The following is a 72,089-nucleotide window of genomic DNA, read 5'->3' as shown; positions in this document are numbered from 1 at the left end:
GACTAGCCCAAGCAATGACGTGACCTGCGATAGAGTGATCTCGCCAAGGTGCCTGAAGTCAGCTGAAGGCCGAATTTGCCAGACGGTGCCCGGAGGCGTAGCCGAATGGTGTTTCTGCGACGCGAAACGCTATCAGATCGGGACGCCGCAGAAATGTAGTCTGGCTCTGTCGCGCTAATACGCTACGAAAGAAATATTATCGTGAGCGTTTCGTGAGCGTTTGTGCATTCGTATTCAAGAGCCGGTTGCATCAACCCGTCTGTCACCGTTAAAGCGTTCGTTAAATTTTATTGTAAGGTACAGCGGAGCAAATCTCGACTGTGGGGCAATTGTAACTAATTTATTTGTTCCATTATTACACTATTATGTTGAGTTCTGCATGTATCCACTGAACACGCCTACCATGTATAATTGTATATATACCCAGTGGACACTCTATTTAATAATGCAAACTTTGTAAGTAAAAACATGGAAAACAAGTGCGAGTCGGACTCGCGCACCGAGGGTTCCGTACAAACCTGCAAGGTTTACAAAGTTCGTTCATTACGACAATCGAGTCATAACTATGGTATTTTTATTTTTCCTTTATGTGTGCTATAAAACGTTGCTTCATGCCAAATTTCAAGATTCTAGGTCGACTGGAAGTACCCTTTAGGTTTTGATTCCCTTGCGAGTACTTGCGAGTTTCAAAATATGCAGCTTAAATTGCTGTTTCTTTTGATTGCGTTGACATAGAAGTTTGATTTTGTTACAGCTTAAAGGTATTATAGACCTGAGTATTTGGTATGAATTTCAATTTAATACCTCTACGCGTTTATGAGGAAATGGGTAGTAAGGTTAAAATTATTAAAAAAAAATATATTATGTGATGTAACTAAAAATTTATGGTTTTCGTAATTTTTCCTTTATCTATGCTATAAGACGTTGCTTCGTACCAAATTTCAAGATTCTGAGTTCACGGGAAGCACCCTGTAGGTTTTGATTCCCTTGCAAGTGTCGAAAATTTGCGGCATAAACGGCTGTATCTTTTGATTGCGTTGGCTTAGAAGTTTGATTTTTTCACAGCTTCAAGGGACAGTAGACCTGAGTAATTGATATAAATTTCAGCTTCATACCTCCACGCGTTCCTGAGAAAAAGGGTCTTGACAGACGGACGGACGGACGGACAGACGGACAACAAAGTGATCCTATAAGGGTTCCGTTTTTTCCTTTTGAGGTACGGAACCCTAAAAATGGACCAGTTATATTTGTCCCTCAGTCGAGATTTGCCCCGCTGTGCCTTATGGGAAATTCCATAGACGTCTGATGCGTGACGATGATGTGTCTGTCAAATGTGGTTGATGCAACGGGCCCTAAATGTGGTCAGTTTTTTTAGCAAGCCAACGGATCTCTGAAAGTAGAGTATTTGAACAAACGATTCGCGGAGTGAAACCGACGAGATGTGCACTTTCTCGCACGCTCGACGAAAGCGAGAATTGCGTGCACGCAACATTGCCCACTGCCCACAATGCCCACTGCTGGGCCTAATGCAACATTGCCCAGTAGTAGTGTGATTAGGCGATTGATTTTACCTTTATTTAAATGTATTACTTATACAAGACAAGACTGGTCTAGCAAGGCCTTTATTTATTTATATGTACAATCCAATCCCATGGATACATCTAGGTTCCATCTAGTTCTATCGTGGTTGATGAAAGCATTCGATGAAATACCATACTTTACTGGACGAAACTGATCATAGAATACATTCCGTCTGTTATTTCAAGCAAACTGCCAGATTAAATTCAGAAACTACCACCAACACTATACATCCTCGTCTTCGCACAATTTCTCTTGCAGATCGTTTGACAGCCTTCCGTCATCTGTTTTCCAATTCTAGTTTTTTAGACAGCAGCGACCTCTTTGGCATTTTGGTAGAACTATAAAACCCTTGTGTGCTCTATTTGTCAAATATACCTACCGTATTTAAAACGTGTCCGAAATAGCAATGCACGGTCGAGAAGTTTCCAAAGTTGCAGAACATTCCTCATGAGAATTTTCGGTAACTTCTGAGAATGATAATTTATGAGAATACTTAGTAACTTCCTAGTTTATACCATAATTTCGTGCGCTGGCTTCGTGTGCCGATGTTCTCAGGTTCGATCCTGAGAGCGATCTTTTTGTTTTTATTTTGTTTGTTTTCTTTTGTATACAGCGTGTGGATTCCATACGGGCGAATAATGTTTCCAGTTATAGTATCTGATCATACGAATCGTATAGGATAATCGTTTTGTTAAAAAGTGCTATTAATTAAGAGTAATATTTTTTTAAATCTGGCCAAGCAGCAATGCACGCCGTCCAACTTAATTTGAGATGACATAAACGTCATGTCGTAATGACGTTTAGGTAAGTACGCTAATTGATGTGGACTTAATACATTGCGTGCTAAATTATTATGTATGAAAAAAAATATCTCACCTATTCAAAAAAAAACCATGTAGTTAGGCTCCTTAGGTCCGATACTAATCGTTATTAAGATATTCGCCCGTATGGAATACACACGCTGTATACACATATTGGCATGACCAAAAACAGGCATCAAGAAATAATAGTTCGGTACCTAATATAAAAAAGTCAGGACTAAAACTCTGAAAGTCTGAAAGTCGAAATGTTCCCTGAAGTATAGTGAGAATTTAAGCAACTTATAGTGAGAATTTAGGAAACTTATCACTTATCAACAAAATAGCTAACTGTAATAGACAATATTATACCTATAATAACATATAGTTTTATATTATGCCCATTTAAACATTATTCCAAGTATATTCTCTTGTTTAAATAATAAATTGCATATTGCGGGAATGTTCTGCGAACATTCTCAAGAATGTTTCCGCTTTTTGGGAATGTTCTGCAATTTCTACATTACTAGTCCGAAACTACATTTTGGTGGTTCTCTGATATATATTTTGAACAGCTTAAAATATGTCCCACTGCTGGGCAAATCCCCTTCCTTTCTCCGCTGATCACAGTTTGATGCCCGGTCTCGTCAATCGCTGTAATCTATACTAATATTACTAATCTATACTAAGGTAACTGTCCCATATTACGGGAACTTAAGACGTTTCCTACTTTGAGTGAGGATTGTAAAAAAAATGCGAAGTTTCTAGTCGTGTTAATTATTTTATTTTAAGGGTAAGTCTTCTACGATGGATTTAAGACACAATTTTGTATCGTAACTTCTAATTTATAAAAATTACCGTTGTTTTACTTAACCCTTAGTTTGCCCATTATTCCGGGATATAATTTTGGTATGGCTTTAATTCCGGGAGTCGTTGTACGTAATTACGGGATACCTTTAAAGTCCACGTTGTTGAAGCATAATGTAAAAAAACGAATTAAAAATATTGTTTACATAAATATATAAATGCACATATCGTTTTGATAGTTGCTTATACAGAGTGTATTTTTTATAATTGGCAATGTTTTCATGGGTTGGAGTGGGATGGGAAATATGATATTTTACGGTATAACTATGTATTGTATGATATAATGACAGGGTGTTATAAGTTTTACTGTCTGTCTAAGGCATCGCTTTCGAATGGATGAACCGATTTAGATTAGTTTTTTTCGTTTGAAAGCTGAATTAGTCGAGAGTGTTCTTGGGCATGTTTGGTGAAAAACGCTTTACAATGTCGGGATTTTTTTCAAAATTTAATTTCAATCCAGAAGCTATTGCCGGTTATAAAACTTGCACGGTACTCGTGAAAATTTCAGTTTTTTGGTACTGGTGATCACTGAGCTACACCGTATACATATATGGTGGTGATAAGTTATTCAAGTATGTATATATAAATAACTAGTACTCAATAAATAAATATTATAGGCCGTTCTTACACAGATTGACTGTCTGACGAATTTGTACTATTTTATATTTATATATGTCTATCCTATTATATATTATCCTCATCTAAATTTTAGCTTTATAGTACTAATAATAATTGAGCTAAATCGTAGACGGACAGACTGACTGACGGACAAACCAATATGCGGTATAAAGATATTTAGCTAACTAAGGAAGTTTAAAAACGTAATAGTCGGGTCTCTATACCTTATTTTGTGTTTTTATATTTTAATACACTTTATATAGGCATACCGGAATAAGATACACTCATATAAAGTCGTGTACTTAATTACGGCAGTCAAAACGAAGGCTATATTAAAAGACAAACAAGATTTTTTTCTTAGTACATTGGAAGATTATATAACAATTATACTCAAAACATCGAAATAAGTAACCTTTGTGCTTTAATTTTGTGAAATAAAACAAATTTAATGTCGATGTCACACTCCAATATTTCGCACGTATTACTCAACGAGTATACATTTCGTACTCAATTATGAGACTAAAAACGAAAAAATATATGTACCGTAATTATGTCACTATAATTTGTAATCTTTACTCAATATATTTACATGAAATATATAAATATACTTCACCGCAAATAGTAATAAAACATAAAAACATTGCGGACTGTGTTTCCGTTATTCCGTGATACTCCCGCAATTATGTACACCGCGTCAAAATGGTGTACATTATTCCGGGAGCGGGTATTTTTATTAAAATATGCTTTAAATTAATTTGAAAAGATGATATAAATGTATTTTAATAACTATAAGACAATTATGATACAAATTTGATATAAATAAACTTACCCGCATCACAGTAAACCCTTAAGAAGTTCCGCTGCCGCGTTAAGCTCACCGTCAAACACGCCCATAGAAACCACTGCGTGGTTACGACTGACGCGTTTGGAGGTACCTCACGGCTTCAAAAGATACGACAGATATTCGAAAATCGACTTTTTCGGTTCTATTTGATCTATATTTAATAAAATACTGCCTTAAATTAAGATTTTACTGATAGTTTCCTTATTTTGCGACAAAAACCAAAGTATCCCGGAATAATGTACCACATTTTACTATCCCGGAATAGTGTACAGTTACCTTAACATTATAAATGGGAAAGTGTGTGTGTCTGTTTGTTTGTCCGCCTTTCACGGCAAAACGAAACAATTTTTTTTTAAGTGGAGATAGTTGAAGGGATGGAGAGTGACATAGGCTACTTTTAGACTCTTTCTGACGCGAGCGAGGCCGTTGAAAGAGCTAGTAGCTAATAAAGTAATAGTTATTTGTTATACAAGGGGGCAAAGTTGTATTTTAACGCCGAGTGTGAAATTGAAAAACGAGCAAGTGAAAGGATTCTATAGTTGAACCACGAGCGAAGCATGGTTCGAGAATAGAATCCTGAACTTGCGAGTTTTTTAACATACGAGAAGTAAAATACATTTGCACCCGAGTGTAACACAAAACTTTTCCCCTCACTATAGCGAGGAAACTACAACGCAAAAAAATGCGTTTATCACTGCTTCCAGTAGTTCCACAGGTGGTAAATCATCTTTATTACTAGATTCACCTACTTTTATCAATTTTAAAGCAGTTAATTTGATTATATTCAAGGTCAAATTACTTTACCCACTAGTGGATAAAATGCGTTTTTACCCGCTGGTATTAAAAGACAAAACACGTGTTTCCGAGCTAGTGAGGGGAAAAATAAAATATTACTTTTGCGCGGTCATGATATTTATACCTATTCCTTAGTCTATAGCGGAACCATACAACATAGATTTGAATACATATGATTATCTCATATTATTTGTTAGTAAACATTAATTTGTGTAATTCAAACATAAAAGTATACAACTGGTTCATTATTAATGGAATAGCCATTTTGCATCCAACGACTTCATTAAAAATGCAATAATGACGTAATAATTCCTGTAAACAGCCTACTAATTATTATCAACCCACATAACTAGTTACTTAATCACGACACACACTTAATTGTAGTTACTTAAGTACTTCTGGCTATTCTTTCACCTGGTTTACTTATATGATTGCTATTTTGACAATATTTAAGTATCCTCCTTGCGTTATCCCGGCATTTGCCACGGTTCATGGGAGCCTGGGGTGCGCTTTGAGAACTAATCCCAAGATTTGGCGTAGGCACTAGTTTTACGAAAGCGACTGCCATCTGACCTTCCAACCCGAAGGGTAACTAGGCCTTATTGGAATTAGTCCGGTTTCCTCACGATGTATTTATTGTTTTCCTTCACCGAAAAGCGACTGGCAAATATCAAATGACATTTCGCACATAAGTTTCGAAAAACTCATTGGTACGAGCCGGGGTTCGAACCCGCGACCTCCGGATCGTAAGTCGCACGCTCTTACCGCTAGGCCACCAGCTTTGACAATATTTAAGTACAAGGTCCAAAACAGTAATCTTAACTTTTTGACTAGGAAACTACCGAGATTTAACTAATCCATACTAATATTATAAATGGGAAAGTGTGTGTCTGTTTGTTGGTCCGTCTTTCACGGCAAATTTTTTAAGTGAAGATAGTTGACGGGATGGAAAGTGACATAAGCTACTTTGTGTCTCTTTCTAACGAGAGCGAAGCCGCGGGCAAAAGCTAGTAACCTATAAAAGTCAAAAAAAGTTCAAAAACAACTCCGCGCCCGAAATTAATAACCTAGTTGTTCCTAGAGGGCGCAGGAAAGCGTCCGTGCACCGGAAAAGTTACATGACGGTGCAAAAGCTTTACATTTAGGGGGTGACTGCAGCTGCAATAGTCCAAATTAAAAATTAATTCAATTTATTAATATTTAATGTCATAATTGTTCTTATCATCATGATTAGCGATAAACCTCGCAATGCCATTACAAATCAATTAATCAGAATTAGCGCATTCTTTCCATCCTAATTTCCTTGCTGAACACGTCCGACAATAACAGGATCTTAAGTGTTCCGACTTCATTTGAATGAAGAGTGCCGCCTCATACCAGTTCCTCTAAGAGGGTAAGAGACAGCAACACAAGCCAGCCTTTCGCCGAGACGCTCACTTGCTAAGAATCGAAGACAAAAACTGTTATGTTCAGTGCGCTGGAGTGCGGTGCCGGCGTCTGTTCAACACACTCTATAAAAAGTGTAATTTTATTACATAATAGTGTATTTTAATAACAAAAGATGGCGTTCAAATCGAGTATAGGGCTAGTCTTCCTCGGGTGCCTAGTTGGTAAGTTTTATTGTGTGCGTTGCGAATTGATGCTTATGCTTTTGTTTTTATTATTGTAACGGCTAGTTTCCGTTATTTTATATGATGAATGATAACTTGAACATGTGTAGAATATTAATCTAATTATTACTATTTTACGTAAGCTTTTGACCTTTGTTACCAAAATATCACGGCATTCATAACTTGATTTTTACTGTTTTGGAAAACTTGGGCATGGTTTTATGGGATGTGCAACAGGCAAATCATTATCAACGAATAAGTAAATAGTTAGATATTCAATTTCTTCGCCCCCTTATTTAAAAGGGGTCTTTTATTTCATCTGTTGGTAGCTTTCGCGAACTTGGACACTAGTTACTTAGGAAAATCTACCATAAATCAGAAATAAAACTATAAATAGACATTATTGAAAGATTCCTTAGACTGAAGCAACTTTTAGTCATCACCAAGTATAAGCCACTAAGTTAAACCTTTTAAACTACCTTTACAGAATCAGAATCAAAACTAGGGACTTAACACAAAAGAGATATATATAGAACAACTAGACTGTAACAGACTCATTCGAACGAGAACTGTAGCGAAGTCTGAATCTTATTGAAAACGTATTCCACCGTGGCATATACTTTTGACGAGTTGCTACATTAGGAACTGTTTTATCAGTAGAAAAAGTAGCAATTCAAAAATTGTAGGCAGAGATGGTTGACCTTCCAAAATAAAGGCGCACCTTTTCTACGGGCAAAGCGTGTGTTGCGTATTATATCGATGCTGACTGTACGACTGTACTGTACTGTACTCAACCCATTTGAATCATAGGTCACAGTAGAACTTTTTCACAGTAAACGTGTGTTCAAAATTCAAAGTGACTTCTTTGGCAAATAAAGTGCGTTGTCAATAAGACAGAGTTCTAGAGTGGCCTAGGATTAGTGGACTGTATAGTTGAGTAATACAAATGTATCAATCCATATTTCCACTGCAACTGACCTATATAAGCGACCTTTACTTGCTTAATATGCTCGACGGCATCGAAGATATTGACCTTGTATTCTAGATATGCAATTCCTAGAACGGTGTCGGTATTCGGCCACGAATACTAATTAAACAACATTAATACCTACATATTTTAAACTAGTTTTGTGTTTAATATACGGGCGTGTTCATAAAAGACGTAAGTCGGTCAATTTGGTGCGTTTATATAATCTTTTATAAGCTCGAACGAAAGTTAATAGCCTTTAACTAATATAAGCAACTTTGAGAACCGGAGTAATATCAGTCGGATCATTAAACTATTAGTTAGCAATTATTTTTATTACTATCGTGGACGAAAATGCACTAGAATTGGGTCAAAAAGCTCATCATCGAATGCGACACTCAAAATATGGATCGTTCTGATACTTCTGATTTGTCCTCACCTTGTGTATACTACGGTTACGTAAAGCGGGGCCATAAGACATTAGGGTACCTAACCAATGACGTTGACTATGTACTCTAGCCCATTGCCTATAAATAATTTGAATGTCGCACATTTCTCTGGGCTTCGGTTGACAATAAAAGAAGCTTTTCTGCACTCGGCGAATAATTTGTATGGATTCTCACGAAGAATTATTGTGTGGTGTTCGGAAATCGAATACGCGTAGGAACATCATTTCTTGATGATCGAGAAAACCTAAAGGATGAATTATGCTGGAACGAGACGGCACGGAACGGAAACGGACGATATGTCAATTTATATAGAAATTGTAACGTGATCTCAGGGCTATCACGTGACTGCTTCTAAAGATATCTTAGACTCAACGACCCTGCCACACCCTATTCTAGCGTGAGCTATCCTTAAAATAGGTAAGGCAGGATGGATACATCAACGGAATTAAAGACATAATTTCGCGGAAATGCATTATTTTTTCCTTTAAGAGGATACGATACCGAAGCACGAATTCAAATTTGAGATTTTTAGGTCTTTATCGCCGTCGCGCTGACGGGGGTGGCACCCACAGCACAGTATAAAGCAGTAATAACTCTTCTAACAAACTTCACTCCGCGCGGTGTGTCGAAAACTACTCTCCATATGCACCGAATACATGCGAAACTGGTAAGTATTGGGCTGGACAGTCGGGGCCGCGTTCGCGCGCTGTGTTGACGTGTTGAGTTCGGGAGAAAATGACGTCAGCACCGAAGACATATTTTCGTTACTGTAGTGTTTATGGGTGTATGGAGAACAGTTCTCAAAATGCGGAAATGTCAGAATGTTCTTTAGAATTCCTAGACACCCAGAAAAGTAAGTGGTTGTTATATTTTTTGCAGTGTTAGGTACATTATTGCTTACGTAAATGGCGTAAAAGTGAGATTTAAAGCTAGAATGACACATTAAAATCAATAAGGATTTATCTGTAACGACATTTAGGTAGATGCTGCGATCTATCTAGCTCGAAAGTTTGGTACCTACTTTTTATATTTTTTTTATACAACGTCGGTGGCAAACAAGTATACGGTCCGCCTGATGTAAAGCGGTCACCGTAACCTATGGACGCCTGCAACTCAAACAGTGTCACATGCGCGTTGCCACCCCATTAGAAACTTGTACACTCCCTTTTGCTGTGTGCCTACTTAAATATTGTGCAAACATCTATTCAAACATTTTATGTAAATACGATTTCGTCAGTATTTAAGAAACTAACACGTACTTGAATCTTTATTAGATAAAAAGGTAGAAAGAGCGTTGGTACTAGCATAGCGCCATACACAATTACTACGAGTAGGACAGTAGCACAGGTACAACCCTGCGTGACCTTGCGCAGTAGTAACGACCGCGTCGCCGCTGCCGGAGATTAACTACTGATTTATCCTTATACTGTGCCCACAGAGAGGCCCTGTGTGCGTGCGCCGTGGCGCACGCACACAGCCGCGTTCGCCGCCGGCGCAAGTACCTATACTCGCGCTCGACTCGAGCGCTCTTTATATTTCTCTAGTTTCGGACTTCTGATGCGTAATGTTTTGGACTCCGTGAAGTATACTAAGTGAACTGATTTGACTAAAATGCAAATTTGTAATGTTTTAAGTATTCCACTAAGCAATTCCACAAGGAAAAGCCCTATCCTGTTCATAAATAAGATTGTTTAAATTTTTTCCAACGCCTTAGGACGTAGAATATAAATTTTACGCGCTGGGAACAAACATTGCATTTAATAAAAACTAATGACTATTGTTAGTTGGATGAATCCATGATATTGTATCGCGTGATTCTCGAATTATTCGGTTCGATTTCACCAAACATGCATCGAATACAGATTAAATGCGTGACTCGAGTTACATTTTTACACATCTACTAATTTTTAGGGTTCCGTAGTCAACCCTTATAGTTTCGCTATGTCTGTCTGTCTGTCCGTCCGTCCGTCCGTCCGTCCGTCCGTCCGCGGATAATCTCAGTAACCGTTAGCACTAGAAAGCTGAAATTTGGTACCAATATGTATATCAATCACGCCAATAAAGTGCAAAACTAAAAAATGGAAAAAAATGTTTTATTGGGGTACCCCCCCCCCCCCCTACATGTAAAGTGGGGGCTGATATTTTTTTCATTCCAACCCCAACGTGTGATATATTGTTGGATAGGTATTTAAAAATGAATAAGGGTTTATTAAGACCGTTTTTTGATGACCGTTTTTGGTTTTCGGAAATAATCGCTCCTAAAGGAAAAAAAGTGCGTCCCCGCCCCTCTAACTTTTGAACCATATGTTTAAAAATATGAAAAAAATCACAAAAGTAGAACTTTATAAAAACTTTCTAGGAAAATTATTTTGAACTTGATAGGTTCAGTAGTTTTTGAGAAAAATACGGAAAACTACGGAACCCTACACTGAGCGTGGCCCGACACGCTCTTGGCCGGTTTTGGAATACTCATATGGCCATTTATTTAATAAATATCACTAAAGTTATATAGATTTTAGTTTTAAGTAATTTCTTACAATTATTTGAATGAAAAGCTCCTATTTTGGTTTTTTAAAAATAATGTGGGATAAGATAAGAGAACGATAGCTAAGCAATTTCGTCTAAATGTTATCGACTCGCCCTAGTTGTTAAGTAATAAACCTTTTTAGAAATCCTGATTAGTACATATTCTTTAAAATATAAAACTTGTAGTTAAGGAAACAGTCCATAAAAAATAAAATCTGAATTTGTGTGTAGAACTTCCTCTTAACAGGCACAGTTTTAAGAAATACTTTCGACGTACGAAGTGCGTCTGTCGACTTAGTTCTGGTTAGGTAAGAGAGAAATCAGCGCAAATATGTTGCCTCACCCTCATTGTTGGCCACAATGCTCTTACGTTTGGCAATAGATTAATACTTATTAGCATCCACCCGATAGCCCGGTTCGATAACATCGGCCTGAATTAGCATCGGATGCATTGTATTTTCCGTATGGCGTTTCAACTACACATGAGATATAGATGTTAAACTTTCGTGAGAGATATTCAAACATTTAACACCTAACGGCCCGGCCACGACATTGGTCTAAGCGCGACAGCGGTGAGCGGCGGCCATACCAATGAGCGAGACACAGCGATGGGACTTTTCATTCGCACGTATGGCTGCCGCTCACCGCTGTCGCGCTTAGACTAATGTCGTGGCCGGGCCGTAACCCTGCACAGAGTGGTAGTAACCGCCGCGAGCTCTCATGCCTGACGGTGGGTCTCCTAAATGACCCGAAACATGAAAGTGTGACATGTCTGTTTGTTTGTCCGTCTTTCACGGCAAAACGGGTGGACGGATTGACGTGATTTTTTAACGTTTAGATAGTTGAAAGGATGGAGAGTGATATAGGCTACTTTTGTCTCTTTCTAACGCAAGCGAAGCGTCGTGCAAAAGCTAGTATTTAATAAAGTGAGTTTATCGTGACATAATGATAAAAATGCGACTGTAATAGCATGTTCACATTGTTAACTTGCGATTAGATACCTAATTACTTTTGATTTAACTAATTAATAACACTTAAACGTATTACAGTCGAGTTCATAAATATGTGTACATTTCTTCACCGTAACTCGTTGCAATAAAGTAAAAAAATTTACACATATTTATGAGCTCGATTGTACATACTTTAATGTAATAACAAGTACTTATTGCATTCATCCACGCCAGCAATAAATTAAAAAAAATAGTGTAAAATCATCGCGTGCGGCTACTTTTAATAGAACAGGGGGCCGATTTTTGAATCTCACGGCGTTTGAATTCAGAAAATTGTCACTGAAAATAGTAGGCAATTTCGGTGACAATTTTCTGAATTCGAACGCCGTGAGATTCAAAAATCGGCCCCCAGCACGGGAAGCATGGTCGCGCGATAGACGATAAAAATATCAGGCCGTCCCTATCGCACTTACAAATAGTGCGATAGGGACGACCTGCTATTTTATCGTCTATCGCGCGACCATGCTTCCCGTGCAGGAACTCAAAGAGATAAAATTTTATCTCTTTCTATTCCTATCCCATCTTTACTATATTCCTGTGTCCTGACCTCTGGCCATGCGCAAAGCCGAAGCCAAACGTAGAGAATTAAATGTATCGGATTGTTGAAATCAAGGATTTTATACCAGATTTATATAGGACTAGCTTTTGCCCGCGGCTTCGCTCGCGTTAGAAAGAGACACAAAGTAGCCTATGTCACTCTCCATCCCTTCAACTATCTCCACCTAAAAAATCACGTCAATTCGTCGCTCCGTTTTGCCGTGAAAGACGGACAAACAAACGACACATTCACTTTCCCATAAATTACAATATTGAGTTTGGATTTACATACTTCATACTAAGACTCGTACCCCGATTTTTTAGCGCCACCTATTAAATACTATCATAACTACACTGATGATGCCTACATTTTTTTATGTGTATTGACGTGATGTCATGATTTTAAAATAAAGAAATAATATGTCATTTGTTCTTATAAAAAATAAAAACGCAAAAATATTTGGATAAAATATGATTTTGGCCGCTTTCAGGCTGCGAAACAGCGCCATCTAGTTTTAAGCCTAAAAGGCCCATACATTTCAGGGGTACGCTTATTTGTATGGGCTTTGTCAGTCCAGTATTAAATCGTTCTTGGTTGAAATTGACAAACGTTTATTCATAACATAACAATGACCTTCAAAATTGTCAAATCAACCGTCAAGTAACCCGATCGATATTTTCATCGTTCTGCACCGATTGCCTTCGCTAAGAGAAAGGCTTATTAGAAAATGGCGACCTTTAGTGTCTCATTGTCACAAAGCAGGAAGTCCGCCGTTTCAATGCAAGCCGCTTTTCATATTAAAGTCAAGAAATCAATGTTGTGTGCAGTGTGCACTGGAAATAACAATAACACATTTACTGGCTCGTTGAGTGTCAAAAGTTAGGTTTTTGGTTGAGAAAATGTCACTTTTGACATGATTGAAAACTATTTACATGAACATAATTATTTAGGTACACAATTATATAAGAAACTAAGACTAAACCTAAAAGCTAGCTAATGTCTAAAATAGGCCCTTGAGGCATTGTACCAAGGATGCTGGCGACATTTCCTCGCTGTATCGCATGTGACATGATTAGAATCGTTTGATTATACATATGGTGCGCATTGCTCGAATCGGGCTGATAATGGGCTCACTTAAACGGTACGCAAATTCACATACAATTTTGTGGGTGCATTGCAGAGTTTTGAGGTTACATATAAAGCAGCACATCAATCAAACACCGCAATTTAATGAAGCACCGTGTAAATTTGCCCTTCACACACATCATCCAATATTCAAATAGGAGTTTTTTTATTTACCTATTCTTTCTACATAATTATGTTTGTACCTACCTAAATATTATTGATTACTTAATTTGTGTTCTTAAACATGTTCCCGTACCTACCCAGAAATTAGCTATAAAATTACCAAAAAACATGATATTACTTTAGTGCGTTACGGTTGTTATGAATTACAAGTTATTTAACCTTTTTTACAAAAAAATAAACTTTGTCCCCCAGTACTAGCGTCATCAGCTCTACCAAAGAAACAAACCGCAAGCCGGCCAACGCGCCGTCGCGCGCGCAAGCAGAAGCCGACCGCGACGCCGAGATCACCAACTCTTGCCCCGACGACGGGTTCTTCGCCGACGCCGAGCAGTGCGACAAGTACTATGAATGCAGGTAAAACATTTTACAATATTTACATACATACTTACACAACATAGGTACATAATACACTCACCCTTGTTTTTCCAAAATTGATAGAAAAAGCTCATGACACTGGAATAGGCTGAGTTTCATCATAAATTAAATATAACAAGAATACACTCACCCTTGTGTTTCCAAAAAAATTGATGAGTGTCAATTCCGAGCCATAAACGTCAAAAGTGACACTTAACGCCATCTACAGGTATAATCGAACGGACTGCCATCTATGTGTGGTGGAGTGGGCGTTCGTGCTCTTGTTATATTTAATTTATGGTTTCATGTGCTCTGCTCAAGCCTAAATGCCGCTCTTATCAATTAAGGAGTTGAAAGAAAACGAAATCGTGGTATCGCAGTGATAGGTTGTGGTTAACACATAACTATTAAACACATAGGTACACAAGCTCACGTTTGTATTTCCAAAAGGGGTAAGCAGAACACAGGGGTTAAATAAGGGTTTTATACTTAGGAAATGAAATTGTGATATTGCAGTGACAGAACTAATGCATTACTACACCACAGGCGACAATAATATTTAACCAAAATTCTCCCAAAATAGGCGCAATTTTATGGCATCCAGTTGCGAACATCTAGCCCATGAAAATTTACAATAATTACCGATATTGCACTCATTTGAATGGGGACTTTACAATGTTTTATGAAGTGTTACAAACCCATCCAAATTACATAGTATTGTATACGTAGGTGTATGTTTGTTGCTATATGTTCGCATACAGATATTTTAAACGTGTCGGAATGCAGTCTTTTTCCTTTTCCGTTTATTTGTGTAATTTATTTTTAACCATCCTTAAAAGGTCGACACCACGAAGGATGTTCGCGAACAAGTTAAATGTCGGGATTTAGTATATATGTATGACGACCTATGTCCATGCGACCAAACCACCACACAATCCATAGATCATCTCCTCAGATATTGCCCTAAATTTATGAACCCACGTCTCGACCACGAAATCATCTGCCAAAACCTCAAAATTGACCCTTATAACCTTTTGGAAATCATTACAAAAAACTCAACTTTGGAATCATTCTGTAAATTTATCACTTATATAGTTAACAAACTCAAAAAATTCAACGGTACATAACTCATTATCACTCATTTATTCATCATTTTCATCACTACATTATTCCACAAATTTCATTAACTAATACAAACAGATCATCTATACATACGGAAAAAAAAAAAGATTCATTGAATTCAGCCGCCCGTATCATTCGCGGAGACTGGACTCGGAAGTCACAGATCATTAAAAAAAAAAAAGTATATATGTATACCTTTCCCGATATCAGTATAAGAAACAGCTTAAAAAGAGGCCAAATCGAGCTACCTATCCCATTTTATTGTGGAAATTGCTGTAGGTATGGGTAGGTAAATATTTCTAAAATATGGAATAAATCTCAATTACCTAACTTGCTGTTGCGCACGCAACCTTTCCTCATATAAAACTTTATTTTATCTATGCCTAATGCAATAAAGTCAACGTTCATGTAGATAATCACAACCAAAGTCATTTAGTCGTAATCTGAGTGTTACCTACTACTTAGTATGAGTATACAGCCAAGAGTTGGTCCTACCTAGCCAGTCCTTGGTCTTTTAAACCCATTGCAGTAGGAGACAAACATCTCAACAAATTGAGCGATTTGTCTAAGGTAACGGACTCAATCATGGACAGTTTAAGAAAAATTTTCGACTGTTTTTGATATTTCACTCATAAATGTAAAAATTCTACCGCTAGGCGTGTTAAATCTTGAATGTCCTATCCTTCTTTTACATTTCAAGCGTGTTGCAGAATATTCTCCTATTAGTTTCTTCATACTTAACAAATTAAAACTAGGTGTTTTTTCTCCAATTATGGACGGCAGTTCTCCAGTAATGGATAAAATAAATACAATTAGTTTACTCGGCACCAATTACGAATTTGTAGCTTTTGGTGTCGAGACACTCGGTCCGTGGGGTGGCGGTGCGCGCGGGCTCTGCAGAGAACTGGGCAGGCGGTTGAGGGAGTCAACGGGGGACCCTCGCGCGGGCAGTTTTCTCGCGCAAAAGATTGCAATCGCAATACAGCGCGGGAATGCTGCCTGCGTGATGGGTACCTTGCCACGTGGGCAAGGTTTATTATTTTAGGTTTTATTTTTAGGTAGTTTTAGTTTATTATTTTAAGTTTTATTTTTAGGTAGTTTTAGTTTATTTCTTTAAGTTTTATTTTGTAAGTAGGTTATTAGTTTGAGTTATTTTAACATAGGATTGTTTCTTGTAAATTTTGGTTTTGTAAATTGTTCCTTGTCCATCATAGGAGGTAGGCAGTTTTTCGGTTCCAGTAATGGATACTCGCAAAATAACGCCATTTCTTTATATCTTTGGAGCAACAAACTATTAGTATGTTTTATACCTTATCTCATGCTTAATGCAGTAAGTAAAACGCATTCAAGTTTACACCGAGTATTATTTTTTTATTATTTTATACATGAACTCAACTCTCTTAGCAACATTACTAAGAATTCGTCTTGATATTTTTTTCAGTAAACTGATGAATTTTATCTTGTTGCCAAATCCTTCAGAAATAACCGAATTAATTGAAACTTCAAAATGAAACAGCTCTACAACTCTAGTTTATGGTACATAGCCGTCAGTTTTTAGAAACTAATTTTAGATACTTATTTTTAAGGATTTGTGTTTTTCTGTCCATAATGGCATCACCGTCCATTATGGGGTATTTCACCTTATTTGGCGTTACATGTAATTTGTCGTTTTGTGTAAATATCTCCTGCTGAAGACTGATCTGACTTAAACAGTGGAGTTTGCAATACAAGGAGCTAGCGAAGCGCCTCGTCGATGCGACACGAGACAAGATGGCTGGCACTTACCTTGCGCAACGTAGGCATTGCCGCCCAACGTGGCACCTTGCCACAAGAAGCGGATTTAGAGCCGATTTTTTACTTAAAGTTATTAAGTTTTACTTAGGTTATTATAGTTTGTAAGTTATATACCATAAATAAATAGTGCAATACAAGACAAGTGAACCTAAATACCCTCTTATTACTTTACAGGCAGGGTGAGATCATCGAGAAGCTGTGCCCGGACGGCATGGTGTTTAACGACTACAATCCAGATGACGAGAAATGCGACCTGCCGTTCAACTTGGACTGCTCTCAGAGGCCTAAACTACGTGAGTATATAATTCCACGTCTGTGTAAAACAAACATACGACCAGCATCGCATCCAGTTACTCTAGATGCCTGCAACAGGAGTGCTATACTTAATGCGCTAACCTTTAAAACATTTAACCTTTTTTAAAGAACACTTATTTCTTAAGGCTGTCGAGGAAACCTCGGAAGGAAGCTCATTCAACAGCCGGAAAGTCTACTTGAGAAAATTCCTAAAGTACAAACAGTGCGTGATCATTTACATATTAAACATGTAAAATCGGGTAACTCACGCAAAATTGTCGAAGATCGCTCGACATGTTTCGCTCCGTAACGAGGATTTCATTGCATCGCGCGATGCAGACTGCGGGGCCGTAGCTCGTTGCGAGTGTTGCGACTGTTGACTCGGCGCGGGAGTCGGCGCAGGCATCGCGCGTGTTCAATGAAAATGTTCCTCGTTACGGAACGTTAACTTGTAGGTACCTATAGCTTTTGCCCAAGTCAAGTGCATTGACTTTTGTTTGAACTTATGATTCGACTCAACATTATTTAAAATAAGTTTAATGAACTGTTTTGCATTTGCACGTTGGGCTTTTTTCCTTTTCGTCGGTAATATTGGTATGTGTAACTTTAGTATGTTTAAATATTGATTACTACACAACACAACATAAACTCTACAAAAGTTATTTATAGTTGTTAGAAATGTCTCGATAAGTTTTTTTTTATGCCTATTAAAGATGAAAAACATTTTTAATCACAAAATCTACTATTAATGTTTTTGTTGAAAACTTACTTACAAATTTTGAGTAAGTACCTAATATACTCGTAACTCGAATTAAAACAGTGTCTTTCGGGGCCAAAGTGTATCTTACTCCAAAAATAATATTCTACAAGCGGTATTAGATTTCCTACAAATATGTCGCTTAAAAATAGCATCGGGTCTCAGGAGAATGTGATTGAAGGTACTTAATGCCTTGTAGGCACAAAGTGTAGCCTAAAATAAAGCGTGTCCACACGCTGTATCTGGTTTTGTCCACCACTGGGTCTAAGTATGTTATTAGCTTCCGTAATCTTAAATTGAATAAATCGAATCTTTGTATTATGTTTATTTGTATTATACCTAGTTCAAAATTAGTTTGAAACATGCTTAAGACGCTACAGGAGCGAAAATGCTAAAATGGAAAGGAGAAGAGCCCCCCTTCAATTTGGGAATTTTAGTTAAAATATAGGTAGTGTTATTAACTAGATTTGTTGAAAAAAAAAATGTCCATTAAGAACAACTCAGTTAAGAGATATTGCAAAAAAATTTTTAAAAACGAGGTTCCGCTCTCGACTGTTTCCTGCTTCAAAACTTAATTAATCGGTACGAAATTTGAGAATCTGAATAACAATGAAATAGTCTATGTTGGACCGTTTAGTTTTTTTGGTTAATTGTTACCACCTTTTATTACGCCATAATCAAAACAGTCGTTTTTGGAAATTTTTGATGGACTCGAGCGTCTTTAAAAATAAAAATATCAAAAAAATCAAAACGGTCCGACACAGATAAAAATAATATTAATCAGTGTTGAAAAAATCATTGCTCTATCTTCAAAAACCAGGGAGGAAATAGTCGAGAGCGTTTGTATGGAGAATTAACCCCTCCTGTATCGTCTTAAAATAATATTGGAAGTCAAAAAGGCGTGATTGAAGTTAAAGTCTCGTGAACCCAAGGTTTAGTCGAAATAAAGCGTGTTCAACACGTGTTAGTTTCGCCCACCGCCGGGTCATCGCGGACCGTGGCAACACGCGGGGGTCGGCTGGCGCTGGCCGGAGCAACTTTCACATCTCAAGGGGACCCGGTATTGTACCTCTGCATACATGCCGCTATTAATAGATTCACTTTAATTAACGGCGTTGAGAATCGTTTGACATTTCTGAGTTGGGCTTGAGCTACGAGTTTTTCACGGTGAATGAGAGGCTGCCTCGTGCGATGTCTATGTTTTTAAATTTTTAAACAGTACGTGAAGTATGAGACCAATTTCCCGATTAAGATGATTTTTAGAGGACAGATATTATATTTACAATTTAGATAATTGAGAATTGAAGTATTATGATATTACTTAATGATGATTGAACTAATACCCCACTCACTTTTTATAATGTGTCTGGGGGGGTAATACAAGAAATACATAAATATTTAGACGTACCTATAGGGTTAGGTACTTACCTGTAGTGTATCATTATAATGATCAAAATCATTCAAATACACGGTGATATAAAAAGTACCGTTCAAATTTTGCATAGTGACTTTCAGGGTCATAATGAACATTGAACAACTTTTATTATGGGACCAATGCTGAAATCGCAAAAAAAAAATTGGCTATTCCATAACAAATTCGTCTCATAATAAAAGTTTAAAAAAGTAGTCTAGTCAGTAGTGAATAGTATGTCTGTTGTGACATGAATATTTGTTAAGTATATATATACTGTCTGGGGCAGTGGGACAACATAGTTCTGTAAAAAAAAATCTCAAAAACATTTACCCTTACTCTTCCATATACCCTTTTCTCAACAGAGGAGCCCAAACCCACCCTCCACTGCCCACGCCTCAACGGCTACTTCTCCCACGAGGACCCGAAGGAATGCGGCAAGTTCTACTACTGTGTGGACGGCAAGTTCAACATGATCACGTGCCCCGATGGGCTCGTCTACAACGAGAAGACCGGCATCTGCACCTGGCCTGATGAGGCCAAGAAGAAGGGATGTGGTGCTGCTGGTGAGTTTCTTTGCCAAGCTATGACGTTTACTTATGGTAATTTTTTGAGGATACAAGCTCAACATGATCATTTGCCTTGATGGGATCGTCTACAACGAGAAGACCGGCATCTGCACCTGGCCTGATGAAGCGAAGCAGGGGTGCAGTGCTGCTGGTGAGTTTCCATGCAAATTTATTGCAACTATTTATGGTTCAATTCTTGGGGATACAAGTGCAATATGATCTCTTGCCCTGATGGGATCATCAACAACGAGAAGACCGGCACCTGGCCTGGTGAGGCTTAGAAGAAGGAATGCGGTGCTGCTGGTGAGCTTCCTTAAAAACGTATAGCTTCTACTTATGGTGACATTTCTGAGGATATATGTACATAATAAGTTCAACATGATCACTTGTCCCGACGGGCTCGTCTACAACGAGAAAAATCCATGAATAAACTTGTCTGTGGTCAATTGGTTTGTTGTCATATTCTCATCGATACTTAAGTCGACCGCTGGCATACCTATCGTTTTAATACAATATTAACTTCCTCAGAGGTGTTCCAATTCGACTGCCCGCCCGTGAACGAAACCTTCGGCCTCACCCACCCCCGTTACGCCGATCCTGACGACTGCCAATTCTTCTACGTCTGCATCAATGGAAACACGCCCCGTCGGTCCGGCTGCAAGCTCGGCCAGGCCTTCGACGATGTCAGCAAAAAGTGCGAGTGGGCAAGGAAGGTCCCTGAATGGTGAGTACTATAGAAGTTTTTAAGCAGTCAACTGTTCAATATATGAGATCTTCGGTCTCATTACCCTCGTCACGCTGACCCTGACGACTGCCAGTGGGCGAAGCAGATCCCTGAGTGTTGACTACCTATATCAGGAAATTTTCAAGTTTTAAGCCGTTTGATGCTCAAATTGTGAATGAATGTGAATGGTTTCACACATCCTGGCTTTTATGCAACAGTAGAAATTCGCCACTGCAACCTATTTAAGAAAAGCCAAAATGAATATTCCACATTAACTTTCAAACTACATACAGCATTTGTAATATTTGGTCAAAATACGATTAAAACTTTAGTCATCATCATCGTCCTTGCGTTGTCTCGGCATTGGCCATAGCTCATGGGAGCCTGGGGTCCGCTTTGAGAACTAATCCCAAGATTTGGCGTAGGCACTAGTTTTACGAAAGCGACTGCCATCTGACCTTCCAACTCGAAGGGTGACTAGGATTACCTTATTAGAATTAGTCCGGTTTCCTCACGATGTTTTCCTTCACCGAAAAGCGACTGGCAAATATCAAATGACATTTCGCACATATGTTCCGAAAAAATCATTGGTACCCGGGTTCCGGGGTTCGAACCCGCGACCGGATCGACAGTCGCACGCTCTTAACACTAGGCTACCAGCGCTTATACGACTAAAAGTTTAGTAGTTGAGCTTTTTTATTTATTTATCGTATGGCTTACAGGTTGTTCCCTGCTTAAACTTTTAAAATACTAGATTTAAGATATGGAGCTAAATACACAGTCAAGATACTGCCGAACTCTCTTCTGTGGGGCTTAAAATGGTAGATAGTGTTAAAAATTTTTGAATTTCATGATTCATTATCCTCATTACGAACCTTGCCGATGCTAATTTGTACCCACCTTGGGTAGTCGTCATCGCGGATTTGAATTCGTAAACTTATGACAAAATAGCTGTATGTTAACTAAGTTTTTCTTAATAATAAAATTACCGTGAGACACTGACATATTAAACATGTAAAACCGCCCCTGCCGCTGCCGCCAGCAAACTGCGGCCCGCAGTCTGCGTCGGGATACCATCGGCATCGCGCGTGCTCCTCGTTACGGAGCGAAACATGTCGAGCGACCTTCGACAATTTTACGTGAGTTACCCGATTTTACATGTTTAATAAGTTTTTCTTCTTGCAGCGCTGACTGGTACAAAGGCCAGCTGACCGACGCCGAGCTGGACGCCCTGGAGAACCCCCCCACCCTGAAGCCGAAGCCCTCCAGCTCACAGCCGAGCCGCCGCAAGCCCCAGCGCCCCGGCAAGGGCAAGGCGGTTGAGGAATGAGCGTTAGACCAATAAACGGGTTAAGTTTTAAGTATTGGTGTGTTTTTTTATTATCCTGAGAGTTTGATCTTAGTGACAAAGCTATTTACGTCATCATCATCATCCTCCTTGCTTTATCCCGGCATTTGCCACGGCTCATGGGAGCCTGGGGTCCGCTTTGGACAACTAATCCTAAGATTTATCCCAACTAATCCCAGCAGAAAGCGACTGCCACCTGACCTTCCAACCTGAAGGGTAAACTAGACCTTATTGGAATTAGTCCGGTTTCCTCACAATTTTTTCCTTCATCAAAAAGCGACTGGCAAATATCAAATGCCATTTCGCACATAAATTCCGAAAAACTCATTGGTGTGAGCCGGGACTCGATTACCGCTAGGCTACCATAAATCAAGCGCGACTTCAAGTATAGACTCACGGGGGCGAGAATGCCAGTTGTGCTAGACCGCCAGTTCTGAAAATTTGCAGTATAAATATTTATAAAATATTTATTCTATGATATGGCTTAAAAAACTGACATTTGAAAATCACCTCTGCATTTCCCATGCCTTTTACAACCTTCTTACAGTAATTTCTTAGGATTCTATGGAAATTATTAAGTTGCTAAGCAACCCCCATACTAAAGTCTCTTGAGTGGTTGACTGTCATGTCATGTCATGTGAGACTAAAAAGAAAGTTTAGTGCTAATGTCTAACAAAAAATCACGAAGCTAAAGGTACATTGTGTTCTTACCAGGATTCAATTCCGGGGCCGCCGGCATGAAAGGTAGGATTATGCAATGATTTATATCGTCATAGTGTGATACAACCAGTTTTGGTATTATTCCGCATTCCGCACTCTTACACTGATCACCCATAACGAGCATTTCTTTTTTTTTGCCACTTTTATGAGATGTGATATAATTGAAAAAATTATGATGTTTCTACTTAGAATCACTAGCTTTTTCAATCCTAGTAGTTTAAAAAATTGTCCCATACGATTTTCTCTCATTTTGTTACCGTTTTCCGTACATGTTGTGTGGGGTTTCAAAAGGGGAAAGTAATAAAAATGTATAAACATTCTGGGACACTTTTTGTCTCCCAGTGAGATTGAAAGTCCTCGTGATTCTGAGTACAATCTACCTAAAATTCCCTGAAAAAATTAAAATAAAAAAATGGGAAAAAAAATGCTCTAATATGTAAAACTGGAAGCAAAATCCTTCACCTAAAGTAGACTGTTTTACTAAATTTTGAGCATCTTGGATTATATAAACAAATCCTGAGTAGTAGGTACAGTCGCAATATTTCCCAGCGACGATGTGATATGATACCAATTAAAATAGTATCCTGCAACGGAAAGCGCCAGTTCGGTCCCTTTCAGTAGGATAGAAGGTCAAAAACCGGCCAAGAGCGTGTCGGGCCACCCTCAGGGTAGGGTTCCGTAGTTTACCGTATGTTTTTCAAAAACTGTTCATCCTATCAAGTTCAAAATTATTTTCCCAGAAAGTCTTTATAAAGTTCTACTTTAGTCATTTTTTTAACTTTTGGATCGATTATCTCCGAAAATATGAACAATATCAAAATTTGAATTAGAAAACCCCTATTCATTTTTAAATACCTATCCAACAGTATATCACACGTTAGGGTTGAAATGAAAAAAAAAATCACTGCCCAATTTACGTGAAGGGGGGGTAACCTAATAAAAAAAATCCACTTTTTATTTTACCACTTTGTCGGCGTGATTGATAATGATATACATATTGGTACCAAATTTCAGCTTTCTAGTACTATGGCAAAACTGTAAGGGTTCCTAGTTGACTACGGAACCCTAAAAAGGTAATGACGGTCTATATCCCGGTCAATAAAACTCTTGAAAATAAAACTCTTATAGTTATGATTATTAAAATAGTTATACACAATAGACAAACTTAATTTTTATGTCGTATTTGTTATACAACAATAATTAGTAATCGTTTAATATTTAATTAGATAATTACATAAATTTATACCACCTCACGTTTAAGTAATTTGGTCGGTTTTGCCATTCCAAACAAGGCAAATGATTGTAGACCTTGATAAGTAATTTTTAAGGAAGCAGGAAAAGCTGAAACCTTGATTAAAATAGCCCCTTTTAATAATTGTCTACGATTTTCGTCCGAGATCGGACTTAGATTAAGGATACAGTGGCTTTTTGTCCTACTTCCTATAGATTGGTGTTGCTTGCCTAAATAAGCATATTTTTTGCAAGACTTAGGCCCACTTGCGCCGACCACTTAACTCAGGGTTAGTGGGCTGTCATCTGTCAAATTCTATATAAAATGGTGGGTTAACCCTCGGGTTAACCCACCATTTTCGTTGGTGCAAGTGGCCCTTACATAGATAAATGTTTTGTTGGTAAGTAAGAGGTATTTTTTTAAACAACAGTGTAACTTTACCTCCTGTTCGAGTCCGTATTTCAATGAATTACATGGAAAGGTGTTTACTAAAAAACACGTGAGATGGCGCTGTGCTAAGAGAGATTTCTACATCACGCTAATTAACTTATTGTTGGGGTCCATAAGGGTTTCATACATGCCGTCAAATGGAACGAGTTAAAGGGTGTATTTAGATTTATGCCTACTTCATCATCCTCCTTGCGTTATCCCGGAATTTTGCACTGCTCATGAGAGCCTGGGGTCAGCTTTGACAACTAATCCCAAGATTTGGCGTAGGCACTAGTTTTTAAGAAAGCGACTGTTATCTGACCTTCCAACCCAAAGGGTAAACTAGACCTTATTGGAATTAGTCCGGTTTCCTCGCGATGTTTTCCTTCGCCGAAAAGCGACTGGTAAGTATCAAATGACATAACATCAGAATTATGCCTACTTAAGGGTATTTATACATTATACCTATGTATAATGTAATTAGGCATACAATTTACAACTGGGAGGTATCGCTACGCATCGCAAATTCGAGTACGTACCGTAGCTGCTGTTTCGTAGCTATCTATCTCTATCGCTCTCGCGTATTGGCGCGACGGAGCCAGACTGCATTTCTGTCGGCGTTTGGCGTCGACGATTTTGGTGAGAGAGAGAGACGATAGGTTTTAACGAATTATGTAGTAGTACAGACATCACTTACAAAATATTGCGGTTCGGGAATAAAAAAGGCAGGTATATTTAGATATTTTATTTTCCTATTTACAAATCCATCTTTTTGCTGATCTATTTACAGAAGTGTACATGATAAATACATATAAACTTTGACGTAAAAAACATATATATCTACGGTAACTAATATCACGAATTATCTGCATTTGGCAACTTTGTTACGGGTAACATACAAGTTTTAGGAAAATTCATAGGTAACTTTTACCATTTTTATTATGGAAATAAATAGGGTTCAGTAAAAAAGTCAATTGTTTGTCGTAATTTTATAAGACGTTCTCACGTATTAAAATTACTAATAAATGGACGGTGAATTAAAATTAATTGCTAGAAATAACCACATTGCAAAACGAAAATCACGCACGAGAAACGTCACTTTGGACTTTTGGCACTGTTTCGTAAAGAACTCATGAAAGTCATGAAATTGAAGATAGTTAGCTACGACGAGTACTCTCGTAGAAAGGCAAGTCATATTTTACTTTAATTTGTAGTTCAATTTTAGATTCATCATCATCCTCTTTGCGTTATCCCCGCAATTGCCACGGCTCATGGGAGTCTGGGGTCCGCTTTGACAACTAATCTCAAGATTTGGCGCAGGCGTTTTACGATTTTTTTTAGTTTTAGTTCAAATTTAGATTCAATTTTATTTTATAGTTGACGCAAAGTAAATATTACATTTTTATTTGGATAAAAAAAGTGTGTACATGTTTTGGAGAGGATGCACTTAAACTTATAATATGTAGCAATTTGACTTTACTTGACAATTTCGCTCGGCAGAAAGAAGAAAAGTTTTTTCGTTTCGCAACACAATCATGACGCAATCACGCATGTCCGCAGTGCGGCACCAGCTCGGGATCCTCACAGGTCAGGTTCTGGTCGTCGAACACCTTGCCCTCCTCGCAGGTGATAAGTCGCGGCTGGCCCTCCACGCAGGTGATCAGGCGGTGGCAGTCGCCGGGCACCGGGAAACGGGGGAAGGGCCAGAACTTGGCGGATTGCGTGTTGGCGGGCACTTTCGTCGGGCACTTGAAGCCGATGACCGCTGGAATAAGATATACTCGTTACTTTCTTAATTGTTGTCTCGCTTTATGATGTTGGAACACGAACGCGGAAACGCTTTTGGATAAGCTTAGCTCGAATTTGAAACGAGATTTATAGTCGAGAGTTGATATTATGGATCGAGTTCATCAATCATGAAATATCGTGTAAAAATGGCACTGTGCTTTTCCTGTCATCGTTCGTTTGAAGGAAAGCATGTTAGCAAAACTATATAGTCCATTTGAAAAATAGGTGTCAGTTAGTATTTTAATACAATTTAGGTACCTATTAAAGACTCAATAACAGAAACAGAGAAGAACGGTATGGGGATAATTCCATCGAGAAAAGTCTGGTTATGACTAGAGAGACTTCATTCTGTGGATAGGAGAAAATGCACATCTTAATACAATATAAATATTGTATGTAATATTTATATTGTATGTAGGTATAACGTGTTTAAAAGGCTTACAACCTTTGAGATCGAGGCATAGTTCAATTTAGGAAGCTAATCATGTATTTGTCAAGATCATGTTTGGTATAGCCACTATAGCCAGAGTCATATACCTATGACATAACACATGCCAAATGCTAGGGAAAATAGCTCACCCTTACCGAGGTGTGACTATAGCATGACCACATGCCTGCCCTTGCAAAAACTATGTAAGTGCCATGCTCACCTTCAGGGTTACAGAACGGCTGCAGCAGATCGGGCCAGTTGCACCCATGCGTGCGGTGGTCGTACACCAGGCCGGGGGTGCAGGGCTCCTGCTCGGGGATGCCAAAGGCGCACTTGACGTAGCTGGTGGAGCATTCCTCGCTGTCGGGGTAGATGCCGAACTGGAACTCGCAGCCCGGAGAAGAGTAGGAACCACTGGGGAAAAGATATTTGAATTGAATTTTTATGCAAAACATTCTGCAAAACGAGTCAGTGTATATGATTGTTAAAATGGATAAAATTGAAGTCAGAGCTCTTGGACAGTGGCGCATTTACCCTATGTTCAGATGAAGCTAGGAACCGGGTCGGTGCAATAAAATGGGCGACGCAGGCCTTTCGCGTCAAGATTTAACTACCCAGAGCACCAGTAGTGCGAAATAATGATACATACAACCGTGTCTGCACCTCGTAGGAAGTTTTTATAAGCATTCAAAGACTAAGCAAAAAGATCCTTCAGTCGCTCACAGTCAAAGATTCGGTCTTCTTCGTCACGTACCACTCAGTCCCAATCAAAATCCCGTTCTCGCAGATCTCCATAGTCAGGGTTCCATAGTACATAGGAAGAACTGGTCACACAGTTCGGGCAGCAGAAGATCTTTACCATCAATATCCTACCGGTTCTCAAGAATCACAGCACGTGATACTCACAGTCAGCTTTCCTGTGCCCGCAGTCAACGGCCCAATGGTAGTTGCAGTGGTTGTGCACAGCGCCCTTGCCGTCAAACAGCAGGCCGTTCTCGCAGGTTTCCACCGTCAGGGTGCCGTTGGTGCAGAGGAAGAACTGGTCGCACAGTTCAGGGTGCGCGTACGCCTGGAACCAAGGAGGAAATGATTGAGTTTTTGGTCTTGAGATCAGAAAAGTTGTGAACACTTTAATGGGTTAGGATTAGGTAGTTCGCGATAGCAGGGTATTGGTGGAAATTTAAAATCAGAGTTGCTAACAGATCGCTAGTTCGCTGGTCGAAATCCACCTGCCTGCAGTTAATCGCAAAAGGTAAAAGTGAACAACTGACAGGCTAATAGTCCGGTGATCTTGTAATCTGTGGGTCCCTTTAGCGAACGTTGCTTTGTAAGTAGGTATTAAAAATTTAAATATCATTTATAATAACAACCAGAATATTATTCTAATGCACCATAGTGCTATACTTAGATAGCCTGGCATAAACAGCCAGAAAGATGGTTTATTTAAACATGTCGCTTGGCTAACTCGTAACGTTCATTCGCTTTTAATGCACATAATTATTGCGTAGGGAAATTCGCTGGGCAATTAATTAACACAATGTACAATTAGTGCCGTCGCCTAACGAGGTTATGAATCACACTTTCTTCCAACGGTTGCGTTCGCAATGCGTTCACATTCTTTATTTAAATTAATGAAGTTGCGTAATATATTATCTCATGTAATGTATATTACTTAATAATGTTGAATGATTTATTTTTTACAACTATTGTTGATGATAATGATGATATTATTATATCGGCAAGGAGTAATTTAGAAAAATCGAAACTTTAGTTCTGTTCAGTTTTAAAGAGTAGCAGTCAGCAGAACATCACGGAAAATGTACGTATTTCTATAATATGTAGTAGGTAACCGCCCAAGGGCGCTCTGCACTTTCTTCATAGGTACTTGTCAACATGACAAGCAGTAACAGATTTCTTACAATCTGATTTATAACGTCACTATGACATAAGGACTTTATAACTGACTATTAACCTTAGAAGTATTAATTGATTTCTTGACTCCATAGTCAAACTTACACCATAGTTTTGTGGAACACTGTATATTTTTTATACTATAGTTACCTTTGATTGTAATAATTAAATAAATAATACATACATACATACATACATACAATCACGCCTGTATCCCATAAAGGGGTAGGCAGAGCACATGAAACTACTAAAGCTTCAGGGCCACTCTTGGCAAATAAGGGGTTAAAAGAAAACGAAACTGTGGCATTGCAGTGACAGGTTGCCAGCCTCTCGCCCACACCACAATTTAACCCATATCCCATAGTCGCCTTCTACGACACCCACGGGAAGAAAGGGGGTGGTGAAATTCTTAACCCGTCACCACACAGGCACATAAATAAATAATAATAATACAATAGTTCTACAGTGGCTCTAATTGATTGACTGTATATTTTTCGTAACGAATTTTGAACTCATGGTAGCTTAGAATAATGTGATCTCATTTAGGGGAGTCTATGGTTTAATGTATAATAATTTCCCTTTTCTTTTAAGAAATAATTCTAGTAGCTAACTTTAATATTATTATAATAAAATGTTAGTTACCTGCACACCGTAGTGTTCCGGACACTCAGGCGCATGCTCGAGCAGGATGCCAGCGTTGACTGTAAAAAAGAAAACAAGTCCAGTTGTATAATCAATTAATCACTACATTTACCAGAAACCTACATAAGATACTATTTAATACGAGTATGTCCCGTTCTATGAAATATGAAAATGGCTAGTTGTCAATAAAATTATCCATTATCTACGATAATGATAAAAACTAACATTTGTGACATAGTTGCAAACTGAGGTGATAAAGTAGCAAGTAGTTATGTACACTAACATTTTATTAGTATATTTAGTAGAGTGTTTCGTGGCATAGTATCGGGTAATTACGTACACTAACATTTTATTGTAGGGTATTATGGTAGAGTTAATCAGTCTGTCAACATAAACACTGGTTTAAGCGTTCACACTTATTCCACATTCTATAATAGATATAGCTATCTATATCTTTACAATTGGAATTGAGTACCTAACTTATTGGGGTTGGACCCGACTCAATGTCAGTTTTGTGACTAAAATTTTTTAAGCATGAAATTTCAATAAAAATGATGATTATAGAGGTCAGCAATGACCTACATTTAAAACATGAAAAAAGTTGGTTTTTAGACAAAATAAATTGTATTCTTAATTGTCGTCACAAAACTGACATCGAGTTCATTTTTGTTAACAACTGTCCCTAGTGTCACTAATTTCGGGTACCAATTTTTGAAAATGCCCTAATATGAAATAAGTCCCGTCCCGTAAAACCCTGTACATCATATTTGCCAAAACCAAAGGGAGATAAAAATATAAGGTTGCATCATTTTGTCAATTAATTAGGCCAACCGAAATCGGCAATATCGAGGGGGTTATTACGCACTCAACCCGAGGCTGCTTTCAATATAATAGCACATAGGCGTGTGTAATCGGTCGCGTGGAGCGTGACCGGGTGTCGACATCGGGTCGGCGGGGTAATAACCCCTATTGCTTCATAGGGTTTGATCGGGCTTAGCGAGTCACGAGCGGAATTGGTACAAGAATGTTTGTGGTTTATTTGCTGAAGTTTTTTCACATGACTGTCTGTTCTTACCATAGTTGTGCTGTCACATCATCACTATTTGTGTGACATAGGTGTCGACATTGTGTCGGCGGGGTAATAACCCCTATTGCTTCATAGGGTTTGATCGGGCTTAGCTAGTCACGAGCGGAATTGGTACAAGAATGTTTGTGGTTTATTTGCTGAAGCCTTTTCACAAGGCTGCCTACTCTTATCGCGGTTGTGCTACCACATCACCACCATTTTTGTGATATAGGTGTCGATATTGGGACAGCGGGTTAATAACCCCTATTGCTCCATAGGGTTTTGATCTGGCTAACTGTTCACGGTAACGAGTCCGCTACCACATCATCTTTGTTGATGTGATATAGATGTTGGCGGGGTAATAACCCCTTATTGCTTCATATAGTTTGATCGGGCTAAGCAAGTCACGAGCGGAATTAGTACGATAATGTTGGTGGTTTCTTAGGGCTACCCACTAATGCATGATAAGTAGCAATCTGTTAATAACCTTTACAGTTATTGTCATTATATCGTTACATTTCAAGCATTCTTCCTCACACACACCGCAAATGCCACGCACTAAAAATATAAGACAATGTAAATCGGACCGGGCAGCAACGTACCGGCTCGTCAAGGTTGCCCACTCGTTACTTTCGCTCCGCCCGCCCGCTAAAATGCCGCGTGGCCACACTGGCCAACTGCATAACCTTCTAATATTGTTCCTTTTTAAGTCTTTTTTTTTAAATATATTTTAAGGTTTTTGGTTCAAAATAAACAGGCTTTTTATTTTTATTTCCTTTATTTATCTTTTCTCTTAGATTAGGCTATTTTATAATATGATTATAAAAGTAAAATACAAAACCACTTTATTTTTATTTATTATTATTCTTTAAAATCTTCATCTGATCAAAATGTCGCCGATTATTGACACTCAATCAGCTGTTACATAGTAGTCTACCTGTAAAAGCTTACATTTTTGTCAATTCAGTCCGTCGAAATGCCGCGTGGCCACTGGCCAACTGCGTAAACTTCTAATATTGTTCTTTAAAACCTTCATCTGATCAAAATGTCGCCGATTATTGACACTCAATCAGCTATTGTAGTCTACCAGTAAGAACTTATATTTTTGTCGACTCAGACCATAGAGGAATAAGTAGGGGAAGAGTTGTAACTCCATACATCAGTAAATGCGAGTTATTTGTAGTGACATCTATCGTCATTCACTCGTTAATCACGCGCCAACTAGCGTAAATTATCAATACTGCTACTCGACACTAGGTGCCGACAGTGTTGCGTTTGCCAAAAATGTAATATTAAAACAGTTTACACCTTATATTATAAGCTGAAGTAATTGAAAGCAAAGTACTGATTAATACTATTGTAATATTAGCTAAAAATTGTTGAGCAATAGACTTTTTGTTCGTCGTGACGTCTATTGACAAGTAGCAGTACTGATAATTTACGCTAGTTGGCGCGTGATTGACGAGTGAATGACGATAGATGTCACTACAAATAACTCGCATTTACTGATGTATGGAGTTACAACTCTTCCCTTACTTATTCCTCTATGACTCAGACCGCCGGAAATATCGCGTGGCCACTGGCCACTGCATAACCTTCTAATATTGTTCTTTAAAACCTTCATCTGATAAGAATGTCACCGATTATTGACACTCAATCAGCTGTTATCTGCAAGTAAGAGCTCGTATATTAGTCAATTCAGACCACCAAAATGCCGCGTGGCATACTTTAACCTTCTAATAATGTTTTTTTTAAGCCTTCATTTAATATGAATGTCACTGATTATTGACACTGAATCAGCGCTTGTCTACCTATTTGTCGTTTGATCACGAATAAAACTTAATTGTTTTACTCAAAAGTTATCACGCCTTCGCTAGTTATAGATTGCAGTGGTTTAAAGTGGTTGAACCAATTTAAAAATGTGAAGTCATTGTCCCTGCCGTCGCAATATTTTCTTTTATCGACGACAATCAATTTGAATCAAATGTATTTTTTGCCGATCAATGTAGGTTTGTCATAAAAACAAAATTCACATCATTGAATCGTCAATAAATTGCTGCTAAAAATGTCGAATGTCGAAAGTTGGACGCATTGTTATGTCATTGCTTCTGAGCATGGGAATCATTGTTGTGCTGGCAGATTTTTTTAAAGAATTGCCCAAATCTGACAAAGTGCTAAGATAAACTTTAAAAACTTCCTATGTTCATTTTATGACGGATCCATTGCTTGATTCTTATTTTAGTAGTTGAAATTGAAAAATTTGTACCTACTCGAAAGTCCTGCACAAAATGCATTGTTTTCAATAAACGTCTTACTGTATTTTCGTTACCCCGAACAATATAGGTAACGAACAGATAAATGTTCTATAATTTTGTTTAGGTATATAATTTAATCTACATTTTGTTGCACAGCTGTGGGACACCAAAGCTCAAAGTAGGCTAAAAATATACCTATTACTCACATATATATGAAATTGCTCTGAGGTACCTACTACATGGCAGTCGCTTTCGTAAAACTAGTGCCTACGCCAAATCTTGGGATTAGTTGTCAAAGCGGACCCCAGGCTCCCATGAGCCGTGGCAAATGCCGGGATAACGCAAGGAGGATGATGATGCTCTGAGGTACTACATAATGAATGTCTTATAAAATATTGAGCCGTGCAGCATTTTATGTAGCGTAACGGCTGGTTATCGCCAAGTGAGGGGGTCGCCGTCGCAAGTGTAGCAAGGTTGCGGAAAGTGCTTACGGCTAGTTAATACTGTTATCAGTTTAACAAAGCCTTATGCTGCTGCCATAATATATTTTAAACAATTTGAGTGGTCTTTGGTTATTTTTTAGCCTAAACATATTTTCATGTTCTTAATAATAGACAACTTTTCCGTTGAAATACAAAGCTATACCGAAAGAGCTTGTACCTTGATCCATCTCTGCATGTACTACCGAGGAATGAGATAGCACACCAACTAAATATCCAGTTTTCTCAAAACCGAGGCCTTAACTGCCTAGCAGAGACACACTATGTACCTACTCGTAGGTTTATAAAAGTCGAAAAATTAAAATTCCACATAATTTATTCCACATTAGTTAGTCAACATTGAAAATATATCAAAGAAATATTTAACATGTAGTTTCCTATGAAAAATTACACACCGTGTTTTAATCGGCGCAGATATTGTTGGTTTCAGCAATAAAATGTATTTTTATCGATAGAAGTCACAATTTTATGAATATGATGTAAGTTACAAAATTCAGGTTTATCTGACCTTTGGATTATTATCGGCAACTGACATTTCCGATCAAGTTAATTACTAATCCGTTGATTGAAATCGTATTAAGTAGAAAAAAAAAACTATTTCGAAATCTAAATATAACACATACCCATATTTATTTTATGTATGAGTATACTTATTATGTATGAGTCTACAATCTTCAGATACATAATGCCATATAACTATGAAATACAATTAATAAAATATTGTCATAGTCATATCGGAATTTTCGTATTCGAATTCAGTGAAACAAAACTCTTTAAAGCTTTCGTGTCCACATTAACGTAATATATATTCTATTATATTCGTGATGCTATAAGAAATTATCTTCCCTAATAACATTAATAATAATTTTATCGGTCAATACGTTAAAATATTACAGTAATTAACTATTTACGCGTATTTATTACGCGTTTTATTATTTACTAAATTTAAGTTAGATGATTACACGCCGCTTTGTGTGTATATAAGAACTACGTTCTTTATATTATGTCTTCCGCCATTTCTCAATTACATTATAGAAACTCTAGGTCCATGGAGTCCCAGCGCGAACAAGTTGTTCACAGAAATCGCGAAGCGTCTGGTTGAGGTAACTGGTGACCGAAGAGCTGGCGACTTCCTCGTATAACGTATCAGCATTGCGATACAGCGAGGAAATGTCGCCAGTATTCTTGGTACAATGCCTCAAGGGCCTATTTTAGACATTAGCTAGCTTTAGAGTTTAGTCTTAGTTTCTTATATAATTATGTACTTAAATACCGCCTCTTGTTTTACCTCTTAAGTTGTTGTTTATACTTGCTATGTTGTTTCGTGTATTGAGGTGTGCAATAAATAGTATGTTTTGAAATAGATCTGTCCAATACATTACATTACTATATGGTTTGCAGAAATTCCGTAGAACAACGGTTAGATAATAAAGTTAAGCCAAATATTTAAAAAAAGTAATTAGCATTTTAAATTATTTATTAACGAAATCGTTGTTTAAAAGAGCCTAAATAACAACTAAAAACGATATCTATAATCATCATCCGTTCAGGAGCTACTATTACACAGACAGACACATAAAACTTATAACACCCCGTCGTTTTGGCGTCGTCGGGGGTTAAAAAAACGAAACGGGGGTTAAAATTTGCTGACGTGGCTATGTACAAACTTTTTGAGAACTCTGATATTGATGTACTTTAACATCATTCGCTGTCACCTGTCAGAAAATGTTCAGTCTTTGGATTTTTAGTAAGGATGACATGTTACATCGATAAATTCCAGTTGAATAAACAGTACGTCAAGTACGTGCTACGAAAAGTCTTAGGTGGTGATGAGTCTGTGACACGCACTCATTGGCAACCGAAATGACTTTTTTCTACTCCCGAACTGTTATTCGTCATTTACAGGGTCGTGCATAGATCGTTAAAACCCTATATAAAAGATGCCCGCCCCTGGCCTTTAAGGGATATAGCGTGGGTGCGCGGGGCGCCGGGGGTTGCGGCGGCGCGGGGGAGTGCGAGCGACAGGGTGAGTGCAGGATCATTACAGAGGACAAGTCAAAATACAGGGAACTATTAAAAAGTAAGTGCATGGTCGTAGAAAAAGTATTGTATGCAACGGTGTTTAACTGAGTCAAAAAATACTCGTGGCGTCTTAATAACAATTTTCGGCTTCGCCTCAAATTGTTACCCACGCCACTCGTCTTTTTTGACCTCCTTTAAACGCCTGTTGCATAAAATACTATTCATTCACGGTGCATTTACTAAGAACAACACTGTAACATATCGCGTATTATATCAGAAGTGCGAAAACGATCTTCCTCAACGAATCAGATAACGGGGTGAACGTCACGAATGCTATTCAACAAACAACACAGTCACAGCGCATCCGTTTTTACACAATAGCTGTACTAAAAGAAATATGACTTTACCTACCTCTATACTTTACTGTGAAAGCTCGAAATACCGTGAAACCTAGATCACACGGCTTTTACTGACATTGATTTGGTGAAACCTAGGTCTTACCACGGCGGTTGGTAAATGTTGTATCAAGCAGAAGTTTTGGGGAAGTTCTTTATACCACATGGTGGCAAACAAGTATACAACCTGATGGTTAGCAGTCACCGTAGCCTATGGATGCTTGCCAGAGCCGTTACTTGCGCGTTGCCAACCCTTTAGAAATCTGTATAGATACCTACTCCTTTTCCGAAGAACTCCTTATCTACTGTAGACACTCGGGGAAATGACAATACATTTTTTTTATTCTAAACACTGCATATTACGAGTTCTACTGTGTTGTATAAGATATACCTAGAAAATAAGTAAGTATATACTCATTTTCTAATTATTCCTAAAAACCGACAATGGGCTAGTTTCCTACTAGTCAAATCAGCTTCTTTTTAAGAACTGTCAAAACGATTTGCTAATATGGAATTACTATGAAATACTGAGGAGTGACGTCACGGTCAATTCATTTACTTTATATCTTTCTCTTTCACTTTTTAAATAGAGATTATGTTTAAACATAACTAGTGTCCATATTTTTCTTCTAATTATGTGGTACTTTATTTCGTGCACTGCATAAAATATTTTATTTTAAGTATAGGAAACTAGCCTATATTGGCAAGAAGCTGCGCAGAATCGGATTAAGTGGCGTCTTCTCGTTTTGGAAGTCATGATCCTCTTTGGATCGTAGAGCCATTAAAGTTTTGTTTTACTTAAAGGTGGCTATGGCTATCCTACTGTGTTGTATCATTTACGTTGGGCGGCGTCGAACCGTGCCGTGCGTTGCGTAACGATCGAGATGGAAAGCATCGCTGAGACAATAGACTCGACACGTCGGCGCGATGAGGAAGCGAACGGGACATTTCTACGCTGAGGGCGTTTATGAGCTTTTACCACTTACATACATAAACATACACATAAATAGGCCATTTTTTTTTCAAAGTTGTCCACACCACTTTTTTTGTAACATGGGTGTTTTTTACGACACTTTCCCATTTATACTAAGATATCAGTATGGATTTACAATCTTCATAGGTACTAAGAATCGTACCTCAATTTTTTAGCGCCACCTATTAAATACTATAATAACTACACTGATGATGCCTACATTTTTTTTTTTTCAAAATGTGTATTGACCTGAGATTATGATTTTAAAGTAAAGAAATATATCATTAGTTCTTATAAAAAATAAAAACACGCAAAAATATTTGGGGATAATATGATTTTGGCCACTTCCAAGCTGCGAACAGAGCCATCTAGTCTAAAAGGCCCATACATTTCAGGGGTACGCTTTTTTGTGTGGGCTTTGTCAGTCCAGTATTAAATCGTTCTTGATAATAGTAAGCGCCAACATTTTTTACTACCTGGGGGGTTAACATGACGTACTAAAGACGTTCAGTTTAGGTTGAGAGAAAGGGACACAGCTATAGCAGTTACATAGCCCGCCCTCTCTCTCTCAACCTAAACTGAACGGCTTTAGCACGTCATGGTAACCCCCCTGCTCATTACTTACTGTAAAGTACCAACTTCGGTCGGACAATGTTCTATAATTGAAACTAAATGCTGCAGTTAAAATCTAAGATAAGTAGTATAATACGTTAATTATACGTGCCTATGATTTTCTCACAGGCCTTATTAAACTCGCCAGGAAACTCATAAGTGTAATTAATAGTTTTTATGATATAAAAATTGCTGGCCAAGGACGGTTGTATGATTGTATCCGCTAACAATTTTTAGATACCAATATAAAGGTATCAGGTGAATATATGTACTTATATAGAAAATGAAAGGAAATATTATTTTGGACCGTCAATTCAGATGGTTGCTGGTTCGAACCCTATCGAAACTGTGTTTTTTTTTTTCATTTAATTTAAAAATATGAAATGTATCAAATTAACAAGGGGGTCCGCTAAATTTAGGGGGTCCCTAGAGTTCAAAGTGACATACCAAGTGCCTAGCCCTTAGGTCACTATGTATACCCGCAACAGTTTACTAAATATGGATAAATATTACTAGCAATCGCTGTATAAAAGATCTAAAATCTATAAACGATTAATATGTAAGATGTACTAGGCTATCCAAGCAGGTTTCCAAGTTACAGCCGACTTGACCTTCTTACTTACGTGCTGGCGTAATACTCCTCAATAGCTGTTTAATTACTGTCCATTCCTGCGCCCGCGCCGTTATGCAAACGGTCCGAGAGAAACAAACGCACGCATGTCATTTTTCAGAGCGTAATGGCGAGACCGATTCGGACATTTGAATTATTGATACATGGACGACGCTCCGCCCACAAAAGTGATTGTGGGTACGGATTCATATTATTTAAATTTCATTAACTGATTATCTGTGTGCAACCGTACTTGTACTGAAATAGGAACATTACAAAGTTGTAAAGTAATAATTGTAATTTTAGGCCAATCTTTGCATTATAAATACGTGAATTGTAAGTACTGAATAACAATAAAGTGCTGTACCTAATTAATGAGATCCATAATTTAAACACCTTTTGGTAAACGTTGTTTTAAAAAAATCCTCTTTTTCGTAAATGTTGTTTAAACCCCGACGCAAAAACGACGGGGTGTTATAAGTTTGACGTGTCTGTCTGTTTATCTGTCTGTCTGTCTGTTTGTCTGTCTGTCTGTGGCATCATAGCTCCCGAACGGATGAACCGATTTAGATTTAGTTTTTTTTGTTTGAAAGCTGAGTTAGTCCGGGAGTGTCCTTAGCCATGTTTCATGAAAATCGATCAACTGTGTCGGAGGTTTTTTTCTTTTATTAAAACTTTTTTTTTTAACTTTTTCCTAGGTTACATGTTGTAACACGCTGCACACACACAGGCCTTTTATGCAAAGTATTGCTCTTGTTACAAATTTGAAACATACAATAGTATTTTATGCAACTGGTGGTTAAAAGAGGTCAAAAAAGGTGAGTGGCGTGGGTAACAATTTGAGGCGAAGCCGAAAATTGTTAATAAAGACGCCACGAGCATTTTTTGACTCAGTTAAACACCGTTGCATACAATACTTTTTCTACGACCAAGCACTTATTTTGAAAGAAAATTATAAATTCAACAAATACCTACTTTCAGTCATCTTAGTTATCTAGGTGGACCGCCTACCATTTTGAATATGCAGTTTGAGTGCAAACATGAAAATAAAACTGTCTATGGTATGGTTCTTTGCAGCCTGGCCACTAAGACGAATCGAGCCGAGTTGAATCGAGTTCTCATACATTTGAATGCGATTTTTATGTAGGGTTTTAAAGTTCTATGCACGACCTTGTAACTCACGAATAACAGTATGGGAGTAGAAAAAAGATTTTTCAATGAGCCTAGGGTTGACAGACCTTGTGTCTTTACAAAGAAGTACGTGAGGTGGTTCTAAATTTTTGTTAGTTGCATTTTTGCTTGCACAAGGCCGTGATTTGAATTGAATTGACGCACGTTGACATTTGAAAACAATCTTTATACAATTTAACCTTAAGGAGTCTAAGATTTTGACTTAGCTTTTAGGAAATAGAAGATATAACATAGTACCTGTTATTTTCTAAAAGGCAACCTACCAACCTACCTAAATATACCTACCATTATTTAATACTAGCTTTTGCCCGCGGCTGCGCTCGCATTAGAAAGAGACACCACTTAAAAAATCACGACAATTCGTCGCTCCGTTCTGCCGTGAAAGACGGATAAACAAACAGACACACACTTTCCCATTTATAAATTAATATGGATGAGAAAAATATTCATATTTTTAGGAGTAGAGTACCTTACCTTAAATCTCAGAGAATTCTATTTCAGACAATAATTGTCCTAAACAATAAAAAAATCTACTAAGCATTGGTATGTATGTATGTATTGGTATGTATGTAAACCAGGTAGTTTTTCCTATTACACGATTTCTAATAGAGAATCCTTTGAAGTATCCACGTCCGTCCGGTTAGCGAAGGATATGCATTATTTCCTTACTTATTAAACCTTGTTACATATTAATAGCCCATTCACACAGTGCGAAAACTCATGTGCGAGCTGCATTACTTTGCCGCTAAAACATATGTAACTCCTTATAGACAGATAAAGTCTAAGAAAAAAACGTACGTCAAAGCCATAGAGAAAAAGGTACAGTGGCCTAGATGGCGATACACCTTTGGGGAACGCTCGGCTAGATGGCGCTAATATTAATATTTGACATTTTAACACATATCAAGCTAACAATATGGGCCAAATTGTCAAAACTGAGGATCAAAAGTTTTAAGCATGTGTCGAGAGATGGCAGTCTATGCACTGTGATTGCATTTTACTTTGACAGTAACTCTCTATAATACTTGATCCTCTTTGCTTTGCGGTATTAGATTGTTGTGATGAATATATACATATAATATGTGAAATGTATCGCATACGAGTTCACACGCCGTCTAAATGCGCTTTTAATAGAAAAAAACATAAACGAATTACGGATAGTATTTTAAATCCCTAAATTTTTTAACTAAAATTTATTCATCTTTGAGGAGTTGAAGAAGTATCTAAAACTTATATTTGACGCATATTAGATTTTTTTAATATTGTAAAACTTTATTCAAAAGACATCGATACAATGTAAAACTAATAACTTAAAAATACTAATTAACTTAGAATGAAATCGACTGTATTATGGTTCTTCTGTAGCTGATTTGGAGCCTTACGGTAAGTTATTTAAATAATGTTTACTAAGACCACAACCCCACAAGGTTTTCCATGCCTAAAACTAGTATAACATTCGAAGTTTCGTGGCTTCAATAATGTACTTATATCTAGGTGGATATTTTATAAATTGCCTATAGCCTATACAGCAATAACCTTACACCTGTCATAGATCCAAACAACCTCGTATCTATAATTAAAGCAGTACATAAAAGTAGCATTTAGGTATTGTTAATTAAAAGCACACGGCGGCACGCCCGAATTTTTTTTTATGTCCGTACAGGTGGGCCTTGAGCCACCTTTCCAATCTGTTGGGCAACCGGCCGGAGGAAACTATTAGTTCTGCACTACAATTAGGTATATAGACTACTTATGTACTAGGGAAAAATGTAGCTCGAAATAATCTTGGCTGGCAAAAACGAGGATCGAGTATTAGTGCGTTTTCACATTATCCGATTCGATATCGGATGTCGGACCGATATAGCATGCATTACAGGCGTTATCTTGATTTTTTTCCATTGAAATCCTTCCGACATCCGATATTGGATCGGATAATATGAAAACGCACTTACTGTCAAAGGAAAATATGTAGGTAGTCACAGTGCATATACTGCCATCTCTCGACACAGGGTTAAAACTTTTGAATCTCAGTTTTGACGATTTGGCCAAAATGGCCGTATTGAGCTTGATATGTGTTAAAATGTCAAATATTATTAATATTAGCGCCATCTAGCCGAGAGTCCCCCAAAGGTGTAACGCCATCTAGGCCACCTTACCTTTTTCTTTATGGTTCTGAGGTACGTCTTTTTTCTTAGACTTTATCTGTCCATACAGAGTTACATAATTTGTCTTTGCTGGTAATTATACTGATTTGAAACTTATTATATGAATTTTGACAAAATAATCAAATTGTTTTATAAAAAAAATGAGAAGACAATGAGAGATTTTAATACAAATTTATCGGACAATGTCCGAACAGCATAGTCAGTTGTGTTATGTATGTAGGCAGAATATAATTCTATTCCTAAATAAGGCCTATTTGATTAAAAAAGCTGTGAAACTGAAAAAGATACTGTATAGCAACCTAGATATTGAAATGACACGGGCAAAATAAGACCGCAAAACATTAACAAATTTTCAAAACGTAGCCAGGTCAACATTTGACACTTTCAAATATCTTATCAAATAAGGCTTCATTACATCAATGACACTGCTACATGTAATATTTGTGCAACACACCAAATTTTAAGAGCATCTAAATGCAATATTGATATATTATAAGATGGGGACATTCGCACGGGCAAAATTATAATAACAGGGTCGTGGCTCTTGCTCGGAAGATTACATAGTACGATTACGAAACGGAGCTATAGAGTAGTCACCAACATAGTTATTGTATAAGAAATGCGCTTCGGATAGTAAATATTGCGTAATGCGTAGGTGTGACCCATGTGCAGATTTAATATGAAGGCATGCGGCAATTGGTAACTTACCGTATGTAATTTGATTCAACTGTTTATTAGTTCCTTCTGTGAATGGTAGGCAATAAACGAGCATTTCATATATTTTGTGTAACTCGGAACAAGAGAATTAATTCATAAGTGTAGGATGAAGTGTATGGTGATGAGTGTGTATATCTCGCAAAGGGTTCTGATGATTTTGATATGAGGTTTGTTGAGGACAAAAACTTCGAACTAGTTATTTTCTTTGAGCAAAACACGTCATCACAGATATTTAAATGATAACAGTCATAGTGTAAGTACATAAGTGTTAACTGATAAATGAGTTTTAAATACTTGTAAAGAGAAGTTTTTAAAGTTTGTACTTGTACATGAATGAATATGAAAGCTTAGGCATAAGTAGACTTCGCGTTCGCGCGCCCGATAATTTTAGGTACATATTTGAATTTAAGCAAATGGTGTTAATATTTGTGAGGCAATACGTAATGTTTTAATTATAACTATTATAAGTATATTTTTTTATTTCAATGGTGGTTTGTAACCTGCGGAACATCTAGGGCAACTCGGTGGGAATCGGATTGTATGAGCGCGCCGCCACGTATGTAGTATCAGTGTCGGTCTGTGGCATCGTATCACGGGATACAGATTTTTGGTAAATTACTCACAAAACATGGATAGATCCTACATTTCGACAGTGATATTATTTTGTAGAGGGCTTTTAATATGTGCGGTTATTTTATTTGTTATGCAAAACCCCAGGAGGTAAACATTAAACCAGTATTGCGTAGTAGCAGAGTTTGAGCTATACTATGATTTAGGTTTGTGTTTACTATAGAATGCTTAAAGCCTGTAACTGGTTATATGACGCAACTGTTCCATGGAGCTTTTACTGCAACTTGGGAGTAGATGGATATGGATTAAAGACAAAACTATGCTATGGCTATGTAATTGTTAAAGTTTTTGAGGTGACCTTCGTAAAAAGAAAGAAAGGTTTTTATAATTTCTTAAAACTGTCTGAGAGACATCGTGTTTAAATGTAACTCATATCCTATTATAAATATCTAGTACTGGCAGGCAAGTATGGTCGCATGATAAATGATAAAACACCTGGCCGTCCCTATGGCACTATTTGTATGTGCGATAGGGACGGCCAGATGTTCTATCATTTATCGCGCGACCATATACTTGCCTGCCTGATGTAGGTGTGAAAATTTATTGATAAGAGTGATGATAAGTAACAAATAGTCTTTCAACCTTATAAAACCTAGATAATTAGGTCACGAATTCAACTTTTCAAATAAAGCTATCAAATAGATACTATTTAACTATGACATACATTATGCTAGATTAGATTCCTGTTTGTTCTTAAAAAACCAACAAGAATAACTGGTTTTACTTTGTTACATATGTATCCTGTTTACACACGCGAAGAATTACAAACAGGAACACATTGCCACATACTAACTAACCAGTTACAAATAGTCTTCATGGAATCTAAGTAACCAGATTATCATAATCAGTTATCTATTACCAAAGACATGTGTAACTCCGCATAGACAGCTACAGTCTAAGAAAAAAACGTTCCTACCTCAGAAATAGGTACGGTGGCCTAGATGGCGTTACACCTTCGGGGGACGCTCGGCTAGATGGGGCTAATATTAATATTTGACAATTTAACACATATCGAGCTAAGAATATGGGCCAAATTGTCAAAACTGAGGTTCAAAAGTTTTAAGCCTGTGTCTAGAGTGGCAGTCTATGCACTGTTATTACACATTTTACTTTGACAGTAACTCTCTTAATATTTGATCATCTTTGTCTGTTACGGATATTTAAGTAACCAATGTAACCATTACGAATTGGTCATGGCGTGGTCTTTGCGTACTTTGAAAGTCGTGACAAAATTAATTGTGATCACGAAAAGAAAGTGGTTTCAATTGACTAATTATCTGAGTTAATGAGTTTACTAAGCTTATGTTTCCTTATTTTTAACATTGACTAAAGACCAAATAGATGGAACATATTTTGCTTAATAGGCATTTTCAGCATTTGGGACCCCCAAATGCGTAAGTTGTTAACAAAAATTAACTCACTGTCAGTTTTGTGACGATAATCAAGCATGAAATTTCAATAAAAATATTGTTTTTGTGTTAATTACATAAACTTTAAGCGATAATCTACATTCTGAATGTAAAAAAAGTGTACTTTAGATAGATTGTATGCTTAATTGTCGTTACAAAACTTACAGCGAGTTAATTTTTGTTAACAACTTTTGCTAATTTGGGGGACCCACATTCTGAAAATGCTCTAATAGGCATTTCGGGTCTCTATTGCTTCCCATAAAGTCTCTCTTCTCCAACTTAATTTGTCTACATTTTCGTCAGTCATAATGTGGTTTTTCTCAAACGCATAACATTTCAGGATTGCCATAAAACAAACCTAACCTAATAGATGACCTGAACTAAACCCTGAAAAGTTAACTGTTATGACAGAATTATGTCATTAGTCTATAATAATCTGGTAATAATTACATTATGACTTTCAATCATTATGTCAAACAAAGGGATCCGAGGTACTACTCTAAGATACGACGTAGGACCAACAAACACTGCACGGAACATAACTCAATCTTTTCGCTGAATAAATGAATGCATGTTATTGCAAAAAGGAAAATATTTGCCATTCAAAGGGTTTTCTTACTCCATTATAAGATTGCTAAGCTAATGGCTATATTAATTCATAAATACCTACATTACATAGATATACATAAGTATATGAACGTATAGTCATAAGGTTTACGCAAACCTAAGTTTTCCATTACCAATTACCCAAGCAGGAGGGCGATTTTAGAATCTCTCATACGGGATTTTGTCACTAAAATACCGGTTGAAAACGGTGACTTGCTTATTATTTTTATTAGTGACAATTTTCTGAATTCGAACTCGTGAGACTCAAAAATCGGGGACCGATTTTTAAATTACGAACGCACGAATTCGCCGTTCAAAGGTCTGTGGAAAACAACGAAATGCTTTTTTCGAAAAAGGACGGCTATTAGTAAATCTAGTGGTTCTGTAAGCAGAATTTAAATTGCTAGTAGTGGAGATATTATTTAACGAAGTCACGAAATCGAATGGTCGACATTAAAAAATCGACCCGTGAACGGACATTTGGAAAATTTCGCGAACTACACACTGCCCCATAGGACAATTTTTCCGAGAAACTTTTTATAATCTGCGCATAACTAATAAATATATATAGGGTGTGTTTAAGTGACTTGAACACCGATGTTGATAATTTTCAATGGAACTGTATTTTTTGTGATTTTTGGGTTGATAACCTATTAAAACTTGCATAGGATGGCCTATGTGAAATATTTCAAGTCACCAAAAAACGCTCCATACAACTAGGGGAATAAAATAATGAAAATCGTTACCAAAAGCAACGCAGGCGAGTAGACAGGTTATTCCGGCACTGGTCGTCATGTTGCACGTCCGCGCTTGCTAGTCAGAGCGGCACCACTGCCGTGTGTCGCGAGCGCGTGCGACTCCCTTCCAGCGCGCGAAAGGGTTAATCCTTTGGCTACAATAGGGTTGACAGATGTGCTTACAGTCAATATGTACGAGTAGCTGTACTTACATGATAAATAATTTGTAATTTGAAAAGAACGATTCAAACTTAGCTTCTCATTTAAACTAGGGAACAAGTCAGTTTATTTTATGTATTTTTTTTTTTAAGTTTACGTATTAGTTGCTTTTGGGCGTACCGTAATAGCAGAATAGTCTAGTTGTAAGGACGTTAGCCGCCTAAGCTCAAGAGTCAAGACCCAAGTTCGATTCCGGCCACCGGGGGACTTGGTCACTTTTTCTTCAGCGTACGATATCTATTTCAATGTTGATCAACTAAGTAACCTACGTATTTAAGTAACATTTCTTGACACATATTTGATACGTGTTTAGAGGTGCATTTGGATGTCACCAAATCAAACGAAACCATAATTTAAAGGTAGCAAAGTTAACTCATGGTAGACTTGGGCGAGCAAAGCAGCCTCGTTTTACAGTAGTTTTATTTATCAAAAGTTGCTGAATGCTGACACTCCTCTTGTAATAATTATAATCATTTATTACGTCAATCCAAGCATGACCTGCTTAATCGTCGTCACTACACTTGGGCTACGTTCACATGGGGCAATTTTTCCCGTAAGGAACAGCGGGGAAATCTCGACTGGGGGGCAAATAACTGGTCCATTTTATCCGTGTTTTACAATGGTTGCATTATTAAATAGAGTATCCATCGGTTACATATGGTAGACGTGTTCAGTTGATACATGTAGAACTCAACATCATAGTTTAATAATGAAAAAAATGGACCTAGTCTCGTATACCGTAAAAACGTATTTTAAGTTAGGAAATAGATTACTTTTTTACCTTTATTGTATATAAATATTCCTTATTACCTTTAGTACTTTATAATTTTACCATAAATTAAATATAACAAGATCATACCATCCCATACATTAAAATGCGACCGCCTACGAACGCGCTTACACTCCACCACACATAGATGGCGCCACAAAAAAAATGTCTTTTAGCGTTCGATTATACCTGTAGATGGCGTTAAGTGTCACTTTTGACATAGATTTATGGCTCGGAATTGACACTCAATGCCAATCTACAAATAATCGGTGGCAACGAGGCATTTTTTGTGGCGCCATCTATGTGTGGTGGAGTGTAAGCGCGTTCGTAGGCGGTCGCATTTTAATGTATGGGATGGTATGATCTTGTTATATTTAATTTATGATTTTACTTAATAGAAATAATGTTTGAAAAAAAAACGTACAAGAGAAAATAATGAATCGAATAGTCGCCGTGTGAACGTAGCCACTCTGATCAAAGAATCATTACCGAACAGGCCCAATAGGCATCACAAAAACTAATACTGGGACCAGTATCTGGTTACATTGTGTTCATACTTGTACCACACTGTGACCAGTTAACACAGAGCGAGAAAAAGTGGACGTGGTACTTTCGCTTTGTTCAACAAAAGTTCTTCTTTTTAGGGTTCCGTATATGAAAAGGATAAATTTGGTGTCTTTCCGTCCGCGTCCGTCTGTAATTCCACCCTTTACTTCAGTAAAATTAAATTTACACTGTAGGAAGTATTACCAACCTACTACTATCATTAGACATATACTGACCGTGATTACCTTTTTGATTTTTGTCGAGCTCCCGATATTACGACGCAGTTGCATGCATCATGATCGGAAAACTGACGAAGGCCAAACAACAAAAATCAAAAAGGTAATCACGGTCTATATCCCGGTCAGTATATGTCTAATGAAAATAACCATAAATTTGAGGTTGGTCCCATGTCCCATAGTAAAAGTTGCTATGACCTGAGCATTAACGGCTTTCAGTAAACGGTTTTCGTTATTTTATATACTGTATTGTACCTACGTACTTTACTAAATAGCGAGCGTACTAGCAGTTAGCGGGTTGCAACCTGTAAATGAGCAAGTAGGTCCAAAAAACCCACTTTCCCTCTACAAACCTTCATACTAAGAATCGTGCCTCCATTTTTTTTTATACCACGTCGGTGGCAAACAGGTATACGGCCCGCCTGATGGAAAGCGGTCACCGCAATCTATGGACGCCCGCAACTCAAGGGGTGTCACGTGCGCGTTGCCGACCCATTAGAAACTTGTACACTCCTTTTTTGAAGGACCCCATACTGTAGTTCATCGGGAATACCTCGACAGGGAGCTCATTCCACAGCCGGAGCGTTCGTGGGAGGAAATTCCTCTGAAACCGTACGGTGCGCGACCATTTAGGTTGTAAGGTGTGTGGATGAGCGCCCTGCCTGCCTGCCTTTTGGCGCCATCTATTAAATACTATAATAACTACACTAATGATGCCTACATTTTTTTTTTCTAAATGTGTATTGACGTGATATAATGATATTAAGATAAATAAGCATGTAATTTGTTCTTCAAATAAATAAAAACACGCAAAAATATTTGGGGAAAATATGATTTTGGCCACTTCCAGGCTGCGAAACAGCGCCATTTAGTTTTAAGCCTAAAAGGCCTATACATTTCAAGGGTACGCTTTTTTGTATATGGGCTTTGTCTGTCTCGTATTAATATATTATGGTCCTCGTTCAAAGTAACCATATATAAAAAAAAAAAAAAAAAAAAATTATTGCCACAACTAAGAAGACTGTACAACTTAATACTAAATGCATAGCTCCGTGCTTCAAAATTGACAATTGACTGACGTATTCGTCAGGCAGACCCGTTTGCGTGTCTCGTGTTCATACTCGACTCTTGCGCAACCGGCGGGAGCGACCAGGCCCCGATCGAAACCGCTTTTAAACTGGACTAAGTGGTTTCGAGCTTTTACCGGTTTTAGAACGAATGGAGTAATGTTTTGATTGTTGAAAGGTTTTTGTGAATTGTAAATTGGATTTTGGGACCAATAAAATGCTCTAAAGTACCTATTAATTGTATGGTTTTTTTAATAGGAGGCCAATGAGCAGATGTGTCTATTATGTAATTACTCATGGGCACCAGAAGCCTTGACATAGTTAGGTTAGAGATAAAGCTAACGTGTGCAAAATTTACTTTTTGTATCCTACACTCTTACTTATAATCTCTTTGAAGTTCAATATATCATCAACCCCGGGATGTCCCGCTGGGGCATCCCGGCGTCATGATTATTTGTGGATAGGATAGAGTTTAAACTCTAAATTCCCAATTGCGCAAGTCAAAAAAAAAAAATATCAATATATCATACCATATGCGAAATGCATATACCATAGACAGGACATAGGAAAACATATATATGGAAGCTAACCTAACCTCATGTCATCTAGTACACTCTCATGAAACATACCATATCCTGAAAGAGGCAGATATACGAGTAGCTGCTTTACTTGATCTTCAATCAACCGTGGTACTGCATTATCTCTCCAATAACTCAATAATTCAATGAAAAATTATATGAAAGTTTGTTGACCAGCTGCCGATCCATCATCATGTCCATCATTTATTGACGTAATGGTAAAGTGATGCCATGATGACGTCACATACCCTTCATCTAAGGGTTTATACAGTATATTGCACGACCCCGACCGACGTTTGACGACCGGTCTGGCGCAGTCGGTAGTGACCCTGCCTGCTACGCCGCGGTCCCGGGTTAGAATCCCGGTAAGGGCAGTTATTTGTGTGATGAGCACAGATATTTGTTCTTGAGTCATGGATGTTTTCTATGTATATATTATTTATATCGTAGTACCCAGTACCCACAACACAAGCCTTCTTGAGCTTGCCGTGGGCCTCAGTCAATGTGTGTAAGTATGTCCTATAATTTTTATTTATTTATTAATTGCAAAGAAAGAAATTCACTCACACGCAATTGCGGAATATGTCACTGTCAAAGTCAGTGTCAGACTCGTGGTGGTCGCTGTTCATTGGATGCAGAGGTTGGCCATCAGTCGTTGGGACGACTGTTACCTGACAGAAGGAAGGTCCTCATGGTGAGGCGTAGGTATATTTGGGTGCTCCCTTTACTGGCGGTTGATTTCATCCTAAGTTGGGGTTTAACAGCCGTTTGCTGGTGGTCATGGTAGCGTACACCAGGCCCCGTAGCCGAATGGCATTTCTACGACGCGAAACGAAAACTAAACGCCGCGAAAGGTAGTCTGGCTCTGTCGCGCCAATACGCAAGAGTGATAGAGATAGATATCTACGAGCGTTTCGTTTCGTGAGCGTTTGTGCCATTCGGCTATGTACCCTATATTTCCCGTGTCCTCCAATAACAGCACTTAGGTGAAAGACGGGGGGTTGTTTAGTGGGTAGACAAGACACTAGACTTGGGTCAAGGAGACAAGGAGTACTTTCCCACATAAAGTGGTATTCGTACTAGCATTTTTCCTCCCCTGAAAAAAAAGGTGGTAGGCCACAAAGCTCTTTCTCAGGAGACCTTGCTTCCGCTATGATTTACATTTTCAATAATTTCAATTACTCCAGAACGTGGATTGTTAATTTATCATTTTATGGTGACAGTGAACGCGTAGTGTGTAATAAGAAATGCGCTTCTTTCTCCGTGGTTCGAAGTTAAAAAATATCCCACAATTGAGTTTGTTGTACAATTTAGCAACAAAGCCATTTTGTATATTACCTATAAATTATACCGCCATCTAGTCATCTAGTGATAACTAGAAGTTGTGATAATGCAACAACAGTTAATAACACCATCTCTATCAATGTTAATGTAATGTGTGGAAGTCAATATCCTTTGTTTTGCTGGTTATTGTTATTAATTACTGGAAGGTGGTATAGATGGCGGTGGTAGGTATGAATCTAAATCACGATTACGCAAGTGGACCCTTTGATTTGTCCTAAATATCTACACATTTTTTGTATTTTAACCCCCGACTCAGAAACGACGGTTATAATATAAGTTTAACCTTCTGTCGGTATGTATGTGTGTGTGTCTGTCTCCGGTTTTTTTTGTTAGATTAATTTTTTTTTTTTTGAAAGCTCAATTATTTTAAACCATAATCATCAATACTAGTGAGTGCTCGGGAGGTTTGAATGACTTTTAAATGTTTCTACACTACAGTAACAATTTCAGTACAATTTTATTACAGTGAAATATGTGTAATTCACTGGGCTTTTGATGTAGACGTTTCATTACCATCAGGTAACTGACTTTTCAATAACTACTTACAGAAGTAGTGCGAAGAGATTGCCTTCGTATTGTTACGAAAACGTACGAACATGTCACGCTATTACAGTCGGTCTCAGTACATTGTACTGACATTGATTGGACTAGCATGACAAATACGAATGTTTCCGGAAAAATACGAAGGAAACCGTTTTTACATCTGTATTTACCTGACAGCTTTGATAATGGTTTTGGAGATATGACCAGGTATTAAAACTAGTATAAGAACCCGTCCGTACTATGTATATCTATATATAGCTCGTGACGTGAGTCATGGTTTGACGGTAGTCACGCGTCTAAAACCCACTAGATAGGTAGAAGTACGTAGGGTTTCTTCACATGCTCAAAGGGCAAAATAAAGAATAAAGAATACTAGATGACGTTAGTAGTCTCGTTCCACAGATGCAGACCAAACGGATATCTTTTAAATTGAAGAATAATGCTGTAGTGGGTATGATTTGGTATGAATATTAAACCAATGAAATAAATACACAAATTATAAAATTAAATTTATTTAAAGTACAATTCTAAAACTAATAGTAACTACGGCACTTTACGCTTTCTTGGGGAGTTTGTTCTTGTCGAGTTGGGCTCCTTCGTAGAAGTTTTCACTGAAACAAAAATAAACATATTTTAAGATTCAGTTTTAATAAATACCTGTGTGTAGGCAAGGCAGACGAGCAGACAAATTTCTAGGCAAGCAATGGCTATGACCAACGGACGGAAACATCATTGTATCACAATGTACTAAAGCTATTCTATTCTGTATTAAAGATTTTTGACAAGTTTTCACAGAGACTTCTGTTAGCTTTCGATTTGGGAGAGGGTATACAACTGGCACCCCATACAGTCTATTGATACTCACCACCCTTGGAACTTCTCAGGCTCGTCACACATGAAGGTACCCTAGGAACGCGGCAGATGTAGAACTTCCGACAGCCCTCAGAGTGGAGAATGCATCTAGCACCTCCTACAGTAGTAGAGCATACTCACCATCCTTGGACCTTCTCAGGCTCGTCACACATGAAGGTGTCCTCGTTGTAGACCTTGCCGAGAGGACAGCTGCCCTCCTGGGGCTGGATACCAACGCGGCAGATATAGAACTTCCGACAGCCCTCAGAGTGGAGAATGCATCTAGCACCTCCTACAGTAGTAGAGCATACTCACCATCCTTAGACCTTCTCAGGCTCGTCACACATGAAGGTGTCCTCGTTGTAGACCTTGCCGAGAGGACAGCTGCCCTTCTAGGGCTGGATACCAACGCGGCAGATGTAGAACTTCCGACAGCCCTCAGAGTGGAGAATGCATCTAGCACCCCCTACAGTAGTAGAGCATACTCACCATCCTTGGACCTTCTCAGGCTCGTCACACATGAAGGTGTCCTCGTTGTAGACCTTGCCGAGAGGACAGCTGCCCTTCTGGGGCTGGATACCAACGCGGCAGATGTAGAACTTCCGACAGCCCTCAGAGTGGAGAATGCATCTAACACCTCCTACAGTAGTAGAGCATACTCACCATCCTTGGACCTTCTCAGGCTCGTCACACATGAAGGTGTCCTCGTTGTAGACCTTGCCGAAAGGACAGCTGCCCTTCTGGGGCTGGACACCGTTGCGGCAGATGTAGAACTTCTGACAGTCTTCAGGGTGAGGGAAGGTGGGGTGGGGGAGCGCGCGGCCGTTGGGGCCCATCACGTCGCCATCGGGGCAGGAGAAACCGTCATCAAGAACGTCTGCAAACACGAATGTTATTTGAACCCTTTAGCATAAATGACGTAGACTTGCTAGTCCAACTTCAAACTTCATGCATTATTAAAACCTGACCAGAAATATATGACTACGCGCGATGTTGCGGAATTTCATTAGAACTATTCTCTTCATACTATACTGAACTGTCACGGCATACTTCAGAATAACAGCGTCCTCTTGCTAATTGTCATATACTTATTTCCGGTTAGGCTTTTGAAGATTTACGATTACGATGACACACGCCACGCACGAGAGCCGTGTCATTGAAATAGTTAAAGAAGTGCTGGATGAGTGCATATGCTTGTCTATTTTATTTCTATCATTGATTAAGTGGGAGGAAATACTAAATTCTCATACGTTCACGTGTCACTTCATGAGGTGGGCGAAGCTTTCTTATTTATGACTATAAAAAAGTCTTCTTTGATGATCATGCCTGACGAGCACATGGAGTATCAGGGTAATAGTTGAAATGGATCTGAAATACCCTTCCCACGGGATGGTCACACTGGCGACGCTCTCCATCTAATCCCAGTTAAATGTCTCATCGACAAAGATAGCTGGCCTTAGCCGAAATGACAATCGTTGACCCTAGACGCCGATCGAAATGCAGTCTGGCTCTCTCGAGCCAATAGCTAGCTACGATAACGATATTATCATAACAAGCGTTTGTGCATTTGGCGACGTAGTCTGCCTACGTACCTAGGCTAAATGACCTATGACTATGTATCAGAGTACACATACCCTTAGTGGGATGGTCGCACTGGCGGTTGACGGCCTCCTTCCAGTCGCAGTTGGAACTCTCCTCGTCGAAGATCAGGCCGGGAGGGCAAGGGTGCTCGTTGGGGACGCCGTCCGAGCAGTAGAGGAACTTGTCGCAGGCCTGAGGAATCAACATTTTCAATATCATTATTCGTAATCGAGTTTATAGCTACACACCTTAATCACTTATCAAGTGATCTATGGCTTTTTAACCTTAAATTGGACAATGTGTGACCGTCAAACGGAACATGTTCATTGACCCTCTTTTTGTATTTTTTTTTCGAATCAGAATAATTAGAACTAATAGGTATTGAGCACCAAGAAGGCTTGAACTAGACCATGACTACTTTTTGCCAAGTAAAGGAGCTAACTCTACCCGGAGAATAAGGTATGTGCCTGTACCCTGAAAAGCGTCTTTAAACGGATGTGCCGTTTTACGATTTTTTTTATAAAACTATTCTAGTATTCGTTGAGGACCAATCGGTCCTGTCCAGGAGTCTTTCCTTTAAAGTATACATATTTGATCGTATGCGTCAGTTTCAGGTGTTTTATTATTTAGGTATTCATGGTGTATCAAAGGTTAGGTATTCGTTTTATAAATACCTGTGGGTCGGGATGTTTGAAGTAACCATTCTGGCGGGGGCAGTCCTTAGTAGGCTGGGGCTCCTCTGAAAATTTTAAAATAGTTAAATCAACGAGTACATTCGTTTTTTTTATATAGATATTTTCGTGAAATTATGTGATTGATGTCTTTATAACATGTGAAAATATGAATATTTAATTTCATTTATATATTAACTATATAATATGATATACCTCCTTCCCGACTAATTCAGCATCCATTCGAGAGCCACGATGCCACAGACAGACACGTCAAACTTATAAACACCCCGTCGTTTTGCGTCGGGGGGTTAATACCCACAGTCACGTTAGTTCTCTACTACTACTAGCGACATCTAGTATCATTAATATGCGTTAAGCTCCCTTCCTTGCGTTTAGTAGAATCCCAATCGATGTTAGAAGTTCCCACTAATTGAAATACTTGAAAGTTTATTACACTTTGTGCAATACTCACGGAGCTCTTTCCTGTCCCCGCAGTCGACGTTGGAAGGGATATCGCATCGCTCCTTGTTGGGGTTCTCGTCCATGAACACTAGACCGTCCGGACACAGCTTCGCCTCCGATTTGCCTGTGTAATAAATAAATGAATAGAGTGAGTACAGTCACCGCCATAAATAAGTGATGATTTTCTTATCTGTACTTTGTCACTTTAACGTCGTGTGACGTGCACGGTGTTTTCAGTCAAAGGAAATATTAAATCCCATGTTATTTCGATATGTTTAGGAAAATTAACGATAGAGGGCGTGAAAATCAATTATATGCCGTAGTGCAAGTTGTTCGCTAGATGTCACTGTTACGCCCGCAAACTGGGTAATGAATTGTTTTTGTAAAATGTATAAGTATTTTTTGATGTCCAAAATTTTTGCTAGATGTAGCTGTACCACCCGCAAACTAGCGAACGGCATTCTATGGCTAATTACATGTATTCAATTGTAAATATTATTATTATCCTATTTTATGGCAAAAAGGTTAGCGTTCAAAAATTTATTAATGTGACTGATTGATGAATGACCTAATTAGAATTCCCGCCATAAAAATGTGGCGTTCCATGTTTAAAGTAAGCATGGAAAGATAATAGTAGGCATGGAAAGTCACATGAAAAGTTGTCGTAACTTAATAATAGATGGCGCTGCATTCGAAAATCTTGACTGATAACTCTATACCATACTATTCAATATACTCTACGGTGACGTGTCTGAAATGTCATACGAAATTGTCAAACGATTTAAAGCGACAAGGTACCAAATCATCGCTTAGGTGACTGTACGTGCGGAAAGAGAAGATTTATGTAATGTAATATAATTAATGTATGTATGTATGTGTTGGGTTTCAGTTAGCTCAAAAAGGCTCGTGTTGCGGGTTTTTAAACAACTATCCATACTAATATTATAAATGGGAGAGTGTTTGTATCTGTTTGTTTGTCCGTCTTTTACGGTCTTTCACGGCAAAACGGAGCGACGAATTGACGTAGGTAATTTTTTAAGTGGAGATAGTTGAAGGGAGGGAGGGAGGGAGAGTGACATAGGCTACTTTTTGTCTCTTTAAAGACCTCAATTTCATTACTTTCAAGATGCGACTTCAAGTTAGGTTTATATTTTGGAATATTGCCATTATCACTTATACCACACGTGACACGTTACAACACTTGAATTGTTCAAATAAGCAATAGTAATAAATACAAGTAGTTACTAAAATACAGCTATCCACGACCAATTTCATAACGCCAACGAATTATAATATCAATTACGAATAATCCCAATGTCAAGTGCAATTGGTTATGTTCAATAAAACTGCTTCTAAACATTCCTTCGCTTCGTAGCATGTTTTTATGAATTAAGCGACAGAGGGTTATTTGCCTACGCAAACGTCGTTTCCTAACGTTGCCTGTCATATTTTTTTAATAGTATGAAAATCAATACATGATCAAACACAAATGAATATGGGTGTTATTTAATCGATCTGCAGAATATTCCTTTTTTGGTAAGTAAAAATATATATTTGGTCAGCAAAATTGGACAGTTGGTTAGCAGCTGAAGGTCAGAAAGTAGTTTTAAACTAGTTCACAATTAATGTCATAAATAAATAATAAATAAATAAATAAATATTATAGGACATTCTTACACAGATTGACTGAGGCCCACGGTAAGCTCAAGAAGGCTTGTGTTGTGGGTACTCAGACAACGATATATTTAATATATAAATACTTATATACATAGAAAACATCCATGACTCAGGAACAAATATCTGTGCTCATCACACAAATAAATGCCCTTACCGGGATTCGAACCCGGGACCGCGGCGCAGCAGGCAGGGTCACTACCGACTGCGCCAGACCGGTCGTCATACTGAGCTACTCAAAAAATTTTTGGTTGACAGTTTGATTACTTAAGCGGCAGTAAGCTATCAGCCTTAAATCAGATTTCTTTAAGCAACCTGCGGGTAAGCGATTTATTTCAGTTTGGATTACAATTGAACTGATCCGCTAACATTGGTTCGCTAAAAAATCAGTTGATCAGCAAATTTACCTTTTACCAGCCTAACTTATCTTTTCCTGATCGGCAAATTTATTTTAATTTTTTTTTTAAGTTTTGTCCTTCAAAAAACTTACTGCCCATTTGTAAAATAGGTACAATGATAATTATGTGCTGGACATGATATATGTATTAGGTCATTACCTATGAAATTGGCGTTTTTGTTCAAAGATATAGGTCTGATTCTATTTTATTTATTTTAGTAGTAACTTCGGGATATTGTTTTTTATTTTAACAATGCACTCAATAAAAAATGATTTTAAATAAAATTAATTGTAACTTTTTAATGTTCTGTATTCAGAATAAAGCCTTGAAAACAGGCCTTTTTATGTGCTGTCGGTTCGAGTATTAAAATTACTTATATTTTTCTAATGGTATTAAACAAACACGTAACGTAAACAACAATAATCTTAGAATGAAATGCACGCACACGATTGGCTGCTCGTGTGACGTGGACTAATTTCACTCCGGTTACAACTTTGCCGATTTTTCAAATCAAACGCCACCAAATTTATTATATTAGATTACCAATGCCTTAATAGGCATACCTTTCAATTAAACTGCTCACGGCCATGTTTTTTCTGCCCACCAATTTTTAAATGTTGCTGACCAACTAATTATTTTGCAGCTCAACCATTTATTAAGCAGATAAATTATAACAAAAGCAGATCGATATTGGTTATAACGTTGTCCGTTTGTGATTTTTTTGCTGATCAAGAGTTGTAGATCCATTTTTATTTATAGCCAGCAAAATTTTTGTATGCTGACCAAATGATTTAATAGCTATTTTTTTTTGCGAATCAGTTTTAAAAACGGCTGATCATTTAATTACTTCCCAATGAATATCAGTTAGACCAGGTTAGACGAAGAAAGATGCCCGCAATGTGAGAACTTTAGGGTTCATGGTAGGTGCTAAGTTATCGATAGTCCAAAGCACGTTAGTTTGTTTCTTTCTATCCGTAAGCAATTTTCTTGTATGTTTGAATTTATTCATATTGCCGACAAATGTTGGTTATCTAGATGTAGTTGTTATTTCGTTCCAAATTTGTACATGTAAATGCATTAGCAACTTGTGGCATCTTCATTGGTTCTTGTATTAACTGATAACATTATTTTATAAAATAAATTGTACCGTTTGTGTCCTAATAAACATTAAACATTAAATATTAAACAACGTCTATTAAAGGCAATAAATCGCATATCTGTAATATACGGTTTATAATCGAAAGCTATTTTTTTTGTGGCGCCATCTATGTGTGGTGTAGTGTATTCGCGTTCTTCGGCGGTCGCATTTTAATATATGGGATGGTATGATCTTCTTATAATTTAATCTATGATAGTGTGTACGGTAATCACGCTCACCCGCCCCGCCAAACGCTCCGCTCCATCGTCCACTCAGGCCTTTTACAAAGAGAAAGATAGCTGACCTTAGACATACTAGTTAGTGAGCCAAACAGTATGTACGCAAAGCGATTGCGTTGCGGTGTAGTAAGTTTTCACAGTCTATTTGCGGTAGTAAGCACATAGCTAAATGGCGAGACCGCAAGTTTGGACACTACTATCGTTGAATAATTTTACATGCTAGCCAATGGGAAAACCATCGTGGTTAGCGACATGGACTTATATATTAAATATTTTCCCATTAAAGCTCATACTTCATAGAGCGCCCCAAAATTGTACCTTAAGACGATACGGTAGGGGTCAATTCTCCATACAAACGCTCTCGACTATTTCCTCCCTGGTTTATGAAGATATGGCAATGATTTTTTCAACACAGATTGTTATTATTTTTATCTGTGTCGGACCGTTTTGATTTTTTTGATATTCTGCTTTTTAAAGATTCTAGAGCTAATCAAAAATTTCCAAAAACGGCCTTTTTCATTGTGGCGCAAAAAAAGGTGTGATACTCAAGATTGGTAACAATTAACCAAAAAAGCTAAACGGTCCGACATAGATTATTTCATTGTTATTCAGATTCATAAATTTCGTTCCGATTGATTAAGTTTTGAAGGAGGAAAGAGTCGAGAGCGGAACCTCGATTTTAAAGATTTTTTTGAAATATCTTTTGACTGAGTTGTTCTTAATGTACATTTTTTTTTCGATAAATCTAGTTAATAACACTTGTATATTTTACTAAAATTCTCAAGTTGAAAGGCATTTTCGCTACCGTATCCTCTTAAGCGAATTTATTAGACAGGTCGCTCAAGCAACAGACGTCTATGGAACTTCCCATAGAATAAAATTTTACGAACGCTTTAACGGCGACAGACGGTTTGGTGCAACCGACCCTAAATAATATAACCAATTAACCAGTCACAAATAAAGCCAAATTACAAAAATCCCAAACCCTTATATACGTTCCCTATAAACATATCTATAGCGCGATGTAGAAAATGTTACACCTGGTACAGCGCCATCTCTCGTGACATTTTTTAAACATTTTGAAACTTACTCTGTGCAATTACAGTTCCGGACACAAGTCCAATAAATAGGGACTGCAAGTACTGCCACCCAACTGCAATGTGTATGTATGTACATGTGCGTTGCAGTTGCCATAATAAGTTGTCTGTACCTAAATAGCCTTTATAGTGATCATCTCTAAGGGAGCAAGTAGTTTATCCCTTTTAAATAATCCAACAGAGGTTAAAGTGGACACAAGACTTCCGAGGTCAACTGTACCGCATTGGAATTACGTCAAGTACTTTCACATACACAAGTTAACCTTTTCAATCACGGTACTGACCTTTACTGCACTTGTAATAGAGGTCGCATTGGTACGGGTCGGGGTAGAAGCCGCTCTTCTCGGGACATTTGAATTCTTGCGCTGAAACAGAAGAAATAAACATATTTTAGGATTTTTAAAACTATATTCAGAAAATAATACATAGGTGATTAAATAAAATACGATTCGATTTTTACAGAACAAGTAGTACATTACCGCACTAGTGTGATAATTTTACGTAAATATCTTGAAAATGTAAGGAACGTAAATCCGCGAGTGGGGATATTTTTTAACCCCCGACGCATAAACGACGGGGTGTTATAAGTTTGACGTGTCTGCCTGTCTGTGTGTCTGTATGTGGCACCGTACCTCCCGAACAATTGAACCGATTTAGATTTAGTTTTTTTTTTGTTTGAAAGTTGAATTAGTCGGGTGTGTTCTTAGCCATGTTTCATAAAAATCAGTTCCCTAACTACGTCGGGGGTTTTTTCAAAATTTTAATTTTGTGGTTAGTTATAAAACACGAAACAAAGGAAACAGCAAGACAACAAAGTGTCCTATTATTTGTACTTGTAACATAATAGTATATTACGCTATAAGTGCGGAAAAGACGGCTTCTGAAATGAAGCGATAAATTAAAACACGACCGAAGTGAGTAACGAATTTCATCTTCACGCGTGTATCTTACGACTTTATACAGTCATTATAGCCATTTAAATGTTTGACATAGTTGCGTAATAAACTCATTACCTAACTAGTGGGGTAATACAGCGCTGTGTACTGTAAATAATTATTTTAATAAATATTCTATACGCCTATTTTATGTTGTGAAATGCGGCAAGAACAATAAGGATTCCGCGCCGTGAATAATTTGACTTAGCTAAGCAAAAACTTAGTCTCCCAGTGATGGCGTAACCAACTAAACAAGTTTCCACGTCTAGCCAATACGTGTTTTAAATAATTTAGGGTAATACCAGAGACCGGTATAAATGAAGACTTCAACCACACACTTTACCTTCATACTACCAAAGAGGATCGAGTATTATAAAGAGTTACTGTCAAAGTAAAATGTGTAATCACAGTGTATAGACTGCCATCTCTCGACACCAGTGGCGGCTGGTGAAAATTTCTGCTAGGCAACACCAAAGCAAAAATAAACCTACCTTCAACATTACATTACCAACAACACATTACTAGTAATCAATTTTAGGCTAGCCGGTGGGAATCGGCTTGTATGGACCAACGCTGCTGCTCGACACAGGCTAAAATCTTTTGAACCTCAGTTTTAACAATTTGGTCCATCTTCTTAGCTTGATATGTGTTAAAATGTCAAATACATTACAAAATGTTTAATATCAGCGGCATCTAGACGAGCGTCCCCCAAAGGTGTCGCCATCTAGGTCACCGTATCTTTTTCTATACGTTTTCTTCTTAGACTGTAGCCGTCTATACGGAATTACATAATTATGTCTGATACTACATTCATAACTCACACCTGCCGACCTAGTTGAAATGGCAATCGATGACGCTAGATTAGCAATGCACGGTCGAGAAGTTTCCAAAGTTGCAGAATATTCCTAATGAGAATTTTCGGTAACTTCTGAGAATGTTCTCGAGAACGAGAATTTATCAGAATACTTAGTAACTTCGTAGTTTATACCATAATTTCGTCGAACTCAGCAAGTCAAGACGTAGTCCCGTGGTAGTGCGCTGGCTTCGTATGCCGATGTTCTCAGGTTCGATCCTGACAGCGATCTTTTTGTTTTTATTTTGTCTGTTTTTTTTTGTATATACATATATTGGCATGACCAAAAACAGGCATCAAGAAATAATAGTTCGGTACCTAATTTAAAAAAGTCAGGACTAAAACTCTGAAAGTCGAAATGTTCCCTGAAGTATAGTGAGAATTTAAGCAACTTATAGTGAGAATTTAGGTAACTTATCACTTATCAACAAAATAGCTAACTGTAATAGACAATATTATACCTATAATAACATATAGTTTTATATTATGCCCATTTAAACATTGTTTCAAGTATATTCTCTTGTTTAAATAATAAATTGCATGTTGCGGGAATGTTCTGCGAACATTCTCAAGAATGTTTCCGCTTTTTGGGAATGTTCTGCAATTTCTACATTACTACGCTAGATGCCGATCGAAACGAAGTCTGGCTCTGTGGCGCCAATACGGAACAGCTAAAGTAGAACGTAAGCGTTTGAGCATTTGGCTACGTACGTACCCTACATATTTCTAAACGGGAATGGAAGAGCACAGGAAACAGCTTGAGTTTCATTGCCACTTTGATATTTGCCTTAATAAATAATTAAATATCCTTAAAGGGTAGGTCGGATGCCTTTTGAAAAGTAGCGGCGCCCTAATTATAAATAGTTACCTACATACTTCATGTGCGTAGATTGATTTCTACTATTTGTCGCATCTGCGTTGTTACGATACTAGTATGTTATATACATTAGTGCTAGCGCGTTTTATAGAAAATAGTATGTATTGACTCAACGATAAAGTATATCAATATATCATCATTGCCAAGCTCTGGTAGCCGTGTAAACCCTTACGGTTAAATAAGGTTTCATCCCATCCCTTTCTCACACATAAATAAGTCAGTATCACAGATAAGGACAATAGTAGATAACGTGAGAATAAAATCTCGCACTGGTAAGGCGCTTTGACCTCCGTATTTAATTGTAACACCATAATTCTACAGAGCAAGGTCTTAAGGTCTCGACGCCATTAAAATACTATAGACTGGCAACAGTTTATCACAACAAAGTCAAAGAGTTCCCAATCGCTAGTTTGTTATTTACTGTTTATACCTCTATATTTTCAAATATTTGCGCCATACATCTATCTACTTACCTGCTACCTTCATAGTAAAATTAGTACTTTAAGTAATTGAAAAATACAAGTCTTTAGAGTTTCTACCATGTCGCAGATACCCAATGTATTGTGAAATCTTTAGTGACAACAATTTGGTTTACGTGGTCTCATTGCCAGTACTTTCATGTAACTTACCTTTCTATTTATTGGATGTTGGTAGAATCACAAATGGGATAAAACTTCGAATAGTATCAGAACAGAACGGAATTAAGAACCGTAACATTTTGACGGAATTAAGAACCGTACATTGGCACTTTACAATAAAATTGGGATAAGAGCAAGTAAAAAGACAGTCCGGAATATTTTGAACCCACGACGCAAAAACGACGGGGTGTTATAAGTTTGACGTGTCTGTCTGTCTGTCTGTTTGTCTGTCTGTCTGTTTGTCTGTCTGTGTGTGTATCTGTCTGCGGCATCGTAGCTCCCGGTGAATGAACCGATTTAGATTTAGTTTTTTTTTGTCTGAAAGCTGAGTTAGTCGGAAGTGTTCTTAGGCATGTTTCATGAAAATCGGTCTACTATGTCGCGGTCGGGGGTTTTAAAAATTTTAATTGATATAAGTACTGTTTTGTGAGTTATTATTTTTTATTCACCTTTCTTATATCCCTTGTTGTACTTATATGTTTGTCTATACATATTAGGTACCGCATCGTAATACAATATTGAGAGCAAGGGTGCAGCTACTGATGTGACTCATATTTAGTTACCCAACAACGACAGACATTATGAAAACGAGATAAACTTGCTACCTATTTCATTTATATTATTAGGTTCTGTTGGTTTAGTAATCGGTTATATTGGAGTGTTTTGTCAGGGAGAAAGTCAATATATAATATTAATAATTATGTATAATATTTACAGTTTATTATCCTAGAGATATTTTATAGCGTATAATAAATCTGTACGATATGAAATACGTCAATAAATTATTTCAATGCTACCCTACATTCTCACTAGTCAATTTAAAGGTCCGTCCAGTTGAGATAGATAAATTGACATATTACCACAGAACCATCCGTCAATCTCATAAATGTATCTACACAATTTTATCCTAATTTTTAGATTTATGGTGATATACCTACTTAGGTACTCAAAAAAAATGTTTAAAATTTTAATTCTTGCATTTTCACTTTCTTTTGATTGATTATCTTATATTGCGATCAAGTTGCACAGGCGAGCCATTGTCATATTATGTGCATCCACTTATGTGCATTTAACTATATATATCAAAAAATTGTCTCATATAGACTGGCCTTAATAAATTCCAATTTTGGTAAAAAATATTTCTGGCACGCCGTATCATCATATCTCGTCGATTCGGGGCCAATATCCGTGACAACACAGTTAAATTGGCCTTGCGACACTGGCAGTTAAGAAATTAGTCAAGCGCGTACTGTGGTTTACAGTACAACACCTTTGTATGGAGCGAGTTTGCAAGCCATGTGGTAACACGGTAACGCACAAGCAGGGAGAAATGGCATTGCAGTGACGAGAGTCAACTGTGTCAACGGTCCTTATTATGCTTCAAGTGCTTATTATGCTTAGTGCTTATTAGGCTGGCAACCTGTCACTGCAATGTCACAGTGTCGTTTTCTTTCAACCCCTTATTTGCCAAGAGTGGCACTGAAACTTTAGTAGTTTCGTGTGTTCTGCCTACCCCTATATGGGATACAGGCGTGATTGTATGTATGTATGATGTGGAATAAGAGCCGTACGATCTGACCGAAATTCCTATAGGAATTCTCATAATATTCCGATGCTGTCTTTAGACATGGAACATCACAAATATTCATAAGACGTAGAACTGTAACATTACTTTTTTGTGTAGGTAAAGCTTTTTGACTTGTTACTTTACGAATATTAAAGTTCCAGTTGCGCCGTATGCCGGCAATAACATCGCACAAAAAGTAGGCTGCAAAAATATCTGATACAATCTTATTTCTGTGTGCGTAGCCGAATGCACAAACGCTCACGAAACGATCACAATAATATCAATCGCTCTTGCGCGTTGGCGCGACAGAGCCAGACTACATTTCTGCGGCGTTTCGAAGGCGTTTCGCGTCGTAGAAATGCCATTCGGCTAAAAATTAAGCATGTGTGGTAATTGTGCCTGGTGGAGTGTGTCAGATATTTAGAGAGCCTTCTTTTTGTACGATGTTATTTCAGGTGACTGTGCTAATATGTAGACATTGTAGAGGTATATGGCATATACAGAAGTCGTGTCGCAGCATATCGTGCGACATTAAAATCGTGACAGAACCCCGTCACTCGAGGCAGTCGAAAAAACGCCCATCACTAAGTACCCCTACCATGAATATACCTGTGACAAACTCGATAGCGAATATGTAAATCACATTGCAGCTAAGGAGATAACATAAGTATGTCATTGAAGTGAGAAATAAGGCTATTTTAACGAGTGGATGTCAGAATATCAGGATTAGAATCGATGAACCCCTCGACTGCTAATAAGATCTTTAGAGACAGTAGGTATCTAGAACAGTAGGGGTAGGGTTAGATGCAGTAGGGGTCTAGAACTAGCAATGTACCTACAAGTTGCAGAACATTCTAAAAAAATACTAGAAATTCCTGAAATATAAAAAAAATCCAGAAAATTTCCTTAAAATACTAGAAATTTTCCTGAAAAAATTCCTATGCAAGTTGCTATTGAAAACATTACCTTTAAGATTGGGATGTATTACGCAATGTTCTCAACAGTTGACGATCGTTTAATTTGATGTTTTTGTTACACAGCGGTGTTTGGCATTTACACAATGGATTATATGTCCAATCCATTAGGGTCCATTTATATGGCAATTGATGAGTTGAAACAGCTCGGCCATAAATGTGCGAAAAACAATATTGAGAACGTTCGCAATTTTTAAACTTCTCTTCGGTGCATTGCTACCTAGACTACGATGGTTAAAAACTCCTTATTTAAGCCTCTCTACTCTATGGCACCTCAATGCATTCGATGTCGAAAATGTGATTGTCATTCTCGTGGTAAGGGTATATATAGGATGTGAGCGTGAGTGAAAGGAGGACGACTCGATTACTAATCGGTTCGTCGGTTAATGCTCCACTAAAGGTTGTGTAGTCCTTTGACCTTATACGTGACGTTCTTTTGTTTGGGACCTGTAGCCAAGAATACAATCATTGATACTCGATGGCGAATGATATGCAACTGTTTCTGGCGGACCAATGGGGTATTCCATGCGAAAGTCCCTTACGAAATGTGATCCTTTTGCAATTTCTAAGAGAGCGATTTTGTGTCTTGACTTGTCATGACTCGGCTAACAATTTGGCACTATTATATTCTTGAGCTTCACGGATATGATTGAAGTATGTAGTAGGGCAAAAGCGTTTCGTAAGAGAAAATTTAACTACGACATGCCACGAAGCCTAAGAAGCGCCAACGATTGTACCTACGTTTTGGCTAGAGGCCCTGGTAAATAGACAATTGAAGTGCATTTGATTCTTTAGGTAACCTTTCAGTTAAAGTTTACCATCATACATTGACAAAGACGCATCTTTAGTAGTGTTAGTGTTTAATGTATATGTAGTATACTACACAGCATATAAATATGTTACGCCCTTATAGGGTCCATGAGCATGTATACTTTTGTAACATCTATTTATAATGCAATAAATGAATATGAATATGATAAAGTACCTAGTATTGCTGTTATGGAATTAAATAACAGAATGGCGTATTGGCTTGTTTTAAAAATGGTGGTATTCTTATCTTGTTTTAATACAGGAAGAATATCATTGTTTCTTAAAGGAAGTTCGTAAGATTAAACTCTGTGAATCGTTCTCTTAACGCAATTAAAATGTTCTGTGAGAATGCGCCTTCCTTATGTGATAATATTACCAATTATATATATATATATATATATATATATATATATATATATATGTGTACGATAGTATTTTCATAACGTTATGGCTTTAACTATAAAACTCCCGTGAGACTCATACATATTTAAAAATATTTTAAGCGAGTTACTCACGTATTAAGTCGATATAGCGTTCGACATGTTTCAATCCAATTTTTTAAATACGTCATGTCTTGTTTTAATAAATACAGGGATACTTAATATCATTGTTTGTAAGGAAGTTCATAAGAATCGGTGTTCATTTCTCTTAATGCAATTGCTTTAAATGTGCCTTCCTTGTTAGTGATAATATGACTACTTATACATAATCTTTTCCTTAAGCACTTATACGAGTAGATATTGATTTTAAAAACATTGCTACACTCTCCGTTCGGGTCAATCATCCGCATCTCCTGCCGTTTTTACTAGATTTATCTAAAATGGTGCATGTATAAATAACCTTTAAAATTACCTCATACTGAGATAAGTACCTACACGCGATCGAATATTACAGTGTAGAAAGCGTTTCCGATCGGTTTGAGGTTAAGTAACACCGTTTACCGATGTAGGAAGGAAGTGGTGCCCGTAATACATTGAATTTAGTCAGGAATGGAGCCCTTTTATGGGCAAATTCAGGTCTGTAGAGCTATTTTTTTAACCCCCGACGCAAAAACAAAGGGGTGTTATAAGTTTGGCGTGTCTGTCTGTATGAGCCTGTCTGCGGTATCGTAGCTACCGAACGGAAGAGCCGATTTAGATTTCGTTTTTTTTTAAAGCTGAGTTATTCGGGAGTGTTCTTAGCCATGTTTCATGAAAATCGGTCCACTATGTCGCGGTCGGGGGTTTTTCAAATTTTTAATTTTGTGGTTAGGTTATTTATCTATAAAATTTTAGGTTGGTTTTACCGATGACCCCGCGGGGGCTGTTTTGCTGTCGCAGATACAGTCAGAGGTCAGAGTCAACTGATGTTACCTTACCCTACAAAACCCACGCGCAGTCTAGGTACAGTCTCTCTTTGTAGTCGACTGTACAATTTTATTGTAGATTTAAGAATTAATAAATGATTGTTTGAAAATGATCTCGTAAAACATGAATTTCTAAGTCCTAAGCTTATTTCAACATCAAACAAACTCAACTATCAAAATAGTGGTTTCATCTAAAATTATCGTTCTCCCCGTGACATTTTATTACGACCATTAAATTATAAGCTCACCTCGAACAATTAAAGTGAGTTGGCATTGCTAAAACCAGACGGAGAATGTCGATTAATTTATATTCAAGGTGATTAAGGACTCCCAAACTAGCCCCCGTGAAGGTAGGTAACCACACCGGGCCTGTTCTGAGCGAAACATGAGTCGTGACCGGAAAAAAACCGCAACTGGACATGTCTTTTTAAAGTTGAGTGCAAGAGACCGTAGTTTATTTTGGTTGAAATAAAAATTCAATATTACCAACCATGGTAATTTTGCACAAACTTGGCAAAAAGTGCAACGGTATTTGTATAGTCGTAAATATTATTTTCATCACACCCGCACTTTAAATGTGCTATTGCACGCAGGCGGAGCGTGAGTTATAGAAAAATCGTTCTCCCAAGGGAATAATGAAATGTCTTGTACCGTACTTAACTTTTTTACATCTATTTACACATTTTTTACATTGCGAGTAGGGTTTCTGATTTCTCGACCTATTAGAAGTCTCGAGTTTCGAGAAATCTCGAGCCCAAAGTCTCGAGTCTTCTCGTCTCGAGTCTTTTTTTATAAATGGTAAAATTTTGATAAAAGAATAAACAACAATATGATTAGTAGTTTTTATTGCACCACACTATTATAAAAAATGCGTAAGAGCAACAAAAATCTTCTTTGAAATAAACATTAATCAAATTTTAACAAGAAAACTACAATTATAGTCTTCATTAGACTTATATTGATCGGGATATAGACCGTGATTACCTTTTTGATTTTTGAAAATAACCGTGAATCATTCAAAACTCTTAATTATAGTCTTGAAAATAATACCTAATCCTTTAACTTCCCCGCCTGTGCACGGGTTAAGTAAATTAAAATGTCATGTATTAAATCATAATGTCATTGAAATTAAACGTTTAAAATAACTTCTTCTTCTTCTTCCTCGTTTCCTCATTGCCGAGGATCGCGACCACAAGTAGCGTGTCTCCATTGAACGCGGTCATAAGCCATGTGGACTGCACAGTATACGCTGTCGCCACACGATTTCTTCACACAGTCAGACCATCTCTTACGAGCCCCACCCCAAGAATGTTTACCATTAATTCGCCATATTATGCATTGGTGCTCTTATAATGTGTCCGAAAAATCTGAGGGTCGCTCTTGGCATATTTTGGAGAGCCGTGTGGTGATATTCAGCTCTTGCAAAATAGAGATGTTTGTTAGTTCTTCTAGCTTTTCAAGTTATACTCGTAGCAGTCTTCGCCAGCACCACATCTCAATAGCGTCAATCTTAGCCACATCAAAACTTTTCAGGGTCCAAGTTTCGGCACCATACATAAATATCGAGATTATCGAGAAGACAAGAGATCGAAATAATCGCGCTTTATGTTAACGTCGGATTCCTCTGTTCTTCCAAATCTTGTCAAAGTTAGCCATAGCACTCTTCACAGGTTATCAATGACCCAAGATACATAAACGCGCTGACTTTTTCGTAATGACGAATTGCTTTTAAATAACACGAGGCTGTCAAAACTAGCTAAAGTCGCTGCCAGCTTACGTTGGAATGAGAGGTTAGATCCACAGATGTCATATATACCATAGATCAAGCAAACGTATCTACTTAGCGTGTCAAATGAACTCAGTGAAATCCACTGAGTTGTCCGTCTTTACTCGCAGCTTGCAGCTTTCGGGCGTCAATTTTTGTAAGTTGAAGTCAACCAAAACATAAAAAATGCCTCGTTACGTGATATTCAATTGCAACAACACAAAAATTATGAACAATCAAGAGCCTGAGACATATTTAAAATTACAGGCAAGAATCAACTTCAGTACAAAATTTGACACGCTCGGCCCCTATACAAATATATGAATTTGTTTCTTCTATCTAAATTAAGTTCTGTGGTTAGATCGCTTTATCTCGTTATAATTTATGGCCGCCGTTCGTCACCGTCCCCACCGCCTCGCGATGAGACCGGGCAGAAGGTAAAAAGTTGCATTTCACTTCAGGTCGTACTTTACATTCGGGACTCGAGACGTCTCGAGTACCTGTCATTTTTTTCTCGTCTCGAATGAAGCCGAAATTCTCGAGAAGTCTCGAGTTCGAGACTCTCGAGCAGAAACCCTAATTGCGAGTGTGAAGAATATTCTTTATTGCACATTTAAATGTGTAATACATTGCATATCGATATAAGTACATAATTATCATATCATTACATATCATAGATAGGTGAATTTTGAAGTTGGCCGAAATAGAATGAATAAGCAAAAATTATTATAGGCCCATCGCCAAAATTGTTAGGTAAAGACCCATGGTCGACACCATACGGGGTAGTAGTGGTACTCGTAGTACTCTTAAGTATTTAATAGTGTTGTATTATATACAAAGAAAAACATATTTTTAACTAATTTCCTATTTGTTGCTAGGTTCCAACTTTTTTTGCTGCGTCGGTGAAGGTCAGTTAGGGCGGTATGTGCTCTAGGAGAATTTCCATATATGTTTATGCACGTGCAATATATATTACCACAATAGCACTGACATACATACTCATGTGTGGATCGAAAGGTCATGGTTAAAAAAACTTACTTAAGTATACTTAATATTTTCTTACCTGTGCTCTACTAATACTTATCGTATTTAATGCTACATTTCCTGTAGTAGGTTAATTTGTACATATATTTTTCATTTCAAGGATTCGCCCGGGATACGCAAAACCCTAACGAATTATAAAAATAAACCGTTCTCATGATTCACTATAATTAGGTACTTTCTAAGTGAAAATCGCATGAAAATTCATCAGAAAGACAGGTTGTAAACAATGTGGTCAAATTACTCCTATTTGTCTATAATACGTTTGGATAGGTTTCCTGTCGTAGTTTGTAAATAAATATTAATTACTTAATCCATACTAATATTATAAATGGGAAAGTGTGTGTGTCTGTTTGTTTGTCCGTTTTTTCACTGCAAAACGGAGCGACAAATTGACGTGATTTTTTAAGTGGAGATAGTTGAAGGGGTGGAGTGTGACATAGGCTACTTTTTGTCTCTTTCTAACGCGAGCGAAGCCGCGGGAAAAAGCTAGTAGTTAATAAATCATAATTAGTTGAGTATTAATTATGATTATAATTTATAATGGACGAGTTTACGAAATATTGTAGAAATATGATTTGTAATTCATCAAAGTAAAATAAAGACATTTCTTGAGTAGGTATAGCCCTTGGTATAGCTAACGTTTCCTGCGTTAAATTCTGAATATAGGCATTAGCTATAGCTACCTAGGTACTTAAGGATTTCCTTCGTTAACTAACAACTTGTCGTCTCATAACTCAAGCAATCTGTCGTAATTATCAATACGAAATATTAGCTTGTGCAATTAAATTCTACGGCTAGTTATGCCATTGCTAATAAACGACAATAAACGATTTATACAATTATATCTACATATGTAATTATGTAAGTTTAAAAAAAACTTGTTTATGTTACAAAGAACGAGTGATATGTAAATGTACGCCGTGAGAAAATTACGTAAATTTTGGAGACATTTAACGTAACAACGACTGTTCAGATTTCGTTTACTTTGCTTTCACATCTGAAAATTATCTCTTCGTTTATATAATCTGACTTTTTGGTAAAATCTTCCCCCTGAAGGTATACTTTATTAATAATACATAAAAATGTACACAAGGAACTTTCAAACTCAATAATACTAATTATTAAAATAGGATAACGTAGGTTCCTACTTACATGCTTCATAATCAAATAAATATCATATGCCTATTAGTGGCGCGGCGTGAAAATATTCGTTGATAAAGCCGGAGGGGTTTTCGGGATCTGTTTTGTACGAACTTCTACAAATACTGGAGAATTTTAGGAAACCCGTAGGGAATCGAGTTGTATCGAAGCCCCGCCACTGGTGCCTATAACTTATAATCAGCGTTTATCGCCTATTTATTTAAATATTTAAGTGAATACTAGGCATTTCAAAATGTTCACTCTACCATAGAAAATCGTGACCAACTGTAGAGTAAAAACTGTTTACCTTTATCAACACCAAATTACCGGCACTCTCAATTGATTTTTTTTTTAGTTTTTACTTAGTAAAAAATATCTGTTAGTACCAACACAAATTGACGTAAAAAATACACTGATAGTTAAGTACATTTTACGGGTTTGAAATAGATAAAATTGCTTGCCATCTAAATTCTATCAAATCTAAATCACAATAAATAATTTCGCATTGCTTTTTTAAATTAAATGAAAAAGGGAGATAAGTTAATAAAAAAATCAAACTTACCATAAACGCACGCCAAACTGGCCACTATTAAAAATAAACTCTTCATTATGACAGAAAAAAATATAAAACTTTTTTTTATTGAGCACGTGTGTCTCCAGTCAGAGGTCGCTGTGCATTGGCTGCGCCCGCGCCGGCTCCCACAGCTGCCTTCGCCTACGCCGCATTCCAAAACTAAAGCCACAATACATGTTGACGAAAATTCACTTGATTCACTTTTACCTATGTGTTGTCGCCTTTATGATATCGCGTTCCAAAACTAAGCTACAATACGTATACCTACATGTTGACGTAAATTAATTTTTCATCACACTCGCACACAGCAGCAGGCGGAGCGTGAGTTATAGAAAAATTGTTCTCCCTAGGAAGTTAAGAAATTTCTAGTACTGTATTGAACTCTTTTTTACCTTTTTGCATATTTTTTATAATGCAAGTGTGATGAAAAGCATTGTGTGTAAGTCGAGAATTATGAATATTACTAACTCGAGTCTTTAAGTCTCCGGCAAGCCGTCGCGATTTAATTTACTCTCGTTAGTAATATTCAACTTCCTCCCCTTGTTGCACAATGTACTATTATTCACTTTTTATTAACCGCCGCCTCAAATCTCTCAAGGAAGGTGGTTCTCAATTCGTCTGTATGTTTTTTTTTATTTATTTTAATGTTTGTTCCACGATATCTCCGTCGTTACTGGACCGATTTTGAAAAAAAAAATTATTGAATGTATATGCATACAGATTGGTCCCATTTTTCTCAGAACCCAGTTCGGTTGATGGGATCCTGGAGAAATCGAGGGAACTCCTCAAATCTGAAAGGCACACATATGGTGATTTTTGTGTTTTTTA

The 72,089-nt window shown here is 37.6% G+C and overlaps 3 protein-coding genes across 5 annotated transcripts; 1 reads left to right on the top strand and 2 right to left on the bottom strand.

Annotated features, from left to right (window-relative positions):
* The first annotated feature begins 6,967 nt into the window (after positions 1–6,967).
* Positions 6,968–22,299, top strand: LOC125241122 (protein obstructor-E-like). The gene is given in 7 exon segments (XM_048149453.1): positions 6,968–7,112; positions 14,103–14,129; positions 14,132–14,264; positions 17,355–17,473; positions 20,008–20,208; positions 20,740–20,935; positions 22,121–22,299. Coding segments are annotated over 7 exon segments (870 nt in total). The 5' UTR covers positions 6,968–7,063; the 3' UTR covers positions 22,266–22,299.
* A 3,094-nt stretch (positions 22,300–25,393) lies between these two features.
* LOC125241087 (protein obstructor-E) lies at positions 25,394–45,421 on the bottom strand. 2 transcript variants are annotated; one of them, XM_048149401.1, is made up of 5 exons: positions 45,332–45,421; positions 29,435–29,493; positions 27,772–27,950; positions 27,102–27,295; positions 25,394–26,428 (listed from the first exon to the last, which is right to left on the bottom strand). In XM_048149401.1, the coding sequence occupies exons 1-5, from the start codon at positions 45,378–45,380 to the stop codon at positions 26,208–26,210; spliced, it is 702 nt and encodes a 233-aa protein (XP_048005358.1). In that variant the 5' UTR covers positions 45,381–45,421; the 3' UTR covers positions 25,394–26,207. The 2 variants fall into 2 exon arrangements, with proteins under 2 accessions (XP_048005358.1, XP_048005357.1); XM_048149400.1 differs by having other exon boundaries at positions 27,788–27,950.
* Positions 45,422–51,116: 5,695 nt separating this feature from the next.
* On the bottom strand, positions 51,117–71,389 carry LOC125241055 (protein obstructor-E-like). Of its 2 annotated transcripts, none has more exons than XM_048149338.1 (7): positions 71,250–71,389; positions 59,024–59,104; positions 54,204–54,317; positions 53,732–53,796; positions 53,111–53,249; positions 52,140–52,353; positions 51,117–51,235 (listed from the first exon to the last, which is right to left on the bottom strand). In XM_048149338.1, the coding sequence occupies exons 1-7, from the start codon at positions 71,293–71,295 to the stop codon at positions 51,178–51,180; spliced, it is 717 nt and encodes a 238-aa protein (XP_048005295.1). In that variant the 5' UTR covers positions 71,296–71,389; the 3' UTR covers positions 51,117–51,177. The 2 variants fall into 2 exon arrangements, with proteins under 2 accessions (XP_048005295.1, XP_048005296.1); XM_048149339.1 differs by lacking the exon at positions 51,117–51,235 and adding an exon at positions 51,947–52,018 and having other exon boundaries at positions 52,193–52,353.
* Positions 71,390–72,089: the final 700 nt, after the last annotated feature.

Source organism: Leguminivora glycinivorella, chromosome Z, assembly GCF_023078275.1.
Source record: "Leguminivora glycinivorella isolate SPB_JAAS2020 chromosome Z, LegGlyc_1.1, whole genome shotgun sequence".
NCBI lineage: Eukaryota > Metazoa > Arthropoda > Insecta > Lepidoptera > Tortricidae > Leguminivora > Leguminivora glycinivorella.
Note: the sequence above shows the minus strand (reverse complement) of the source record. Positions and strands in the feature narration are given on the sequence as shown.

Bases quoted from the DNA above. Each gene is read 5' to 3' on its own strand.
- LOC125241087 (XM_048149401.1), bottom strand. From the start codon at position 45,380: ATGACGACCAGTGCCGGAATAACCTGTCTACTCGCCTGCGTTGCTTTT. The intron at 27,296-27,771 runs GTGATTCTTGAG...TCTTTTCCCCAG, and splicing joins GACTGTGAGTATCACGTGCT to TGGTTCCTACTCTTCTCCGG. The intron at 26,429-27,101 runs GTGAGCATGGCA...ATCTTATTCCAG, and splicing joins GCCGTTCTGTAACCCTGAAG to CGGTCATCGGCTTCAAGTGC.
- LOC125241055 (XM_048149338.1), bottom strand. From the start codon at position 71,295: ATGAAGAGTTTATTTTTAATAGTGGCCAGTTTGGCGTGCGTTTATG. The intron at 59,105-71,249 runs GTAAGTTTGATT...CTTCTGTTTCAG, and splicing joins CAGTTTGGCGTGCGTTTATG to CGCAAGAATTCAAATGTCCC. The intron at 54,318-59,023 runs GTCAGTACCGTG...TTTATTACACAG, and splicing joins CTATTACAAGTGCAGTAAAG to GCAAATCGGAGGCGAAGCTG.